The 60948-nt window shown below is 41.3% G+C and overlaps 1 protein-coding gene and 1 long non-coding RNA gene across 5 annotated transcripts; both read left to right on the top strand.

Moving 5' to 3' along the window:
* Positions 1-13292: 13292 nt before the first annotated feature.
* On the top strand, positions 13293-19984 carry LOC120854813. The gene is made up of 2 exons (XR_005719068.1): positions 13293-13748; positions 13889-19984. It is a non-coding gene; the product is annotated as an uncharacterized LOC120854813 (long non-coding RNA).
* Positions 19985-23205: 3221 nt separating this feature from the next.
* On the top strand, positions 23206-31439 carry NR4A2 (nuclear receptor subfamily 4 group A member 2). Of its 4 annotated transcripts, none has more exons than XR_005719067.1 (8): positions 23206-23440; positions 25136-25259; positions 25743-26608; positions 27388-27517; positions 27932-28095; positions 28986-29188; positions 29704-29761; positions 29888-29922. XR_005719067.1 is itself a non-coding variant. In XM_040229111.1 (8 exons), exons 3-8 carry the CDS (start codon positions 25934-25936, stop codon positions 30142-30144), a joined length of 1608 nt encoding a protein of 535 aa, XP_040085045.1. In that variant the 5' UTR covers positions 23213-23440; positions 25136-25259; positions 25921-25933; the 3' UTR covers positions 30145-31439. The 4 variants fall into 4 exon arrangements, 3 of the variants coding, with proteins under 3 accessions (XP_040085045.1, XP_040085043.1, XP_040085044.1); XM_040229111.1 differs by having other exon boundaries at positions 23213-23440; positions 25921-26608; positions 29583-29761; positions 29888-31439; XM_040229109.1 differs by having other exon boundaries at positions 23213-23440; positions 29583-29761; positions 29888-31439.
* The last annotated feature ends 29509 nt before the right edge of the window (positions 31440-60948 follow it).

The following is a 60948-nucleotide window of genomic DNA, read 5'->3' as shown; positions in this document are numbered from 1 at the left end:
ACACTTCAGGAAATCCGGTGAAAGAAATCTTTTTAAAGACACACACACAAGGATGGGGGGGAAGGGATAGTTAGGGAGTTTGGGATTGGCATGTACACTCTGCTATATTTAAAATGGATAACCAACAAGGACCTACTGTATAGCACAGGGAACTCTGCTCAATGTTATGTGGCAACCTGGATGGGAGGGGGTGTAGGGTGAGAATGGATAAATATATGTGTAGGGCTGAGTCCCTTCTCCTGAAACTATTACAACATTGTCAATTGGCTATATACCCCAATACAAAATAAAAAGCTTTAAAAAAAAAAAAAACAAGGAGAAAGAGAGGAGATGACAGCAACATACTTTTAAAAACTGGAAAATAGGTGAATGAAATCTGACAGACTTAGCAGATCTCAAAGAGAGGAAACTAAATTAGTTAGGGAGAAAGCTGAGAAACACCCCCATTAACACAACAGAATCTTCCAAGAAATGACAGCCCTAGGGAATTCTGAAACTGAAAATGAAGGAGGGACAGTGTCCTGGAGGATTGGGTGAAAGCTGACCAGGAAGCAATTCTCTCTGTGAATTCCTTTTCAAACTGATGCCAAAGGAAGATTGGCTCTCCCCACTTTGGAATAAGTCCCTCGCGTTATTTTGGACATAGGGGCCAGGCACATTTGAAGACCTAATATTCTACTGAAAACATCCCTTCAAGCCCCTTTTCCACTCAGCTCCCAGGACACTGGCAGCCAAATCTTGACCCTCCACAAAGCAGAAAGGTGGACTTCTTCCTAATAACTGGCCATTCCACCTGGAAAGACCTAAAACTATAGCTAACCAGGATATCCAACAAATAGTCTTTCTAGATCACCTTGAAGTAAAGCTCATGATCAGTGAGTTCCGTATGGGTGTATGCATTCAGAGCTCCCAATCGGCTTTTAGTCTTTCATTCTACCTAGAAGCAGAAAATCAAGGATTATAAGACATCCGAGAAAATCTCTAATGCAGAGGGGATAGGAGACTTGGGGAAGGAAGGAACAGGAGCTGTAACTTAACGGGTACAGAGTTTTAGTTTAGGAAGATGAGAAAGTTCTGGAGGTGAATGGTAGTGACGGTCTCACAACAGTGTGAACTTAATGCCACTGCACCGTACACCTAATATTGGTTAAAATGGTAAATCTATGTTATATATATTTTGCAACCATAAAAATAAGTTAAAAATTAAGTTTATGAGACTGTCAATTGGAAAATACAGGTGCGGAATTTTCTTTAAAAATATAACAGAAACAAAATTAAATAAAAACAAGTAGAAAAGTGATAAGAAATTAAAGTACTAGACCAGAAGATCTAACGTATAATATATAATGAAGATATTTCCAGAAATGGAGAAAAAAAAAAAAAAACATACAAGAGGAAATCATTAGTGAAAGAATCCAAGAAAATTCCCCATAACTGTAAGATATTAATTTCCAAATTGAAAGGCCTATTCAGTGTTCAATATGATGGATGAAAACAGAATCACATCAAAGCATTAACACTGGAAAATTTTGAATAATGAAGACAAAGGAAAGATCCCCAAAGTTTCCAGAGAGGAAAATATCAGGTCAAGAATCACAATAGTGTTGCATTTCTTAACAGTAAGATTGGGACTGGAGCAACGACTTTAAATTTCTGAAAAAAAGTATTTCCCACCTAAAACTGTATTATCAGCCAAACTGTTAATTAGGTTATAAGAAAGAATAAAGAGATTGTCAGAAATGTAGGATCTTTAAAAATTTACCTCCTATACACTCTTGCTCTGAGTCTACTGGAAAATATACTCTGAGAGAAAGAAAATGTATGTTGGCAGGGAGGAGAATTTGGGGGAGAACACTAAGAGAAAGAGGAGTACATGGGCAGAGAGAACAGAGAATCCAACACAGAAAAAGGGGCAGAGAAGCCCTAAATATGAGTACAGAATTACAGGGTAACTATGGCTCACTATACGCACAAGTCAAACTCCATACCAGATCTCCTTAGACAGTTTTTGGCTGAGGACAGTGCAAGGCTCTTTATTCCATATGCTTCCTTCCCTCCACACAGAACAGCTGTGCACAGATAAAAGTGGTAGAATTACTCTAAATGCTGATGGTGCATGAGGCAATAAAAGAATATGTCCCTGACTTAAATGGTTACACTGACTGCTGTCAGCCATATTAGCAAGAGTCTTATGATCTCTGCAGACTACAATTTAGAAGAAAATACGTATTTGCCTAAATACATTAAATTCTCTCGTGTGGACATTCTCCTGCATAGGAGTCTGTACGTGTGTGTGCTAGGTGAGTAAGTCTCTGAAGGGAGATATAAGAAGCTGATGACATATTGGTTTCTGGGGAAAGGAAGTGTGGGGTTGGGCAAAGGGGGCATGAGGAAAACTTACTTTTCAAGATTTACCCTTTTGTTCCTTTTGAATTTTTATCACAATTCAAAAAAATGAATAAATTACATTCTTTAAAAATTTATAGTTTTAAGCAAGAAATTCAATGTCTAGGAGTTTATACTAAAGAAATCTCTATCCTTAAAGCAAATGATGTAGGTGCAGGGATTTCTTTGTGTTAGCAAAACTCTAGAAACAGCTTACATATTCATTTACTAGGTACGGATAAAAATAAATTATGTATATTCCTGCAAGGGAATAGTATGCAACCAGAAAAAATTAAAGCCCTTTATGTACTGATACAATACTATCTCCCAAATAAGCTGTTAAGGGAAAACAGATAACAAACATACTTAAACAAATGTGCGAACTCACATTTGGTTGTATACATGTAGACTATCTCTGGGAGAAAACACAAACATTTTAAAACATTGGTTTAGCCTGAACTTCATGGCAGGGGAACAGGGATATGACGGAAATTATTCTCTGGATGTAATTTTACCTTTTGAATTTTGAGCCATTTGAATATGTTACCTTTGAAAACCAAATGGAATTAGTTTTGAAAATGTGGGGCATTTTTAAGTAGCCTAGATTCTTTTCATCTCGATTCTTTCTTTTTTCCCTATTGCAAAGCCAGTATGAGATCTTTCATCTAATAATAACACTCTGGTTGTAGTTCTGCAATGTTTAAGAAATGAAATCTGTTACTCCTGCTGGGATCAGAAGAGTTGTCAGCATACGTGGGCAGCAGTGGGTGAAGAAGAGCTTTTGGATTTAAGGCATATAAACTAAATACCAATGTTGAATGTATTATAACAACATTGTTAATACAGGAGAAATTTTATACCAATGTCACTTATGAAGACATCAGTGATATACTTCTCTAAGATACAGATAGACCATTCAAGATAGACCAAAGGGACTTTGCTGGTGGTCCAGTGGTTAGGAATCCACCTTCCAAAGCAGGGACACAGGTTTGATCCCTGGTCAGGGAACTAAGATCTCACATGCTGTGGGGCAACTACCCAGCCTGAGCTGTCTAGCGCCTATGCAAAGTTAGAGTATTGCAACAAAGACCCAGCATAGTAAAAAAAAAAAAAAAAAGACCAAAGATAGGAAAAGAGAGGGATAATGGGAGCTCCAGACTGGATTTCAAAGCTATATCTGGGTCGCTTTTCAATAGTATGACTTATTGGGATAAGGAGCATATTTTCTATTTCCTCCTTCCTCTTCCATGTTTTTATAAACCATCACACATATTAGAAATGTGGGTATGAATTTAACTTCATAGAAGACTTTTGAAAATGCTATAAATAACTAACTTCCAGGAAATTAAGTGAGCTTTGTATATAATAAAGCCCCAGATATAATGTGATAAAGACAAGATGCAGTGGTAAAGATCCTTGAGCCTCCAAATTGGTCTATTTGTATTCAAAATCTGTGTTCAAAGACCCCACCATGGTCTCTAGCACGGCCCACGTTACCATCCACAGATTCATCTAGGACCAAAAATATTTGATGAGATTATGGAATTATCTAAAAAAGCCTTTGACTATATGAACATTTACTTTCCCAAACAAAACTGACAGATTCTCCAAGACATCACATCAAGCTTCTGCTGTGTTGCCATCTGTCTCAACACTGAAAACTTGAGTAATCTTTAAGTGGGTAAATCTTTAAATGAAATCGTCTTAGCATGACAAATGACTCCAGTGGCATCTCTTAATGAACAAATGGCTACCAGCTTGAAAAACCTACGTCTCTGAAAGAAAAGTGCAACTTTCAATAGAAATCCCAAGGACAGTAAACAAGCAGAAAGAAGGTTTTTACTGGAGGTACTGGCCAAGCACTGGGGAAGGTCAAGGGCCAACACTCTTTAGAAAGACAAGCATGGCAGTCCCATGGCAGTCGTGTGGAGCAGAACCTGACTAGGGCAAGGAAGCACTAGTGGTATGAAACAATATAGGCAGCTGTTGTCAGAATTCAAGTAAAAAATGATAAAAAGTGAAGGAAGAGGGAGGAGATAGTCAGATTTTGAGGGGAAGGAAATAGGGGTGAGGGGATACAGTGTTTAGAGTTAGAATGGACAAGAAGCTCTGACAGCTTTGGCGAAGAAAGTTTCTGCCCCCCTCTCCTGCACAGTACCTGTGCATCTACAGCTCTTTCAGGGCCTTGTTCTCTTTTGCCTTCAGAGGCCACCATTCACTCTCCTGCTACTTGCCAGACGTTGGGATCACAATCCTGGCCTCAGGGAAGTGCGATGTGCAGAAGGTTATAATTTGCGGTGCTCTTCTTTGCTTTGATTGTCTCATACTCCCCGCTACCCCCACCACCACTCAAGTCTGTGCAGATGTTAATACTGACTGAAGGTGAGAAACAAACGGAAGAAATTATAACATAAAGGATAGATTATAAACTGTTCATGAAATAAAACTTTCCAAAAGTTTAAAGGAAAAGAGCAATAAATTACCACTTACAAAGAGATCCCTTTAAGAGCACACCCTGATTCCTAGTCTTGCTTCCTAGCTTCAAGTCCCACAGTAACTGACTCTCCTCTTAGAAAATCTGGTGCTGGTGCTTAGTTGTGTCCGACTCTTTGTGACCCTTTGGACTATAGCCCACCAGGCTCCTCTGTCCAGGGGATTCACCAAGCAAGAATACTGGAGTGGGTTGCCATCTTCCTGACTCAGGGATCAAACCCACGCCCCCTGTGTCTCCTGCATTACAGGCAGATTCTTTAACCCACTGAACCGTCAGGGAGTGCCTGTCTTCAGGTCTCTATACTATACATCTTTACCATGGTTTGCCCTACTCATGGTAGTTTAATTTCATGAAAGATCCAGCCCTCTTTCCACAGGATATTATTATATTTGTATATTTGCAGCAACATTTTTCCCAAGCCTGAGTTAAGCATTATGAGATAACACTATAGAGGGTCTCTAAAAGCACAGCCCCTTGTAGAGTTTGCATTTCAACTTGTGCCCACTGGTAGCAGTGAAGATTTGCCTCCTTATTCTTCTTGGTCATCCACTGAATTCTACACAAGCATATCTCCCAAAGGCACATAATAATTATCAAAGACAGTTCATGTTAAGGAAGAGAAAAATTTCCCTAAATATAACATAACCTGCACCGAGTCTACCTTAAATGGAGATAACTGGCTACATTTTTATTCAGTTATGTCGATTCTCACTTTATTCATCCTCCTGCTTCTAACCATGCCCAGATTCCTATAGGTCTGTAAGAAACAGGATGCATCACAGTAACCTTTTCAAGTGACAGCACCTCCCTTCCTACACAAAAATGTTGAAATCATGGAATTATTAAAGAATATAGATATAAATGTCATGTGTTTGTGTGTGTGCATGTGTGTGTGTGTGCAAAGTGAGTGGAGGGTCTTTTTCCAGGTATAATTAACTTGGCTCTTTTAAGTATCTGATTTCATTTGCTATTTGAACTAATGTTTTGGTTCTTGGCTATACTAAAATATTCTGTAATCACAAATATTGCATAGTTCTAGGGAGCAATTTTATACCCTGGGGTATAAAATACTGATAGGTATAAAATACTTAAAAGGAAAAGAACATCTTAAATTTAAAAAGAGAAGCAACTTAGCCAAAGTTTAAAAAGTGAGAATTCTTAAACTTTGTAATATATGGTTACAATTTGCTCAGGAATAAAGAATGCTATCATGTGATGGGTTCCAATAAAATCAGTCTCTTAGAATTTATTTCTTTGCTATTCTTGTTACTGTGGTAAATGTTTTCATTCACAAGGATAAGGTGGACTCTAGGATCTCAGCTGTAAAAATGTATGACTATTTCTGCTTCCACATGCATTTATTTAATGTAGTCTATGATTTCCACTATTTACAAATAACTGTAGATAGCCCAATGGCCAGGTCCTAAAAATTTCAAGATAAATTAGAGAGAACTTTTGCCCTTATAGAGGTCAGTTTAAGAGGGGAGATAGAGAAATAAACAAAAAATTGAATATGGGTCACAACAGAGTATGACAAGTAACTGATCAATTTTAGAGTGTGTAGGTGGGAGGTGTAGGGAGCATGGCAGTGTTGGTGTCAGGCAAAATTTCACAGAAGCTAAAGCCTCTGAACTGAGTACTGAAGGGTAGACTGTATGGGAAGTTCATTCCAGCCTGAGGAAAGAGCTTGTGCAAAGGTACTAATACTGAAGCAACACAGGCAACTTGGGGAACCAGTCTTAACTGACTAGGACAGGGAGCTGAGGCTGGGTGCATCAACAAGTAAAAAGGTGGGAGATACACAGGGACCAGAAAGGTTGCCGTGTTTCCTGTCTCCAGCTTTTACCACTATACTCTCTGTTGTGATGGTAGAAGGGTTTAATGTCTCTGTGACAAGAAGAGTCTCATCCTCCCTGGAGTTAGTCGCTGTCATGTACGACTCTTTGCGACCCCATGGACTGTAGCCTGCCAGACTCCCCTGTCCATGGAATTTTCCAGGGAAGAATCCTGGAGTGGGTAGCCATTCCCTTCTCCAGGGGATCTTCCTCACCCAGGGATTGACCCAGGTCTCCTGCACTGCAGGCAGACTCTTTACCTTCTGCCCCCAGGGAAAGACGTCTAACCCAAAACGGGCATTCCTATTTGGTTTTGACACGCCGCTCCCTCTGTGACAATATGAAATGCTCCCTGCCCCCAGCCCAGTAACAGCAACATAATAAATATATCCTATGTGTATTTATCAGATTTAGTCATCCAGTAAGTTCTGTACGTGCACTTCTGCCCCAGCACTAAGGCCTTGAGCAGGTAGGTATTAGAGACAAGTTTATCTCTTTCCAATTCAAATTGCAGAAAATTCAGTCCCAGTTGACTGTAGCTAAAAGAGAACTGATTTACTCACATGAGAATCAGATAGGTCTCGTGAGCTTCAGGAACAGTTTGATCCAGGCTCAAATGTCTTGAACTCCCAATTCCCCTCCATCTCTTGGATCCATTTTCTCTGTGTCAGCTGCATTTGCTAGCAGTTTTGTGGCATTGTGGCATTGCTGCATTTGTGGTAGTTTTCATCTTTTCATGCTGAAGTGCTAAGAACAAAAAAAAACGAAGAGATCATTCCTGGTGGCTCCCACACATATCCTGACTGTCCTTGTGGCTACTTGGCGTGCTGATTGACCAACATAAGGAAGAACTAAGGTAAGCGTTGGTACAGATGAATGAGGTCCAGGTGGTATTTGTGTGATGATTCATCTTCCACGACACATCTGGATACTAGAACCATGACCTCAAGGGACTCGTTTGCCATCTACCCTGGATTCCGTACTTCGACAACTCCTCCAGTATCAGCTCCCAGCTCCTTGTATCTTCCTCAGGAAACATCCATCATGCTGTTTCTCTCTCCCCTTCTAAGTGCCTGTGGGTATCCTCTTCCTACTTTCAAGGAAACACTATGTGCCTCTGAAGCTCCTTCAGGATATTTAGTCCTGTCCGGAAACCCTTTTCCCTGAGAATTTAGGATTCTATAAAACAAAGCCAGAAGCATGCCTAGATTACTTTTGTTTTGCCTTTCTTTTTTCCATGTCTTGGGACAGTGAACGTTTAGCAAGAGACCTGCTTACAGACGTGGGAAGGGAGGAGAGAAGCAATAGCAGAAAATACGAGGCAAAAAAGTGTAAACATAACTTAGATTTAAAAATATTATTCAAGGACTCACTCACATGGTATTTCCAATTGGTAGTACAGAAAGTTCTGAGGTTTTTTCTTTCCTTCTCTCCCCCTCCTTTCTCTCTGAGAAAACAGACAGACCACTGGCAAATAAGCTGGTAAATGAGTAGCCTTTATATAGAATGTGTGATGTAATTGCCCTGACAGGTATCACATGCTACTTTTCTTTTTAGGATGGAATTTGTATATCAGTCTCAGCTAAGTATAGCTCCGATCTGACTTACATAAGTTTATACTATTTTGTGTTTATAGTTTTGAATATTGTGACCAAGGAAAATTGTTTTTAAATGTGTGGGGTTTCTGCTTTTTTGAGGACTGAATCCTTCATTAGCACTTTTAAATAGCACATTTAAAATAAAGAATTTCCAGCAAAAGAAAATCAAGGAGTAACAGACTTTTTCATGTATATCATTGATGCCTTTCAACAGGATGTACAGAGTCAGACTCCAAACAGAAACTGCTCTAAGAAGTCAACACAGGGAGAATTTAACTCAAGGAATTTGTAAAAATAGGTGATAAAAGGGAGAAGAGAGCCCCCAAAGAAGGCAGTGCCTCTAGGATAAAACAACTATCCTAAAAAATAGGATAAAACAACTATAATTCTTAAGTGGGAGGAATAAAGGGAAAAGGCGATGTTACTGGAGCCCAGGGTCAAGGGTCACAAGGTATTCGGGCTTCCCTGGTGGCCGAGAGAGTAAAGAATCTGCCTGCAATGCAGGAGACAAGTTCAATACCTGGGTGAAGAAGATTCCCCTGGAGAAGGGAATGGCTACCCATTCCAGTAATCTTGCCTGGAGAATTTCATGGACAGAGGAGCCTGGTGAGCTACAGTCCATTGGGTCACAGATTCAGACAGGACTAAGCGACTAACACTTTCACTTTTCAGAGCAGGGGGCAGATGAGGAATATTATGCTTGCCCCATCCTCCAGTTCTCTCCTTTCCTGCTTCCCACTGGTCACACCCAGCTGGCAGTAGTTCCTCAGGGAAGGCAAGACCATGCTGCTCACTGCTTGCAGGATCAGCTCCTCTGTGATTACAAACCAGAGACGGGGAGAGAAGAGCCAGAAATGAATCAGAGAGCACACAGGCCTGGGACCCTGAAGCCTCCACTAAGAAGTTTTAGAAATTCACTGTTACCAAATCCAGGTTTGATGTTATAATTTATGCAGGAAAAACAAAGTTGTCTATAATGGGTCCCATCAAGGAGTTACCAAAGGCTCTACAACTTGGGGATAAATCATTGAAATAAGGAGAAAAAAAAAGAACCGGTTCTATATGTATGTTCATAGTTTGAACCGATGTTGGAAGCCGTTAATTTTGCTGAATTTAGTCAACCTTCTTTTAAGAACACCACCTACCTTTATTTCTTGGCTTTTTAAATGCAGAAAGCTCCTAGCTCTATAACCTTGCTTACCGCTTTCTTTTCATTTGGAATACTGAGAATCCAGTAGCTTTTTATTGTTAGGCTTCTGTTTATCCATTTAAAGGTTACTGCATTTGCTTATACTAGGACTTCAATGATAAGTGTCCAAAATGAATTTTCTATCCCAAACTATTTTCCATCTCTACTGCACTACTGCACAGGAAACAGCAAATGTTTGTGCTCATTTCTTTGAAGCCTCAACCTGGCTGGCATACCTCTCTAAACATAGATCAGGATTAACTGAGTAATAAGGCAAGACTGCACAATAGTTTCTCTAATAAATTCTTCAATACTGTTACCTTAGAGAAGTCTTTTCAAACGATTTAACTTCAGGTACACAGAAACTTTGGAAATATTGAGAAATGTCCACATGCTAAAACATTCAGTTAAAAAAAAATGTAACAAGCTTTATGGTGTCAAAGAGATCCAAACAAAAGATTTCCAAATTTTTCAGTCTCCTACTTTTACAAATTTAAGCATGATGGTTCTGGTTGTTTTTTTTTTTTTTGCTTTTACTTTGAGAAAACTGATTGTTTCACTTCTACTGGTCCTAGAACTAAGGTTTTTTTCACCTCTCTAAAATTGGGCATGTTTCTGTTTTCGTCTGAATACTCTAATTCTCAGTCTGTTAAACTTTTTTTAAAATTAAAGTTTATTTATTTTTAATTGGAGGATAACTGCTTTACAATATTGTGTTGGTTTCTGCCATATATCAACATGAACCAGCCATACATATAGGCATGACGCCTCCCTCTTGAAGCTCCCTCCCACCTCCCACCCCCCACCCCATCCCACCCCTTAAGGTTGTCACAGAGCACCAGGTTTGAGCTCCCTGCATCATACTGCAAATTTCCACTGACTAATTTTACAGGAGGTAATGTAAGATCATGGCATCTGGTCCCATCACTTCATGGGAAATAGATGGGGAAACAGTGGAAATAGTGTCAGACTTTATTTTGGGGGGCTCCAAAATCACTGCAGATGGTGACTGCAGCCATGAAATTAAGACACTTACTCCTTGGAAGGAAAGTTATGACCAACCTAGATAGCATATTCAAAAGCAGAGACATTACTTTGCCTTCAAAGGTCCATCTAGTCAAGGCTATGGTTTTTCCTGTGGTCATGTACGGATGTGAGAGTTGGACTGTGAAGAAGGCTGAGCACCGAAGAATTGTTGCTTTTGAACTGTGGTGTTGTCTAGAGTCCCATGGACTGCAAGGAGATCCAACCAGTCCATCCTGAAGGAGATCAGTCCTGGGTGTTCATTGGAAGGACTGATGCTGAAGCTGAAACTCCAATACTTTGGCCACCTCATGCGAGTTGACTCACTGGAAAATACCCTGATGCTGGGAGGGATTGGGGGCAGGAGGAGAAGGGGCCAACAGAGGATGAGAAGGCTGGATGGCATCACTGACTCGATGGACATGAGTTTGGGTAAACTCTAGGAGTTGGTAATGGACAGGGAGGCCTGCCGTGCTGTGATTCATGGGGTCACAAAGAGTCAGACACGACTGAGCGACTGAACTGAACTGAACTGAATGTAGGATGTATGTTTCAATGCTACTTTCTTAATTTGTCCCATCCCCCCACCCCCCCAAATCTATTCTCTTACTCTAAAAGTTTAAGTTCCATTCCACGGCTGCATGAAAAAAGGATAAGAAATAAGCAAAAGAGTTTAAAACTACGTGAGAAATTGGAAGTTTCAGAAAAGTAGCAGTGAAAGAAAAATACCTCTTTATAAGCTCCAGAAGAAAGAACTTTAAGATGAAATCAAATCAGAGATACAGAACATTTTATGGAAACAGGAGACAGATGTGCTTTTGGAACCGGGAAAATACTGGTTAACTTTTAGTTGCGATCACACTTTGGTGGTGTCTATGTGAAGCAAATGCTTTGGCTCTAAACTTGTTTCTTCTGCTTTTATGTTTTCTGCCTTCCCCAACCTGGAGACACGAGAATGAGGTAAATTTTGACTCTCTGGTGGTCAACGAGCTAACTTTTGCTTGTCTCATAAATACTGCTGATGGATAAACAATTTAATGTCTTTCAATTGAAAACTTCCTCCTAAAGACCATACAAGCCAGGTTTGGGGGCAAAATTGGAGAAAGTGGTCCTTGAATATTTTGATACTCATAATTTATTCACTCGTGGTGAATATGACATTGGAAAGGGCCTAAGACATCATCAGACCATAACTGTGTTTGCTGTCATTTGAACAAAGCAAATAGTGACAACTATTTTTTCCTCTTAATATAGTTTTAATGGTAGAGATGAATTCATTCTTTTTCTTTAGTAGTCCTAATATATTTTCTTTCTGAAAAATGTACAACATAATAAACTACAGGAAGATTGAATAATTCTATATTTGGTTACCTTTTTTCCATAAGATACATTAGTAACTTTACACCTGAACCCAGTTATAGCCTTTAGAATCCTACAACGCTAGTGTTGAAAGGGGCTTAGAAACCACTTGTCTTTCATTTTGGAGATGAGGAATCTGAAGCAGAGACAGACTAATTTCTGCAAGAAGGCATAGAGAGAAACAATGAAAATATAATTAAAACCTGAAAACCGGCTCAGGCAATTCTTCACTATATTATTTTGTCCTGATTGTGAGCCAAGAACCACTTTCTCAGCCCCTTTAATTCACTCTATCCATGCCTGGTCACTTCAAAACTTTGCTGGCTTCTGCAAATTACGTATCAGCATCCCAGAAAGTGTGGAGTTCATACACCTGAGATCTTTTGCTCAAGAAAAGAACTACTATTCTTATTTAATAGACTAAATGGTGGTTCCTGGAACAGACTGCCTCCAGTTGTATATGCGCACCATAATAGAAAGCAGGAGTGTCGGGATGTGGGACAGAATGGCCTAAATATGGTAGCTAGAACAGAAAGTCCCGAGGGCCAAAAAAAAAAAAAAAATTACTTATAGAGAAAGCCCCCTTTAAACGGCAGCACTGATGAAAGCTAGGACGTTGAAAGATTATAGACTTTGGAAAATTCAAATGTTCAGTGTTCAAGGCCTATGGTATGTTCAAGGCCAAAAAGAGTAAGAAGGCTCTAGGACTAAATGCATGAGTCATGGAATTCACGCCCACGCTGATTCTACTGCACACTTTATACAACTCCCCAGATGAAAACAGTAACACAGGCCTGGCCCCATAAAAACCTATATAAGTAATCCCGGTGGAGTTTAGGAAAAAAAGCATACTGTCTAGATAGGATGTAGGCAGGACTCAATGAGATGCAAACATAGGCATATACTTTAAAATACGCTAGATGAGGACGTTTAACGGGGAAGTTTTTGTTTTGAATAAAGAATTTATTGCCATAAACACAACGGACGTGAACTAGAAAGGGGTGTGAGAAAGCGGAGCAAGCATCAAGTTGTGTAAATCAACGTGGGAGTAACTCAGCGACCTGTTAACTCGTTGCCAAGTTCCCGGCGCCAGCCCTTTCCCGGGTGTAGAAGGAGGCCTCCTCTTGCCCGGGAGGAGAGGCATGGGTCTCGACCCCGGGGTCTTCCCGCCGGCTCTGCTAGGTCCTTCCCACACGCGCGCGCCGCTCCGGGCTGGGCAGGCCGGGGCGGGGACAAGAGAGTACGGAGGGAAGGGCCGAGGGCGGTCAGAGAGGGCGGAGGGAAGCCGAGGAGGAGGGCGGCGGGCGGTTTTATTGTTTCCTTTCGCCCTCCTCCTCCCGCGCCTCGCCCCGGCGTCACTGGAAAGCAGCCCGGGCCGCCCGGCGGCGGGTTATTTATAGCGCGGGCTGCGCGCGCGTCACGGAGCCCGGCCCGACTGACGGGGCCGCTGACGCGCTTGGCCGCGGGGCCGAGTCCGCGGGGCTGCGCGCCGGGCGCCGGCGACAATGGGGTTCTGTGTGTGCAGCTGCCGTCGCCGCTGGGGGCCGGGGGAGGGGGGCGGGCAGCCGCTCCCCGACCCCCCTTCCTCTCGCCCGCGACCCCCCGAAAGGTAACCGGCCTCTTCTGCGCCTGGCCGGGCCCCGCCAGCTGCTTCTCTCTTTTCTTTTTTAAAAATTTAATCAGTAAGTTTCCCTCGCCCCAACCGCTTCCATGCCCCCCGCTTTCCCTTCTGGCCCCGCAACATGACGAGACAGGGGGCTTTAGCCGGCCGGGGGCGACCGCTTTGTGCGTCCCGGGGAGCGGGACCCGCCCAAGGCGCGCCCAGCGGGGGACGCGGTGACCGAGGGGCCGGGAGCGCCGGGCAGGTAACGTATCCTGGACCAGGAGCGGGGGCTTTGTTTGGGTCGGCGGGGGGGAGCTGGGGTGGGTGTGGACGCCGGGCAGCCCTTCTGGGACCCTTGTCTCCCCTCACTCCCCGTTCTCCGCCCCGCTGGCCGGCGCGCAGGAAGCCAACCTGGGTGTGTGGCGCGAGAAGCGAAAGAGAAACTTCTGCGTGACTAGCTGAGGCTCCTCCGAGAGGCCAGGACGCTAGAGGCCCCCACCCCCCCTCCCGCCGCCGCCCCTCTCCCTCCCGCTCCCCCTCCTCGCCGGGGACTGTGGAGCCCTCCCCTCGCCCGTCCCCGCCCCCGCCCCGCGGAAGGAGGGGCTGGCGAGGATTTTAGGGACTTCCTGGGACACGGAGACCGGCTCTGAACCATCCCCTTTCAGCCGTCGGGAGCTGGGCAAGCTAGCTCTGGAGCCTCTCGCACGTGGCAGGCAGGCAGAGAACTTGCTGTGCCTTCTAGGAAATTGCAATCGATTTGTAATGCAGTTTCGCTAATTGGGAGTTCAAAATTAAACTTTAATAAAGCATTTGTGTCGTCTCGTCTAATTGTGAAAGCTTCCATCCGTCCTGGTAGATAGGCTCTGAGCCTCAAGTTAATGGCGCTAAGCTAAATTTCCCCCCAAGTACAATTCCGTCAGCCGGCGTCGGCGCAGCTGGATTTCCGTTAGGTACAGATGTTGCTAATGGCAGCTTAAGCACGGATGGGCAGATAGCATACGGAATGCAACATGTTGCCATATGGTTCCGTTAGCCTTTCACCTCCAGGGATATCAATCACATATATTCTGGGAGGAACTTAATGACTCTCTGAACGGCAAAATGAATTACCTGGTACAATTTATATCCCTTGACCTGATACGTTATAACAACAGGAAGATAGCATCCCACAGTTTCTGTGGTATGAATTGAACTTCAGAGCTACATTTCAAATTTTATAACATCTATTTGTAGTGTGAGGGGCTCCGTGAAACCATTCTGGCTGAAAAATCCCTTTCTGTATTGTCCCCCGCGCGGGGGGCGCGGGGGGCGCCGCGGCCCGCTTATAGTTTATAAAAGTTTAGCGAAACTGTTGTCTTGGTAATTGCCAATCTGCTGACCAAATACTAATTGAAGAGAGTATGGAGAAATAAGAAATACCATTTCCAGAGCTAGTTACTTAAGAGCAATCATCAGGAACACCATACTTTCAGAACTCCCCAAATTAAAGTTCTCCCAAGAAAAGTCTTATTTTGTGAATCGTTCCACTATAACTCCTAAATCCATTTATTAACTCTTTGAAATTCTGTTTTTTAAATACTTCATTCTTAGGAAAGTAACTTACAAAAATGTACTCAAAAATATGAAATACAGGGACCTCCTTAGCAAAGTAGCTTCTGTTCCCTCCCCGGCAATCCACACCCTCAACTATGCCGGTACCTGAACTTGAATTCTGTCTGTGGTGGTACTGGTGGTGTTTTTTTTTTTTTTTTTCTTCCGAACATGTCAGTGACAGCATACTGAAGTCACTGTTAGATCCTAGTAGAATGGTTCTGTAATATTTCCCAGGTCGTTAAAAAAATATCCTGGTGATTAATAAAATGTTTGGCTCTAATTTCAGATTATAAACATGGTTGTCTTTTCCTGTATCCCTCCTTTTTCCTTCACTAATACAGAGAGGCAACATTGCAAGACAAGAAACTTAAGGGTAAACAAAGTAAAATGCTGCTACAACACTTAAAAAAACTTTTTCCTATTAAGGGATATATGAAAGCTGTGGGCGTACTATCTTTTAAAAGATTTTGCTTCCAACAATACATAAACCACATTAATTCATGTGAACTGATAAACTAGGGTAATACACAAAATAGGCATAGTCTGAGAACATTTTCGGTCACACAAGTTTCATAATTCATTTTTAAATTGCAAGATAACGTCTCCTTTTTTTCTTTTTGTAATAGGTGATGATTTGCTTGAGTTTGGGCAATGATTTTGATAATTATGAAATAATATAAGATCTTTTGTGTGTATGTAAATAGAAAATTTTATACAGAACAAAATAAGATATATCTGAGTTATGACAACCCTTACTGGAGACTGTTTTTGGGTAATCTTTTAATGGCTGAGATTGTATTTCTCTGTAGCATCAGCATTCAATGAGTTTTAACCTTGATCCGTAGTGAGGCTGTTAATCATGACTACATCTCCATGACTTCTGAATAGGTTGTGAGTGTGTCCTTTAATCAGTCACACAGAACTCGCCTTATAAAGCTGTTATTGTCATGAGCAGATACTGCAGGCTTTTGTCAAGCTCAGTGATTATTAACGTTTTCGTTCTTCAAAAGCCAGGCTGAAAGTCCTGCTGTGCTTTATTTCACAATTCAAGTCCATTAGTACATAAAATCCTAAGCAGCAATATTTGCCTTTTCTCAAGTTAAAATATTACATACATTGTTCGTAATTTCAGGCCCATTTGTGGACAAAACCTATGTGTGTATTTGGTATACATATATAGTAACAAAAACAAGATACCATCTTGCATCATGACTTATTTGAAGTGAAGATTTGATGGATGTCCATTGTTACTCTGGATGAGGTGGCTGGCTGCCAAGGAGATCCCTCTAGCTTGAAAGTACTGGCATTGTTATTGTCTTATCAGGGAATCACTTTCTAATTTTTAAGCTCCTAACTTCACCTCCCTCTTTCAATATGGCCCTTCCATACTGCTAATCTGAGAATTTGTTTGAATGTGAAAACTTTTGAAAATGTGTTTGTATTGGCCAAGATTTTCATCAGTATTTCTGGTTGCCTGCTGGTTTATCTTGAACTGGCAAGTATATTTTAATTGAAAGTGAAGAAATACTATCAGGACAAGGTATATTCCCCATGCTCTGAGTAATTTTAATTGTGATGTAATCCTCGGTGCTTTCTTATCTTTTTTACTTATGAATGTATTTTAAATTATTTAAGATAGGACAGATTTATGCCTTTCTTAAGGTAATATGGAACAAGTTATGGATAGGCATTAGGCCTCTATTAGAACACGTCATTTGAGTGAGTGGGGGTGGGGAGGAGAGCCCTCAGGAAAGAGTATACAGGCCCACTGCACTGGCCCTGTTTGCTTTTCAAATTTAAAACCCATATTGCTGTGTTAGAAACTTGTTTCTCTTTTACAACCTTTCATTTAAATTAAAAAAAAAAAAACTGTCAATCTGTAAATATTTAACCAGCCAAGCAGGAAACAGTCTTTTATTCTCAACTATATGCAGCTTTGTTTTTATCTGGGTTAGTGTGAGGGCCATGTAAATACATCAAAATTTGATTTGGTTTTCCTTACTTTGAAGATTGACAGAGGCTTCTTTAGTTAATCTTGTTCTATTTCATGTTCTGTATTCAGATATTGAAATACAGTATTTTTATACATTTATAAGATTGTGTTTGCATTTATTTATGTTTCTTTTTTTAAAGCATGTAGCCTTGAATGTTTGTTCTTTTTTTTTTTCTTCACATCATTACTCTGGTACTGCTTGATGTAACTTGATTAGCTCCCTCCCCAGTCATGATTGGTAATTAAAATAGGCATTAAAATTAGTCACTTAGCAATTTTGCTGTTCAATTGGCAATTAAATTACTTAATTGCAATTAAAGTCCTAATTTTAATTGGCAAAATGATAGATGTAGATTTAAGATAATATGTATAAATACTTTAATAAGTGTCTATATAAGGATTACTTAATTACTCAACTTCAAGTTTATGCTGTTAACTTTAGAACTTTTAAGTGAGCAATGAAATTTATATTACATCTATTCAAAGAATATGGTAATTAGATTTATTACTTATCACTATAAGGGTCCTTGCTATAAGTTACTTTTGTAATGTTAAAATGGTAGGCTTGTTAATTGCAGAATTATGTTGAAGAAGAGAGCATATATGTCTTTGTCATAATATATCAATAACATGTCTTCAGTTGTTATTAAATTGAAAAGTTCCTATAAGCCAGGAACTGGCTGAGGAAAAAAAGGTGGTTAGTCTGAGGGAAAAAAGGTGGTTATTTTATCATTAAAGGTAAAATTAAAAACTAGCTAGCTGTTATATACAATGAAGACTCTTGCAAAGTGTATGTGTTTTATCTACTAAAAGAAAATCCTACATAGTACTATGATAGTTACTGATGTTATTAGCTACTGTTACAATTTCAAATGCCCTTGATGTTTTCTTAGCATATAGCACCTTATTCTCAGAACCTTTAAAGCATTTTTCAGGACTTTGTACTTTTTAATAACTCCCATGTTTAGTGAAATTAGCAATAAAATCTAAAACCAAAGTAACCCTTCCTTACTTAATCAAAAAGAAGTCTTACATAAGAAAATATTGGAGATTGCTAGGTGTGGGAGGAGGGGAGAATGGAGAATTATTGTTAAATGGTTACAGAGTTAGAGTTTTATAAGATTAAGAGTTATGGGGGTGAGTAGTGGTGATGGGTGCACAACAGGATGACTGTATTTAACACGACTAAACTGTACATTTAAAATTGTAAGATGGTAATTTTTATTTGTGTTTTACCACAGTAACAAAAAAAAGTATTAAGTGGTTAATTTAAAAGTATTTAGGAGATAGTTACTGAGAGTCAAGAATTAGAGAAAAGATGAAGGATTTTTATTATGCAAAATACTTTTTGAGTGGCATGAGGTTTTACCATATGTTCAGTTTTATAATTTTAATTTACAAGTAGATGCTTCTAGAAAAAATGAGAGCTGTTTTCTTCTGCACATCTTTACACATTTCTAGAACTGAGTTCTGTATCAAAGTAAGAATCAATTTTTTAAATCTTTGGATTAAGTGATTTGGGGTGAAAAATGGGCTGGGTAAAACTGAGTAAAAGCCACAACTACCCAAAATGTAAATTACCAGCTAAGCATCATACTTATTCTCTAGGCATCTCATAAAAAAGGAAAAAATAATTGGTTGATTAATATCTTTTTAATGCTAGTGAAATGGCAAAGTAAATAACCAGAAACCTCCCATATTAAAAAATGATTTTGTATTTTCAGAAACAGATTTTTTTCAAAGTGAAAATTTCTATCACTAATATAAAACTGAATGACAACAAATGACATGAAATTTGTCCAAATATAACCTAAAATAATTTCATTTTTATGCTTAACATAGATTCCATTAACTAATGTTACGAAATTTCTTCAAGTTACCTTGATTCTTATAGCGTAACAGTTGTGTCTGTTTACTATATTTTAACCGTGAGACCTAAGGGCTACTCTGAGTACATTTGGGGAGAATAGTGAAATAAATCCCTGAAGATCCCTTTCCCACGAATTATAATAGAAAATCCTTATGGAATTAAGGATTCCATAGAATTAAGAATTAAATCCATGTTTGCTTTCTAAATCATACCAAAAATCTCAGTTTTATTAAGTATAATCTGCTTAGCCTTGCATAAAATAAAATGCTTAGATTTAGATTTGAGTATATATTATTTACATTGTTTTTTATGAAAATGTTTTATATATATATATACACCAATATGTTCTGCTTCATACTGGCTAATATCATAAAAGATAATATTATTTTTCTATGTGCTTTTTCTGAGGTCATCTAATACTGTATATTGACAGAAATAATAATATTGTAATTTTAGTTGGTTTCAAAAAAAGGAGCTCTTCCAGGTAGGATCAGTTTTTATTCCCATTTATTTTAAATTGTTAAAAATACTGACCTTCATTTGGGGTAACTTTATGTATTTATACATGGCAATAATTTAAAGTTATATCAGATTCTGGGCCCTGAAAGAAACATTATTGTCATTTTAATTGAGTAGTTTATATTCAAGAATCTATTTACGTTCAAGAATTTGTAGGATTGCAGTCATATAAATGCAGAATTTCAGTTTCTTTTAGCCTAGAGCATCATTTGAACATTTTCTAAAAGGTTGTTCAATTCTACATTTTGATTCCATTATATGTGTAATTAAACCTCTATGCACAAAAGCATTCTCTTATGTACTAGCAAATACACCCACAGGAATCCTCTTCTAAACTATAATTTATTTAAACATGTAATCATAGGATTTTAAAACATGCTTTCATTTTTCCAAACTATATGCCAATTTGAACTGCTTGGTGATAAAATTAAAGATTTTATTAACATTTTGATTTTTTTTCCTCTGTGACCTGACAGTGAGTTAAATACGGGTGGGCGGAAATAAAGAAAATCTATTGTGAACCTAATTCCAGTGTTAAACTGTTTCCCTTTTTGAGAAAGATAGAAGAGAATCAAAGATTTGTAGTTATTTATGAATTCCAGCAGAATGCGAATGTCTGGGCCTGCTGCAGGATCTCCTGGAGCTTTACTAAGTAGTAAATAGCTAGGGGTGTGTGTGTGTGTGTTCGCGCGCGCGCTTGTGCGTGTATTTGTATGACGGTGTGTGCTTGTGTGTGTGTTTGTGTGATGGTGTGTGTGTGCTTGTGCATGTATTTGTGTGATGGATCATCCTGAATGTTGTGGAGTCAGGCCCCCTACTGACAGCATCAGTCAATTACAGACATTGGCCTTTCTACTGAGACCTGTTCCTTTCATGAGAATCTGTTGGGGACACAAGAGTCTGGTGTTTTGAGCGTGGTGGTTCTCTTTTACACTTTCTAATGTCTACCGGATCCTTTCCACCTGGAGCACATCTGAGCCCTACCAAAAACGTCAACCCAAAAAACAGCTTACCCACCCAGTAAGTGGTTTAAGAGAGTCTGTCGGTCTTGATTCTGATGCGTCTTAATAAGACACACTTCCTAGCAGCTATTGTAGAATAGGGATTTGAGAAGGAAAGAACTCATATGGATTGTAGAAAAGAAGGCCCCAAAGCCACTTCTTTCCCCTCGCGTGTTGATGTTATATTCGATTGATTCCCAGTTACTAATAATTGTTAACAATAAGCTGCTGTGAAAACTGCGTTTCGATCTTGGGTGCATAAAAGACTAGAGCGAAGGCTCTGTTACCAAGAAGCCAGACTCGACAGGTTGCTGTGACAGAATAATGCTTCATATTACAGTGTTTGTCTTCTTGGAGTTCACTTTAAGAACTCCAGCACACCTTTTCCATTCACTGGGAGAGAATTTTCAAACTGTCCGCAGACTCACCCCGGGCTAAAGCCAATTGTTTTTAAAAATGGTTTAAGGGAGGAGGAGCGTGTGGAGGGAATGCACCTCCTTAAGATCTGCATATTTGTGTTTGGAGAGTGGTGGTTACAACCTTAAAGTTCTCCTGGCCCCTGCTTTCCTAGAAATATATTAAAAAATAATAACTGCCACCCCCAGCATGGCTGCACTTGAGTTTCCGACTGCCTGAAAATAGCTGCTGGGAGCCTGGCCCGCCGCTGGGATCAAGGAAAGCACCCTCAGGCCGCGCCCTGCTCCCTTGCGGAAGGGGAAGGGAACCCGGGAGGGCGCCACAGAGCTAGCGCTGCTGCTATTTTGGGCCCAGCTGGGCGGGTGCGTCAATGCCTGCGCCCCTGCGTCACCGCCACCCCCACCCCTTTCCTTCTCCCCTGCTCTCCAAACTCTCACTTTTTCCCTTTCGTTCGCGTGGAATCGCTTCTGCCCACAGGGCGCTGACGCTACCCAGCTCATGCTAATAAGCTATTCTTCCCCCTCCTCCCCTCATCCCCCTACTTGCACACCCTCACCCGCCACCACAACACGCCCCCTCCAACAGACACACACACACACACACACACACACACATTCGCACACACTTCCTGGTTTTATTTTTTCTCTTGCCCGCTAGGGCACCGCCGAGCCGCTACGGCGGCAGCAGCGGCAGTCGCAACATCTGGGGGAACTTAAGGTGGTCACATAGGTTTCCCCGAGGCTGCAGCGCGGAAGAGCCTGTGGCTTCTCGGGGCACTTGATGGCAATGCCTCTCCGGCCGCTGAGGAGCAGGAGGCGGCGGGAGCGGGCAAAGGCGGGGGCTGGGGTTGCAGATTAAGACTGAGCGGCTCCGGGACTTGGAGAGCTCCCAAGCACTTTCGGCCCGCCTGTACTGGGAACATCAGGATGAGGGGTGCAAAGGGGTCCCGCAGCCACACCAAGAGGGAGGGGCGGCTGCAAATCTTCGCGGGCGGAGGAAGGGGACGTCTCCGAACCCTCCCTCCCCGGGTGATTCCCCGCGCTCCACTGGAGAAGTCCCAAAGCCCGGCCAGCTCGGGTCCAGGAACCAGGAAGCGGGCTGACTCCCGGGAGAAGCTTGTTTCTTTGCTGGAGAGCGCCTTGTGCCCTCAGTCCTGGAGGGTGGATTGCCTTGCGAATGGGAGTCGGCCGAAGCTAGAGCGACCACGGGGGTGCGGCGAGCTCCGGCCGCCTGCCGGGCCCTCTCCTGGGAGAGCTGAACCCACACACAGTGCGCTTCGGAGAGATCCAGCCAGCTTCGTCCTCTGTGTCCCCGGGTTTAGTCTTGCCCCCTTGGCTCTCAGATTGTGGCTTCCAGAGCCCTGGTGCTTCAGAGGAGGGTCGATTTATTTGCCTAAAACTCGTGAAAAGGCACGAGTTGATGGGCACCCAGGAGTGTCGAAGTATGAGAGTTGGTAAAAGGTGAGACTAAAGCACCTTTCTGCAGAACACACCTGTTGCCCGTTGCTCGGCTGCATTGTCTGCGAAAGGAAAGAGGGCGACGCTTCACTCTGACTTTTGGGGTCCCTGAAAGGCTGGGTCACGGCTACCCCTTCCTTTTCCCTCCCCTCCCCACGCACCACGTCCTCCGTCGCACGTGAGCCCTGCCAGGAAAGAAGGGAACACAGAAAATAGGCCCTCCTTACTCTTCCACTTTGCAGAGTGTGTGTGTTGGGGCGCGGGGGTGGGATACGCCAGAGGAGAAGGCCAGGGACAGGAAAAGAGAGAAAAGGGGGACGCACTGGACTAGGGAAATCCCACGCCAATTGTAGGAGCCCTCTGAGCGTTTCGTGTCATGGGACATCTGCACTCACTTCCGCTAACGGGGGTGGCAGTCGTGGGTGGATGAGGTTAGGGCGCTGCCAGGCACGCCCCATCTCGTGCGATTCCAGGTGCTGGTACCTGGCCCACGCTTGGGTTCCCTTCCGCCGGGCTTTTGTTGCACCTTCCCCCACGTGTGAGCTGCCGGGCGGCAGCGATGGCGCGGGGGGGGTGATGGGGGGAAGGTGAGGTGAGATGTCGAGGCGCTGCGGGTTGCGCGGACCTGAGTGGAGAGGTCACACCTCTTTCGGAAAAAGAAAAAAACCTAGCTGGCTACCAAGGTGAACCCTGAACAGTTCCCACCTTAAAATCGGCCCTGCTCGTGACGTCAGGTCGGAAATATACCAAAGCGAGCGCTGGCCAAGAGTCTGGGGAGAGCGGCCGCGCGGCGATTGGGCGGCGGGCCGCTGACGCGCGCTGACGCGCGGAGACTTTAGGTGAATGTTGGCAGCGGCAGCGCGAGCCACATAAACAAAGGCACATTGGCGGCCAGGGCCAGTCCGCCCCGTGGCTCGCGCTAAGCTCCGCGGTCCCGCTCGCCTGCCCAGCCGGCCGCCTTCCCCTGCTCCCTCCCCGCTCTCGGTGCCGCGATTCCCTTCGCCCCTCTCGCCCACCCCTCCCCGACCCTGCCACCCAGACTCCCGGAGGGAACTACACTTCGGCCGAGTTGAATGAATGAAGAGAGACGCAGAGAACTCCTAAGTGAGTAGGTGCGGCTGGCACAGCTCTCCTTCTATTATCCTTCTTTCTTCTTTTGCACGTCTCTTCTTTCCGTTTGTCTGGTGCAGGTTCTCTGGAAGTGGGCGCCGGAGGCGTGGAGCGCGACTAGGGCCGGAGGATGGGGAGTAGGTGTGCGCAGCTCCAGAGGGCATTTGTCGGAACTCCTGCTTTGCCACCCCGCAGAGGCTTCCTGGCTCCTCATTGGTGGACGTGAAGGGAGCTTGCACAGTTTGGGGAGCTGCGGACTTGCCCGCGGAAATGTGCGCAAAGTTTGCTCTTGGTGCGGAATTGATTTAGGTCTTTGGATACGTAGACTCCCAAGTCCTGTGTATAAGAGGGGCCTGGATGCGGCCCAGAAGGTGACAGGGAGACAGAGTTTTTCAGTTTATGTGTTGCTTGGGAACTGTGTCACCGCGGCTGGACAAGCGTGCCCGTGTTTCCTGGGTATTGTTGAGTGAGGAGAGGTGGTTGGTAGAGTGACCTGTTATTAAGTTGCTTGAAAATTTCTGGTTTCCACGTGTGCCGCGCTTGTTTGTGAGTTTGACAGAGAGAGAGAGACAGAATATTTAGACTAGTTATGAAGCTGCGGAGTTACCAGAGGGTTAAAATCCAGCACAGGCATATCTGTCAAGGGCTGGGGGTGGGGGGTGGTCAAGAGTCCCTTTCTTTCTACTTTTTCTGGCTACCCTCCCTCCTCCATGAAGCAAGACTATGACGGGGGTGGGGGGTGGGGGAGGAAAAGAGACTTGGATGTTTGGCTTTCTGTTTCATTAGTAATAAAATTGTCTATGCTCTAGAATGCCTTCCAAGTGGGAACATCTGAAAATTACTAGGACAGAAGAATGCCTTGTTCCAGCAAGTAGGCAGATTGTGCAAGGCTGGATAGGGAAGGTGCTCAGCTTGCTATGCTGAGAGGTGCTTCTACCACTGGGGCCAATATTGGATAAGCAGTATTTCCCTCTCTCTGCAACTCAGCTAAGATGCTCTTGACAAAATATGGTCCCCTCTTTCCGCCCCTTGGCCATTAAAGATGAAAGACATTTCCTGGAAAAGTGAATGCCAATTCACCTGTATCCCCAAACCCAGTGCTCAGTCAGAAGCTCTTAGGAAATCCAGACGCTTCCATTCAGATTGCCTTCAGGGCTCCCCAGGCCTTACTAACATTTTGTACCTTCCTAAGGGTGGAGGGAGAGATTGTTTTTACATTTTATATTCTTGACTTCTACTTTCCTTACCCTCTACTAGATGAAAAGCCAATTTCACCACAGGGGGGAAAAATCAGGAGAAGGTTCCAATGCTGTGTTTTATTAAATCCTAGTTTCTTCTTATTTAGTTCTGAATTAAACTAAAATGGAAATGACACTCCCTCCCACCGCCCCACACATACCCCGCAAAGGGGCTAATTTATTTCATCATAAGTATTAACTAAGTACATGGAATAACTTTCCTCCTTTAGAATCCTCTCTCTGCCAAGATTAACACAGTCCATGGGTGAACTTTTCTGTTTCCAGCCATCTCTTTTACACATTCATTTTAACTGCTAAGTTTGATAAAGGCTACAGAGTAATTTCTAATTAAACAATCAAGAAGGGCACAGACGGGCCTGCCTAGTGATACAGATGTCCAGCCAAATCAGTCCAGAAATTCACCCTAAGGCTTCCTGTGTTTTCATTTCAGGGAGGAGATCGGACAGGCTGGGCTCTCCACTGCTCTTCTAAAAATCTTGGAAACTTTGTCCTTCATTGAATTACGACACTGTCCACCTTTAATTTTCTCCAAAACGCCTGTAACTCGGCTGAAGGTTAGTGCCACTTCATTTTTTCCCCCTCCCTTGAGTTCCTTAAACGTCAAGAAACAGGGCAATGCGAGCGATCTTTCCCCGCAAACCCTGCAACTTAAGTTTTTCCCCAACCCATCGCCTTCGGGAACAAGTTTCTCATTGTGCAATTCAACTTCATTTCTGGATTGAGCTTGCTGAACTCGAGCTTCAGAGGAAAGGCTCCTGGGAACGGGAATGCTCCTGAAAGGGGTGAAGGGGGAGGCGTTGGAAATATCCGGGAATGGAGACCCTAATAACTTTCCAGTTCAGGGACTTTATTGGGTCAGCCTTTCCTTGCCCCGCACTGTTCCGATCCGCAGTAATCGCGCTCTCCGCCGTTCCTCTCGCGCCCCTTCTTGTTCTCTGACCGCTGTGGGCTGCCGGTGTAGCTCCAGGTGTACCCGAGCCCGGGAGAAAGTGTTCACTTGACCAGGCTGAGTGTATATTACCCTGTTTCATTTCCAGCCATGCCTTGTGTTCAGGCGCAGTATGGGTCCTCGCCTCAAGGAGCCAGCCCCGCTTCTCAGAGCTACAGTTACCACTCTTCGGGAGAATACAGCTCCGATTTCTTAACTCCAGAGTTTGTCAAGTTTAGCATGGACCTCACCAACACTGAAATCACTGCCACCACTTCTCTCCCCAGCTTCAGTACCTTTATGGACAACTACAGCACAGGCTACGACGTCAAGCCACCTTGCTTGTACCAAATGCCCCTGTCCGGACAGCAGTCCTCCATTAAGGTAGAAGACATTCAGATGCACAACTACCAGCAACACAGCCACCTGCCCCCCCAGTCCGAGGAGATGATGCCGCACCCCGGGTCCGTTTACTACAAGCCCTCCTCGCCCCCGACGCCCACCACCCCGGGCTTCCAGGTGCAGCACAGCCCCATGTGGGACGACCCAGGCTCCCTCCACAACTTCCACCAGAACTACGTGGCCACCACCCACATGATTGAACAGAGGAAAACGCCGGTCTCCCGCCTCTCCCTCTTCTCCTTTAAGCAGTCACCCCCCGGCACCCCCGTGTCTAGCTGCCAGATGCGCTTCGATGGGCCCCTGCACGTCCCCATGAACCCGGAGCCAGCGGGCAGCCACCACGTGGTGGACGGGCAGACCTTCGCCGTACCCAACCCCATCCGAAAGCCCGCATCCATGGGCTTCCCCGGCCTGCAGATCGGCCACGCGTCGCAGCTGCTCGATACGCAGGTGCCCTCCCCGCCGTCGCGGGGCTCCCCCTCCAACGAAGGGCTGTGCGCTGTGTGCGGCGACAACGCGGCCTGCCAGCACTACGGCGTGCGCACCTGTGAGGGCTGCAAAGGGTTCTTTAAGGTGAGCCAGGTCGGGGACGGAGGAGGCAGGTAGGGTCCCCCTACTGCCCAGAGCCTCAGAGTGCTTGCTGCACTGGGCGCAGGCTGCGGACCCTCACTGGTCCCCGGCGACTCCCTGGGTCCTTGGAAGCTGCCTTGCCTCCGCCCCTGGGCTGTGGCGGGGGTTTCTGGGTGCCTGAGAAGGGCAAGTAGGAAGGCGGGGAGACCCGGGGTGGCATCTCCTCGCGAGGCCGACCCTGGCCGCCCCCCGTCTGAAGTTGCTGGAGCTGAGCTGGAAGAGGGTCATTTGCATGTGCTAGGAGCTGTCTTCTTGGTTCAGATTGAAATTGGTTAGGACAGAGAACCGTGTCTGAGCTAACCAAGTGGAACAGAATTCCCTGTGGTCAAATTAAGTGATCTCTTTATTTCGCCATCCTGATTGAATAATCTTATCATTTTAAATAGAGAAGGTCTCTAAGGAATGTAAATAATATGAATGCCCACGAATTTGTATTTACTGAGCGTCTCCTTCTCCTTCTCTTGGCATATAAAACACAGCAAGGAGCGGAAGGTTAGCTCAAATGTTAACGCTATCAATTTTCTTCTGTTAAATGCCCTGGGGGAGGGGAAAGAAAAGAGAGAGAAAGGAAAAAGGGAAACATAAGGAGTTGTGTATGTGTTTGTTTATGATGAGGGAGTGTGGACCCTGTCCTCTCAGAAATTGTCCCTGGATTCCCTGAATTGTTGGATTTTCAAGAGAAAAAAAAATTTTTTCCCGGCCTATATTATCTCCTTTTGCAGCGCACGGTGCAAAAAAACGCGAAATACGTGTGTTTAGCAAATAAAAACTGCCCAGTGGACAAGCGGCGCAGGAATCGCTGTCAGTACTGCCGGTTTCAGAAGTGCCTGGCTGTTGGGATGGTCAAAGAAGGTAGGTTGGGACAAACAGCCCACTCCCCAGTATTCGCCTTTGGGAAACTGCTGCCCCTATCCTAACCCTGCTTTCTACTTCCCAGAGCCGGGCGAGGGGAAGTGGAGGGTCTCTCCGGCTTTCTCCCACCCGCCTCTGGCCTCTATGACCAGGCAGCTGCATGCCAGCCTATTCTGCCCAAGAGAAAGCCGCCGGGACCTCCTCGCCTTTAACTATACGACCCATTTGGAAGAAGACATAAAACAACCCCACATTTTTTATGCTTCTCGTCAGTAAAGTCTTTACAAGCAGTGGGCCCCTGCGCTGCCCGATGCAGGGGTGCCCCCGGTGGCTGTGGCCTTCCCTGGGGAGGGGTCCAGGCGGCAGCTGGGTCCCGCTTGGGGGAGTCGCGCTCACCCGACTGTTCCTTTGCAGTGGTTCGCACCGACAGTTTAAAAGGCCGGAGAGGTCGTTTACCTTCCAAACCGAAGAGCCCCCAGGAGCCCTCTCCCCCTTCGCCCCCGGTGAGTCTGATCAGTGCCCTCGTCAGGGCCCATGTCGACTCCAACCCGGCTATGACCAGCCTGGACTATTCCAGGGTAAGAAGCTGGAGGGGGTTTCATTTGGACAAACCGACAGATGGGCAGGACCCCTTCCCCACACCTGTCAGTAACCCCTCAGGCCCAAGGGACAGAGGAGGCATGCAAGGTTCTGGCTTCACTGCTCTGGGCAGGGCCACAGAAGAAGGATGGTGTTGCTGGGGGTGTGGACATAAGACAGGGCAAGGGAAGGAAAAGAAGATGGGCCACAGTGGTCAGATCTCTTTAAGGCTCCTCCCCAGTACCTGGGTGCACACACATACTCAACACACCAATGCCTCTGATGCCCAAACCAGAGGTGATGCAAAAGCCCCCATTTGGGTTCTACCCCAGTCCTCCAAGGAGAAGCTTGAACCCCCACCTTCTCTGGTGCTGTCAGGGAGAGGGACACCTGCTTGGGGTTGGGGAAGGGGAAGCAAGGGGGTGTCAGGAATGGCAGTGGGTGGGGGAATCAAGTGGTCAGATTCCTCTTTTACCCCAGCTATGAGGTATGTGTGGACTTTAATTGGAGGAAGTATGCCGGGCAACCTAGACTGCATTGCAATTTTATGAAGATTTGCAAAGGGTGACTCTGCTCAAGACCCACTCCGGGACTGGCATGAATACTAACGTGTCAATTGTTTTGTGGAGATAAGAGTGAACATTTCCCAGGGCTGGTTGGCACTGTATTTAGTCTGTATGAAAATGGTAATTTACATATTTAAAGCAGCGACCTCATAGCACCATCCCTAATTGAATTAATTGCCCCGGAACATCTAATTTCCTTACTGGTCAGAGAGAGGTTTAATTGTTATAAAAACCTGGCTCCCCTACTAGAAATGAGGTTAGCAATTTCACGGGTTATATATTTTAGAGAACCTCATTAAGTGCTTTTTAAAATGAAATTCCAGTTCCAGGCGAACCCTGACTATCAGATGAGTGGAGATGACACCCAGCATATCCAGCAATTCTATGATCTCCTGACTGGCTCCATGGAGATCATCAGGGGCTGGGCAGAGAAGATCCCGGGCTTCGCTGACCTGCCCAAAGCCGACCAAGACCTGCTTTTCGAATCGGCTTTCTTAGAACTATTTGTGCTGCGATTAGCCTACAGGTAATGGAAGGCTGGGAATGAAGGAAGAGAGGAATCAAGGAAAAGAAAGAGGAAAAGGGGGAAAGGGGTGGAGGGAGAAAGAGAGAAGAACAGATGTGAAATAAAAGAGAAGATAGGAAGGAAAGGGGAATAGATAAAAGGAAGAGAAGGGAAGCAGTGAGCATAGAAGCCTTGTATCAATAGAATGGAGGTGGGATAGGGGGCGTTCTTGATTGTTATGAAATTAAACCCTTTCAAGGTCCACTGGTCTACGTTTTATTAACTCTTGGGTAATTAGGTGCCTCTTAAATCCCTCATTTATTGCTCTTCAAGTAATTAGTTGTTTAGCCTTTTTTTTTTCTCTCTCTCTCTCTCCCTCTTTTTCTCCCCTCTCTCTCTTTGGTATTAATTGCAGGTCCAACCCAGTGGAGGGTAAACTCATCTTTTGCAATGGGGTGGTCTTGCACAGGTTGCAATGTGTTCGTGGCTTTGGGGAATGGATTGATTCCATTGTTGAATTCTCCTCCAACTTGCAGAATATGAACATCGACATTTCTGCCTTCTCCTGCATTGCTGCCCTGGCTATGGTCACAGGTCAGTACCACAGGCACAGGGCATTTCTCCTCCTGAACTTTCCTTTCCCGCCGATCCTCCCTGGTCCTGTCAGCTAGCTAACTGCTTAGTGCATTCCTGTTTTGTTTCTGATTGTGTTTTCTGCAGAGAGACACGGTCTCAAGGAACCCAAGAGAGTGGAGGAGCTACAAAACAAGATTGTAAATTGTCTCAAAGACCATGTGACTTTCAATAATGGGGGCTTGAACCGCCCCAACTATTTGTCCAAACTGTTGGGGAAGCTCCCAGAACTCCGTACACTTTGCACACAGGGGCTACAGCGCATTTTCTACCTGAAACTGGAAGATTTGGTACCACCACCAGCAATAATTGACAAACTTTTCCTGGACACTTTACCTTTCTAAGACCTCCTTCCATGCACTTCAGAGAAACTGGAAAGAAACCTAAAACTGTCCAGAGGGAGCAAGTGACAAGGGCAGAGAGATCCCCCTGAGCTGTCTCAGCTCTAGTCAGCCCCTCCCCTTCCATACACCCTGACCCTTGATTCCTAAAGAAAAAAACAGAAACAAAAAAACAAAAACTGTTGCTATTTCCTAACCTGCAGGCAGAACCTGAAAGGGCATTTTGGCTCCCGGGCATCTTGGATTTAGAACACGGACTACACACAGTACTGTGGTATAAACTTTTTATTATTAGTTTAAAAATCATTTTATTGTTCAGAAGGAAGATTGCTAATGTGTGACGGAAAACATTTGGCCACATTTGGTTGTTGCAGTTAAAATAAATGTAATACACATACACACACACACACACACATTGTAAGAGGACCCACAAGTATTGCCCTTTAAAAGATTTCAAAGTTTTCTGCTGTAAAGAAAGCTGTAATATATAGTAAAACTAAATGTTACGTGGGTGGCATGAGTTGAAGAAGGCAAAGGCTTGTAAATTTATCCAATGCAGTTTGGCTTTTTAAATTATTTTGTGCCTATTTATGAATAAATATTACAAATTCTAAAAGATAAGTGTGTTTGCAAAAAAAAAAAAAAAGAACTACACAAAAAAGGGACAAGCATGTTGATTCTAGGTTGAAAATGTTATAGGCACTTGCTACTTCAGTAATGTCTATATTATATAAATAGTATTTCAGACACTATGTAGTCTGTTAGATTTTATAAAGATTGGTAGTTACCTGAGCTTAAACATTTTCTCAATTGTAAAATAGGTGGGCACAAGTATTACACATCAGAAAATCCTGACAAAAGGGACACATAGTGTTTGTAACACCGTCCAACATTCCTTGTTTGTAAGTGTTGTATGTACCGTTGATGTTGATAAAAGAAAGTTTATATCTGGATTATTTTGTTGTCTAAAGCTAAACAAAACTTGCATGCAGCAGCTTTGACCGTTTCCAGAGTGCTTATAATATACATAACTCCCTGGAAATTACTGAGCACTTTGAATTTTTTTTTAACGTCTAAGATTGTCAGTTAATATATTATTTTATGTTTGAGTAAGAATTTTAATATTGCCATATTCTGTAGTATTTTTCTTTGTATATTTCCAGTATGGCACATGATATGAATCACTGCCTTTTTTTCTATGGTGTATGACAGTTAGAGATGCTGATTTTTTTTCCTGATAAATTCTTTCTTTGAGAAAGACAATTTTAATGTTTACAACAATAAACTATGTAAATGAACAGAATTTTGTCTTCTTTCTGGGTTAGGTAAAAATAATTACTAAACAGCAATATACAATAGACAGAGTTGGAGATTGATTTGGGATAGGTCATTTATTCAACATTTGAGTTTCAAACTGACAGCCTAGACCTATTCTGGCAAAAGGAACTGGAAAATTGAACTAATTATCCAGAGAATTCAAAACAACATTTTTCCTTAACCAGAACTTTCCAGTGTGGCAGCATGCATTTATCAGAATCAGGTGAGAATATCTCAACTCTTCTATTAACTTTACTCTGAAAGCAAACTCTTCTATTAACTTTGCTCTGAAAAGTGCAGCTTTCATAGGAGAAGTTCAAAAGACCCAATAGCATTTGAACTTTTCCAGTTTTGAAGTCCTGTTGGGTTTTTTTTGTCTTGCATAATGTTTAGAAAGTATCTTTTTAAGACTCAGTCTACACGGATTTGAAGTGTATTGTATATAATCTCTGGTTTTTTCCAATTCCTTGTAAAGGGTCTTGGAGGAAGAGGAAAGCATTTTGGTCCCTTTGGGTCAGTGGTCTTTGGCATAGAACAGAACTCAGTAAAGACATTTCTTACAACTTTTTTCCTACTTCAGTGAATAATGATGAGGTTCAATTTGCTGTCTTAGAATAATATAGCTGTCTTAAAAGTTTCTCGGATAAAGAATAAAATATTTATTTGTCAGAGCCTGGTTCTTTTTAGGTACAAACAAACTATGCCACAGTATCTAGGCTTCCATTTAGCACTAACTTTTGGCAAAAAAAGTAGTAAGATCACTTTTGGTCTCAGCTTCCTCTCAGTAACCTGGAGGTCCAGCTAGTCGTAAATTCTGGAAAGTGTAGGATGGGGATGATTTTCTTCCTTGATCCTAGTGAGTTACAGATGGCCTCTTGGTCACTGAAATTGACAAAAAAGAGTTATTATTTTTAAAATGCAGAGTTAGTAAATTGCCAGGAGAGTTCTCAGGTTTTATTTTTAGTTTACCTTTGCTTACTTTTTTTTTTTTTAAAGACATGTTTTGCTGGTCGAGTAATAGAGAGAAGGCAGGTCTCCGTGGTAATTTGAGGTTATTTTCACGTGATGCGCTTCTCTACAGGTAACTCTGAGAGGCAAAAGTTGGTGGCCACATAAAGAGATAAATAAGCGAAATGTTTGACGCCCTTGCTTTCTTGAAAAGATGAGGCTTGCCATTTCCTTTTATTTTTCACAACTTCTGCCCACTAATAAGCAGAGAGAAAGAGAAAGCTCTTTAGAAATGCTAGGAGTCTACAGAGCCGTCAGCAGTCTTCTCCCAGGTGTCTGCAGCCCGGAGACAATTACATCCCGACTCGGAATCCTCCAGAGTTGAACCCAGAAGCGAACTCTGTTGCAGGTTCTCCCTTAAGGCAGCGGCTGCGCATCACCCAAGGCCAATGGGGTATCAGGTAGTGCGCCTCCCGAGAATTTGGGGTGAAAGGAGGGAGGGGTGACTCTCTCCCGTGTCCGCTTGCAGACTGAACCGGCTCCGCGTATATGTAGTCGTAATTCCTAAACTGAAAAGTGGCTAGTGCTTTTTCTGCTTCACAGTTACCGAGTCCGTTTCCAACTCCCCGCTGCGCACCGGGGTGTGCGGGGGAGCCTCGGAGGTATCTCTCCCGCTGCTTCCGGGATCCGTGAGGTTGAGGACTTGCTTGTCTTGGTCTTTCTAGGAGTAAAGGCCAGGAAAATCAACAGATACGCTGTTTTGCCAGAGACAGACGTTGTGTGGAACTTCTCTAGAAAGAGATGAAAACTTTACATTGGGGGCTTCGTATTGCCCTCCCCTTCCCAAGTCCCCTTAAGAATTTCAGTTGTTGTGTGTCGTTTCAGCAGTGAAAGACTTATCATTGTTAGAAGACATGACCAGACACTTCTCAGCTCTGAAAGAAGGTCTGATTGTTTAGTCTTCACAGTTTCTAGACCCACGGTGAGGGGTTGCTTAGAATGCCCTGCATTTATGGAGAGTTGCCCTTAATACCAAACACGCATGAGCAGTGCTACAGCCAGTTACTTGGTGGGCTCCGCTTCTTTTCCGTCCAGGCGACTGCCGAAGTCTCTCGATCCGACCTGGCGCTTTCGGAAAGGGATCCAGAGAGGGAAAGAGTGTTTGAATTTCTGGTCCTGATTCTAGCAAGAGAGATAGCCTGGTCCCGGAGGCTGATAGCACCCTGCAGTGACAGCGGCGCCCAACGACCTTATCCTGTGTATTTCTTTTTGCTGCTCCACTCCATCCCTCGAGAGTCGATGTGCCCCCTCCACTAAAAAAAACTTGTCATAAGTCTTATTGGACACTGATTCTCAGAGTGCAAGGAGCTGGACAAGGAGAAGCAGATATTCCTGCCAACTTAAGAATGTCGCTTGAAGGTTCAATTTCACTTTGCTATGAGACTCTCTTGGCTTTATTTGCGCTTCAACGCTAATAGTCAATTATCTAATTGTATTTTAAACCTAGGCATCGGCAATGAACACTTTCAAGATACAAAGTCTGTGAAGGAAGAGTTTCATTTCATTGTAATATTTTGGTCAAAGTTTTAAGAGTATATATCCATCGCCCCGGGCCCTATCCCGGATAGCGATACCACGACTTTTCCAAGCTTCTCCAGAGTTGCGCATCTGTGCGCCACCGTCTCCCGGCTTAACTCCGTATTTGCGTGGGTTTCCTTTTTTATCCGCGGCGCCGCGGCGCGCGGAGAGTGAGGGCTGGGGTCTCCCCGGGCCGGCGTTGCTTCTCGATGTGAGAGAGGTGCTTGTTTCTGTCTCCACGCCGTGTTGCCCGCCGTCACCTCAAAAATGGAGACAGGTTCTGTTAAGGTTGGGGTGGGGGGGAGAGAAGGTATCTAGTCCTGCGGATCTAAAAACTTTTTTTCCCCCCAGTATTATTTTGTCGGCTGAACAAGAGGTCTGAGAGTAAGTATCTCAAACATTCTCCTCCGAAAGGGGTTTTAAGGCTTCCTCCAGCCACACCTGTGCCCGCTATTCATTCGGGAATAGAACTATCACTGAGTGGGCGCGCCTGGAAATTTCTCAGCTGTCTAAGTCTCCTGTGCACATCGCGAGTGGGACTTGACTCGGTTTTAGAGTCCCACGGGGGAGGGATGGAGTTTGGGGTCCCAGCCAACGCCCAGTCAACCGACCCATCCCCCCACCCCGAAATGAGTCTCAGCCACGACTAAAAGGAGCGCATCCGGTTGCAACAGTCTTCGAGGAAACGTTCTGCCTAGCTCTGTGCATCTGGCAGAACTCAACCAGGGGACAGCGTTTTGCGAAACTGCGTTTTTTTGGGTTCAGTCAGTTCAGTCGGTACTGGCTGACTTTACTAGTGAAGCGAGATAAGAATTTCAAACAGGGCCGTCATTTTCTGGTAATTCGTTTTTTAATAATAAAACAGACACATGCAAACCCTATTTTCATTTTTACTTTTGAATTTTACCAGAAATCCCAAATTGGATATTACGCATAACCATCTAGGATGGTGAGGCTGTCATTTAAACCCATTTTCACTCGGTCTTTCCGTTTCCTGAGCACGGCTGGAGACGACAGCTGGGGCTCGCAGGATCTTTGCTCCGACTTTAATTTGGCGCTTCTTTAGGGAAATTCCCGCTTCCGTCCGAGGGCGCTTCGCGGAGCATGACAGCGGGACCCCACCCCACGCCACGGGCGTAAGGAAGTGGCTGCACCCCTATCTCCTAGCCGCGACGTGCGCTCCCTGCCTAACAGACAGAGGCGGGAGAACTCCGAAGAACGAGATTCCAGCCGATTACTCCCCACCCCACGCCTTCTCACTAGGCCCCCCTCCCCCAGCGTGGTCTGATTTTGAGGTCCCAGGATTACTGGAGAGATGCGTGTCTGTTTGTGGTTCGGGGATGCGAACGTGGGTAGGCACGCGCTCCAGCTCTGCCCGCTGCATTTTGGAGACAGGATTTGACTCCGCCGGTTGCACCAGGAGACTTTGTCCTGGGAGCCCTGGACCAATTAGAACAAACTCGCCCGGGTTAACTCTGTTTCCTCCGTTTCCTGGCCTGCCCTCCCAGCTGCTCCCACCTTCTCTCCCAGCTGTTCGTGTCCCCCCAGGGCCGGAGACCGCAACAGGTTCCAGTCGCCACGTGGCCAGGTCCCGTGCGATCGGGGGAGAGCACGTGCGGCCGAGCGTGCCCCCCGGCTTTCGTTGCACCCACAGATCAGTGGTCAGCCTTGGGTCTCCCCTAGTTGTGAGCGGGGCTGGAGCGTTCATTCACCCTCACACTGGGGAAAACCTTTTCACCTAGTTGTGGAGCGCACAAATAGGCGTGGCAGAGGAGCCGGGACGCGAGTCAGGCGCACCCGCGCTGCGAGCCACAGGACCCGGGAACGTCCCCCTCCCCCGCCCCGCACCCGCCGCACTTGTGTGCCCCGCACGTGTGCTCTCAATTCCGAAGCTGGGAAGAGTGATTGTGCGCATCCTGCTCTGTTTACAGGTCTCCTGGCACCACAGGTTATGAGCCTTGGGCCCTCACGCTGGGGGATGCGAGTCGTCAGGTGGCCAGAGGATTGCGGCGCCTGAAGGGGCCTCAGGGTAGCCGGTCCGCCAGTCTGCCTGCGGCGGGAGCCCTTCTTCCTCCCCTGAAGACTGCGACTGCGGGGTGCTGGCTGCCGTCTGCTCGGTTTAGCCGAGGTCTGTCGTGCTCAGCTGGACCTGACATAGAGCCGAGCAGGGACCCAGATACTTGGAGAGATTGGCCTCCACGCTTTCCGCCGCGTTTCTTCTTCCCCCGGTTGATCTCTCTTACTCCTATTTCTATCTAGACTTGTTTTTAGAGCAACTTGAATTTCCAGGGTACGTTCCACCTGTCCTAACAAACAATGTCAGAGTTTCTGATAGATTCCACAGGGCGGTAGAGGGTGGTCGAGGGGCAGCTGCGCGTGTGGGAACTCCATCGGACGCTAGAAGGGCTTCTATAGGGACTACTCCTGCTAAGAGAAGGTCGTGTTAAAGAGCTCAGATTTTCAGACCTTTGAAAAGGGTAAGAGGTAGATGTAGAGAGGACTTTGGTAAGCTACAAGTAGGTCAGTGTTTTTCAAACTGAGGGTCCTGACCCATTAGTGGTTTGTAAAATCAATATAATGGGTTGCGATCAGAATTTTCTTTCAAAGAAATATAATAACAGACAGGCAACCACGAGTGCTTTGCACAGAATAGCCGAAGGGTAAAATGTCTAAGCACTGTTGGCTGAAACTTTGGATAGGCCACAAGTATAGACTGTATTTATGAATGTGGGTCTCAGGCAAAAAGTCTGAGAGCCACTGCTGAGGGACCCGTCTATGCCGGAAGTGAAGGAGGGGTGTTGCCTTTACTGAGAGATGCTGATAAGGAAATTTCAGCACTGTGGTTTTGTGGTTAGTCTTCACTTTTCTGTATATTTTATTTTTTGTTCCACATCTCCTCCCCAACTGCACCAAGATCCCACATTTCTTTATCCTCTGGCTTGGTTAAGTGCTTGGAGCCCCGTTGGGGCCTTGTAAGGACCAGAAGACAGGCCCACAAAGCCACTCCTTTTCCTTTCCCTCTGTCATTTAGCACCTGGGAAGAGAGTGAACAGTGAAGTCTCCTGGGGGAAGCCAGAGAGAGGGTAGGGGAGTGACCCTCCCATTGTCCGTTCACCATGTGCCTGGTCTTTTCACTTATTGCCCAACACTAGGAAAGAAGCAAAGCTTTTGAGGAAAATAGGTAGAGACAGGGATGGGTAAAGACAGTGAAAATACTGAGAAAGATCAGATAAGTGGGGACTGAGGGGATGGAAAAAGAAGGGAAGTCTTAGGATTTATTTAATCAGAGAACTAGAACTGAAGGCCAGTAGAGATGGGAAGGAGAGGACTAGAATGCCCTAGAAAGGCAGGATGCCAGGGAGCCAACAATAATGTGGATGGGCTTGGAGGAAAAAGAAGTGATCAATAAGAGCAAACAGAAAGGGCACATAAAGGAGGCTGGGGGTGGGGTGAGGTGGCAGGTCTAAGATGAAAGTTGGATGTTGAAGCCATAATAAAAGGAACATGTAAGGGGAGTGTGGCTAGGTGTGGGAAACCTTGGGTTAATGGGGACCACACAGCAGTTTCAAGTTATGTCAGAAAGAAATTTAAAAAGGGGAAAAAAACCACAACATTGGCACAGAAAAGTACTTCCCCTGTTATTTCATTCTAAGGAGCTTCGAAGGCAGGCTTGTTTCCAAAGGGGTGCTGTCATCTCCAGGCTGACGGGATATGGATTCCTTTGAAGATTCAGGCCAACGTGAAAGGCAGAACCAAATGGCAGATGAGGCTGAACCAAATGGCAGATGAGTAACTTCCACGGTTACTGAGATTCCTCAATCACAGTGCATAACTGCTTGTCTTGCTGCAAGGCTAGGTCTCAGCTCACGTAATCCTCTCAACTCCATCCTGTGAGGTTCAAATTGTTGCTTCCATTTTACAAATAAGATAAGGCTCAAAGATATTGTTAAGTATCTTGGCTTCTAAGTACTTGGAATAGCTGGAATTTGAACTCAGAACCAAGACTGTAGTCCCAACTGCCTTGCTCTTGTGCTACCTGGGGAGAAGGATTGTACCATTTCCCTCAGCAACTTTTAACAAAACTATGAATTTCTGCTGAGAGTTGAAGATATTGTATTTAGACTTCTACAGGGGAGAACTGACTAAATCATAGTGGGGTAGTGATAATAGTGCATTGCTCTTCTTTCTTATTTATGAGAATAATCTCTTTGGATTATTCTGACTAGGTTTTGATTGCTTTCATAGTTAATGTGTGAAGGAGTTTTGAGCTGTTTGCTTTGCTGCCCATGAAAAGAATAGGAATGATTGCTGTATTTGTTTATGTCACTGAGAAAGTCATATTAAAGGTAGTAAAGAGGAAAAATGTTTTTGCTCCTCAAGTTGTTTGAATTTCCTTTTATTAGTCATTTGATTTTTAGCCAGCTTCTACATTTCCTCTCAGAAAAACCGAATTGCACATCAGTAAGCTCACTGCAGCCACAGCCCGGAGCAGACCACTCTGTAAAAACGGGCTATGCACGAGCCATTCACTCTTTCTCCTGCTTCTCCTGTATTGTGGTCTGCAGTGTTGAACTGTTATGAACATTTTCTTAAAAGCTTCTCTCACAGTCCACCAAATGGCAAGGATAGATTTTGCTTCGAGTGTCCAGTGTAGCATGATATTTCTCCAAAATACTATCTGTATCCAACTTGGCATGGTCAAAGGGCTGCCAAAACAGTCTTATTCTATTACACAATTTATTAGAATATAGCACTTGACAAACAAAATATGGTGGATTTAGATCAGCTCTTTGCTTATACAATAGATTTTGTTTGTCTTTGACATTTAATTTAAATTTTGCTTATCTGAGGGCTGGGAATAGGATAAGTATGTTCTGCATGTGTTCTGCTTCTTGTTTTATAAAACTTGCCTGTCTGAAGCTATCCGGAAATAATTCACAATCAATGACTTAGGACAAGGAAGCCTTGTGACATGTTCTGAAAGTGGCTTTCTGAAATGAAGTTGTGAAAAGTTGAATTATGGAGACCCTAACAGAGGGTTTTATATTTGAGGAATGAAGATAGCTACATTTGCTTTCCTGGTCTTTTGCTGAATTATCCACCCTGTACAATGAATTGATAGAGCTCAAAACAAGCTTCCAGAAGTCCATAATGAATCTATCTGATGCCATGGATCTATGTTCTGTGTAACTGTCCCACTCTCGGTAGCGCTGGGCAGAATGTGCCTGGGCCACATGTGTGGAAACATCAAAAACGTTTGACAGATCAGTGACTTATTTTTAATATATCGGAGAAAAATAAAGTCTGTTGCTGTAAAATCTGCACTTGCAGATGTGTTAGCCCTAAATAACCTTTAAAATTGGTCGTGGCGTGGTGGGAGATCTTGGTATTCATGAGTGTTTTGACATGTTTGACATTTTATGTATGGTGTATTGCTCTGTCTTTCTTGCATTTTTTTCCCCAATAATGCATGTTTTCCTACTAAAATGCAGCTCTTGGTGTTTACATTTGGCATCTATAAGTTTCCTTATTGGATGGTTTGTTATTATTTATGCAAATAATGTTTTAATGAATTAGGTTAAAACTACTTTCTTTACTATGGCTATAAAAAGAGATCCATATAAAGAAAAGATAATTTGATTTTTAGTTTTTAAAGAAAAAATATATTTGATATATGTCAAACATACCAAATTTGCTACAGTCCTGGATTATAACATAAGGAAAAGCTATTCTATGGGATGATTATGCTTTCAGAAGCTGAGGAATTTGTATGCCAGAATCTGGTGTAATGAATAGAGGTTTTGAAGTCTGTCTGAGAAGCATTTAAAATTGTCCTCTATTTGTTTATTTTTGGAAGGAATGTAAAGGATTCTTAGTAGGAAATTACCAATTGAGCTGAGCAATTTAGGTAGCCTTTAGGTAAGTATACTTTAAAAAAATTTACATACTTAAATATAGAGAGAATCAAAGATTTGGACAACATTCTCTGAATAAGATATAGGTTTGATACTCATGGTCATCTTTCCTTTGTATCTTCTATGTTAGTTCTGCAGGTAGGGCTGAGTAAATGAGTTCAAAAGACTTAGCTAATCTTTGGTGAGGCATTTTTCAAATTTATGAATACCATGCTAAGAAAAGAATTGCATTTTTTTTTTGAGTGTTGGAAAAGGCAACAACTTTGAAAAGATTTTGTTACCATTTTCACCTTGTGTGATAAACATGGGTGCTACGCAAACTCTGCTCTAATTTCTGTTCAGACTTGTTGAAGAGGATGGCTGGATTTGGCTGAAAGTATTGTAATTTAGAACTAATAAATCTCTAATTACCTTTTCCCCCTCTAAAGCTGATGTTGCTAATAATGTGACTTCCCTTTGAATGTTATTCTCTTTAAGACTGTTACTGACTCTAAGGCTTTGACATTTTTTTGTCCCAGATATTTCTCCTGTTCTTAAGCTTCACCTGTTGTCATCTGCTAGGACCGCACTGTACCTCCAGGAGGACAAAGGGGCAAGTTCCTCTGTCCAGGATGTCATCGCTGCTTTTCCTTTGGAGTGGAAGTTTTATGTGCACTTTCCTATGTTCCCTCTCCCTGGGGACTAGCACATCACTGCCATGACACCCACAACAGTTATGGCCTGGGGTTTGACAAGAATACCATAAGTTTACTTTCGGTTAGCACAAGTATTTAATGTTGCATCTTGCAATTCAAGTAGTATCAAGAGACCAACTTGCACACTATCTGTTATCTATCGGGATCTTCCAGTTTCTCCTCAGGACTCTCAAAGCCTTAGGTCTTTCACATCCCTTTGAGGATTTTTCTGAGGAAAATTTCTCTCATAAAACACAAGACAACAGAAAACTTTAACATAAAGGTGAAGTGCTGTTCTTTTAAAAATAGTATTTTGACTTGTAGAGCAAAGTGGATGATAGAGACTAACACTAACAAGATGGTGAATCTCATTTCCAATGTTATGAGTTAGGAAAAAAGTGGAAGGCTCATCTTCAGTGTGCAGTGTTTTGTATGCTTAACATTGCTTCCATCAAAATATGTATTGTTGATTCATTCATTACATATCTTGTATGTACTTAACAAAAAAAGCAAGAAAAAGAAAATCAAGTGCTTGTGTTTCCTTGAGGTAATTTCCCTTAACATGTATTCAAAGTAAGCATTCCAATGTAGTATAATATAAAATAGTTATGGAATTTGATGACGATAGGAAACTTGGTGTGAGTGAGAAATGCACCACTCATTAGATTGCAAGTAGCAATGTATGATACAGAAAAGGCAAGGTACTTTAAACAGGAAGCTGTAAATAAGCATTTTTTCCCTTTCTGTAACTAGAATACAAATACTTGCATTATGTAGACATATTCATAAATTTTGATGATAACTTAGTGAAACAGGACCATAAATATGGAAACTAGGCATATTATTAAATGTATATGATTTAGCAATGAATGCTTATTATTTTTAAAAGTCTATGTTCCTATAGCTTTTACTTAGAGAAATCAATCTCCCACTGTTATGAACAACCTAATCATTTTTTTCCTCTAGCTAATAACGGTACCTTCCAAAATTGAAGACTGAACAGCAGTCATCAAACTTAACAACCCAATGATCAAATTACAAAACTGATGACTAAAAAGAGCATGATACCTGTGATACAATTTCACAAAATCTTTTTTGAAATATTATTCAGATTGACGTGAGCACTGTCACATGTGCTGAACGTTGATTGAAAGAACATAAATAAAATGAACTGTTGTCTGGCAGTAAGCTGACTTGTGTGGTATGATTCAGTGGAGGTGGTATTATAAGGTTTTTATTTAACCTTATTATTAATAATCCTTATAATGGGCAAAGATCACATTAATTACAGTCACAAATGTACTGAATGGAGAACTTGGTGAGGCCAGAGAAATACAGAGGCACAAGGAGAGGTCAGACATACACGGAGAAAATGAAACACTTCTCAGCTGAGAAAGATAAAAGCAAATATATCCACTACATGTCGCAACATAACGGGTTTGAAATACAGATTATGAGTGCAAGAGAAATATTTGTAAAACGCTAATGCTTGGAGTGAAGCCTAGATTAAAAATTTGGAAGAAATAGTCCACATAAAATTAGAGCAAAAAAAAAGAAAAATCATATATGCTTTTAAAGCTGCTTGTCCAGGGACTTCTCACCATCAGAACAAGAGAGGTGCTAATCTTTTCCTGAAGAAAGCTTTAAGGAGGCAAGGCCAAAATCCTGCATGTAGTCCTGAACCTCCCAGCACCAGAGGGATGTTGACAAATTGGACAGATTTCAAAGAACCACAACAAAAATGATTAAGGGCTGGAGCAATTGACTTTAGAGAAAAGATTAAAAGAACCAATTATGTGTTGCTTATCCAAACAAGACAAGCAGTAGACTGGGGAGGAGACACAAGAAAACCATGTATGATTATTTGAAGAGTATAAATATCAAGGTAGAAGATGAACTGTTTAGATTGGTCCAAGGTGGTGATAACTTTGAGATAAGAGGAAGAAAATAAGTAAAGAGGGATTTAGAAAAATAATTTGCATAGTTTTATTTGTAAAATAATGGGACCAATTTTGAGGAATTAGTAAACTGTGTTGCATTATTATTATTTTAATGCAAAAAGATCATTTATTCACTACTAGGAAAACTTTGAGAGGAGAAGAAAAAAACAATAGTTTACTTCAATTTAGAATGGGAAGAATTTTAAATGTAGTTTAAATGAAATATGACACATTTGAATAAAGGTCAGAGTGAATCTTAAATGAAGCTATCCTAAAAATAGAATCTTTCCTACTTTCAGAGGTCTTCTGAGCAGTAGCTGATTTACTCTTCTTATAATGTTCTAGACTAGGGTAATCTTACCTTGGTCAATGGAATAAGAGGATTTTAATAAAATATTCCTTTCATGGAATTGTTTCCCCTTATAATGGAAGCAATGTTGATGGAACACAGCGCACTAAACCCACAAATACATAAAAGAAGCAAGAAGTGCTCTCTTTTGTCTTTTATTAGTATTTTTTCTGGCATGTCCCTCTGAAATTTGGTGCAGCTTGGAAGGGAAGAGCATGAATGGAATGAAGTAGCCACTTTAAATTATAATAAGCAAGGAAGTGAGGGAGAGAATATTACAAAGCATCCTGCTCTAGAAGCCAAGAAAGGAAAATATTTCTTCCAGCATCAATAAGAAGTAGAAATAGATCTAAAAACGTTAATAGTTAAAAAAAAAGAAGAAGAAGAAGAAAGGTAACTCAAAACTCAAAAGGATCGCCTGCTTTCCCTGCCATAGGAAGGGAGTGATTTTTCTGTGCTGAAAGATGCAGTCTGTGAAGTAGAGAGAGATGCAGAAAGAGAATCTCATTAACATGAGCTCTCCACTCCCCATGCACTTTGAAACTGCCTGCTGTCAGGCTGCTGAGAAGCCAACATATGCAGGCTTCCAGGGTGTGCCTGCTGCAGAAGGCTGTGTGTAATTATTTCTGGATAGGATCCTATATATGATTCCATGATAATACTGACTTATAGTCTGTCTTTATTTGAACTGGTAGTTCCTCTATGCCTAAGCTTCTGACACTAAGGTATCATGTTGGGAGCACACAGGTATTTTCTCTTAAGCTGCATAGTAAATGTTGATGCCTGAAATCTGGTGCATTTAGTGTGCTGATTGGAGGGGAAAACAAAAAGCTAACATTTATTTTTACATTTTTGGAGATATTGTTTATATCCAGTACGTGAAAGTTTGTGTCAATTATAGTGGGTTGGTTTTATCTGGAGTACCTTTACATTTCTAAAGTGTATGTTTTATACCAAAACTTACCACATAATTTTAGCTTCAAGATAGCATATAAAATGTCTGTGTGGTACCTTCTTAGTCTGCCACAGAGGATCCCAACTATTTTTATTATTATTATTTGTTTTAAAATGTTTAAAAAAACACATTCCCCTTATAAAAGTCAATGAACTATATTTACTGGACAGTTTTATTAAGTGAAGAGGATGCTATAAGATTTCAGTATATTTTTAAATTCATTTTGTAAGTGGTCATAATTTCTGTTTTTATTGTAGCAAACTCCTCAGCCCAGAGACTTAAGTTAATCATTTTTGCCTTAAAAAGTGATAGAAAAGAGATTACACAGGTAGAGTATGCTGTAAGCAAACATTTATAATCACTAAACTGCTTTACTTTTGTTACTGTGCTAATGATTTAATGGAAAAAATGACCTTACTTTTGCACAAAAAATTAATTAAAGTAAATAAAGCTGCTATTATTGACTTTTCTTGTAAAACTAATGATAAACTTTTCTAACAAGGAACATTTCTGCTGTAACTGTGCATTTAAAAATACCACTGTGGATAAAGGAGGGGTTGATTTTTATTTTCAGTGTTGTGATAAGCTTATTTCAAATACTCCTAATTCTTCTGATCATTTATAGGAATGTTGAATTTTAGATTATTCTATTTAACCTAGGTTCGACAACTAATGTCAAAGTCTGTTTATTATTCTAATTTATTTAATAGCCAAGAATTTGTTCTAAGTGCTATTAATGTTTTTTTAATGAATTAATCATTTCTTTTTTCTTTTTAATCTTGTAATGGCTCCAAAGTAGAATCTCAGTCCTAACCCTTCCATTTGCATGCTAAAACTTTCATTTAGTTTACTTTTTACTTGATTTTGAGCTCAGGTTTTTGACCACAAAACTTCATTAATTTTTCTTTTTCTTCATGCATTTTTCTTTTTTTTTAAAGCGTTTTCTGGATGTGGACCATTTTTAAAGTCTTTATTGAATTTTTTACAATATTGATTCTGTTTTATGTTTTGTTTTTTTGGCCATGAGGCATGTGGGATCTTAGCTCCCCAACCAGGGATCGAACCCTCACCTCCTGCATTGGAAAGTGAAGTCCTAACCACTGGGTGACCAGAGAAATCTCTGCATTTTTTTTCTTCCTGTGCTGTTTGTGGTTCCTTTCTGTCTGTCGTTTAAAAGCAAAGGATAAGTCCAACCAGGCCAGAGGGGTCATGTTAAGGAAGCTGAGGGGCAATGACACTGTATAAATGAATTGTCTAGATCCTTGCAAATTCACTAGATCATTGCACAACATGTAAATTTTCTTTGGGTACAAGAACATTATTATTAACCATGACATGGCATGCAATATTTATAATGTCTATTTTGTGAGTTAGATTGATTTTTGAGATGGTTAACATTTATTGTCTTCTTAGGAAGATAAGCACTTGTCTTTTTACAGAATTATCAAATGAACTTAAAGTGGTCCCACAAGGTTATCTAAGGCCACCTTTCTCTGGGCCAGTCTTGTCCTGTTTCCCTTGCATGTCAAAGACAATATTCTAGTTTATATCTAAGTACACATAGGGATTTGTCATGGAATGGGGATTTGAAAAAGAATTTTATGAGCACTTTAATATTAGATGCTAACTACTTTGAATATGCCATTAAAAGCAATGAAAGATTTATCTTTTGATAAATTTCTGGGACCTAGTGAAAATCCTTAGGCACTCAAGTGTTTTACCCCATAGTGCATTAACACATTTATATTCCAGATAAACGTCTCAGAAATGACTGTTTTTAGGCCCACTTTAGGAAGGGCATATTTTGCATATAAAATATTATGATACAGTGACAGAATATTATAGCATTTAGTGAATGATTTTGTGAATACTCTCCCAAGTGTTTTTAGGATGCCAAGAGTATCTAAATTACATTATGTACATTTGGCTTACTTATACAAAATGTATTTATTTATAGAAAAAGTAGATTTTTGAGATGATTCTTTAACATATGTGAATAACTTCCAGTGATTTTTTTTTCCAAGGAATAAGATTTGAGTTGGTATGAACATGAGAGTTCCTGACAATGGTAAGTTTTGTTGCTTAACACTTTGTTTGTGGATTTATAAATAAGGACTTATGTTCTAAAGATGTGCACAGTGCAGAGGAAACGCTTGAGGCAGTAGACATATACTGTTACATATACAGATACCCAATTGCTTTGACACTAATTAGGGCATAAATAATGGCATACCTAACCAAAGGCAAGCAAAACATTTGTGTAGTCATTAAAGTAAAATTTACTTCTTCACAGGTTCAAAGTTCATGTTTAAAGCAGTCTAGGTCAGTTAGACAAAACATAAACTAGTAGACGTATGCACAGTGCCCAGCTGTTCGTTGTACTGAGTGCACTGAACTCCTTTTGAGAGTCTAGGATCTGGAGCCTTGTGGAACTAGGAAGTGTTGACATATTTAATAGGACAGTCCTTGTCTTAGAGCTTTTTATTTTCCGTCAGTGTATATAAGATTATCCATACCTATCTTGCTCCCCTTGTTCATTTCTATTTAGAGTTTTTAAGGGAAGAATGAACCCATATTATGCTGATATCAGGAGCCCTTCAAGAATTAGATTAGTTGCTTAAAGCTCTCTGTTTTAGAAAAATAAAGGGAAGAAGCACTCTCCCATGAAATGATAGCTTTAGGATCCTTTAGGAGCACCTTGGGGAATAGTTGTGAACTGCTGCTGCTGCTAAGTCGCTTCAGTCGTGTCTGACTCTGTGCGACCCCATAGACAGCAGCCCACCAGGCTCCCCCATCCCTGGGATTCTCCAGGCAAGAACACTGGAGTGGGTTGCCATTTCCTTCTCCAATGCATGAAAGTGAAAAGTGAAAGTGAAGTTGCTCAGTCGTGTCCAACTCTTAGCGACTCCATGGACTGCAGCCCACCAGGCTCCTCCATCCATGGGATTTTCCTGGCTAGAGTATTGGAGTGGGGTGCCATTGCCTTCTCCATAGTTGTGAACAGTTGGATATAAATGTGAGAGTTGACTAAATACAAGATGATTGTTATTCCATCACTCAATAATTTAATGCATTGTATCATGTACAAGATAGAGTGAGATTCCTGGCACTTCCTGTGAGTATTGAAATAAAAGTAGCAATTGTTGTAAGTAACCAAACACTTAAGTTGGCTGAGAGTTGCAGACTACTAGCTGTTTTAACTTTGAGCAAATTTACCTAGCCTATCTATGCCTCAGTTTCCTTTTCTGTAATTGTGACAAAAGGTAGTCTGGCATATGATGAATTCCCAGTAAGGTATGGTTACTTCTATTGCCACCATCTCATAGGTCCTGAGAATATAAGCAGTTTTAATTTCAATTTCATCTTCCACTCATTCTTTTTATAGTTGTACTTGGTAGTTTGTAATATTGTTCAATCTGAAGGGCCATTTTTGTGTTTCTTTAATTGACAAATCTTGACAGCAAATTCTTTACGTTGCTACTCTAGGAACACAGAGAATACAAAGAAGAAAATCCATATCACTTCTGTCAAGTCTCCTACAGTTTAATAAGAAGGACATGCAGGAAAACAGGGCTTCCCAAGTGGCTCAGCAGTAAAGAATCTGCCTGCCTATGTAGGAGATGTGGATTTGATCCCTGGGTTGGGAAGATCCTCTAGAGGAGGGCATGGCAACACACTTCAGTATTCTTGCCTGGAGAATCACATGGACAAAAGAGCCTGGTGAGCTACAGTCCATAGAGTGGCAAAGAGTGGCACAACTGAGCACAGCACACAGCACAAGAAAACAAACACTTTCAGCACAGTGTTAATGGCTCTGGCAATGGCACCCCACTCCAGTACTCTTGCCTGGCAAATCCCATGGACAGAGGAGCCTGGTGGGCTGCAGTCCATGGGGTCGCTAACAGTTGGACACAACTGAGCAACTTCCCTTTCACTTTTCACTTTCATGCATTGGAGAAGGAAATGGCAACCCACTCCAGTGTTCTTGCCTGGAGAATCCCAGGGACGGGGGATGGGCTGCCATCTATGGGGTCGCACAGAGTCGGACACGACTGAAGTGACTTAGCAGCAGCAGCAAGCCATGTGTTGGGATGGAGTACTCAAGTATTCCTGGGAGCATCTCTTGCAGACAAAGAGTTTACTTCTAAGGCAAAAGGAAATGTAAGATTAAAGACCTAGAAATACAAAAAGTCCTAGGGTTTTCTGGGAAATGCTGGCATATAAAATCTGTGTATATATTGGCAGACGCCATTAGATTTGATAATCAGAACCTGGGTTCTGCAAAGCCATACAAAGGAATTTATATTTTATACTTTGACTAATTGTCAATCCATGAAACTTCAACTGGGAAGTGAAATCATTGGATTAACTTTTCATAAAGATCACTCTGCCTAGACATGGATGGATTGAGGGTGAGAAGTTGCTTTAAGAAATAGAGAATGTTGCATATATCTACGGAGAAGGCAATGGCACCCCACTCCAGTACTCTTGCGTGGAAAATCCCATGGATGGAGGAGCCTGGTGGGCTGTAGTCCATGGGGTCGCTGAGTCGGACATGACTGAGCGACTTCCCTTTCACTTTTCACTTTCATGCACTGGAGAAGGAAATGGCAACCCTCTCTGGTGTTCTTGCCTGGAGAGTCCCAGGGACGGGGGAGCCTGGTGGGCTGCCGTCTATGGGGTCACACAGAGTCGGACACGACTGAAGTGACTTAGCCGCAGCATATATCTAGAGAAAAGATGGGTCTCTGAATTAAGGCAATACAGCAAAGGAGACTGGCATGCAGTTTGTCTTGGTCTCTGAGGTGCAGGGGTGATTCAGGCTCCCCTCCTCCATTCTAGAATTCTTTCAGTGGTATCTTGTTCTTGAACAAATGTTAGCCATTCTTGTGAGGGGGGAGCAAATTCAGGAAGAATCTGTGTCCCCATCTTGGTGGTGTCACTCTCCTTACTCTTTTGAAAGTGGTTACTCATGGGGAGATGAATAGTATTGAAAGAGGATGGAAAATTTTTTTCCATTTTATTATACATATTTCTGCACTGGTAATTTCACTGCACCCCCCCCCCCATCCCCAACACACACCCAGGTGCCATGTACTCATTGGTGAGTTTTATAAATTTTAAAAATTGACAAAATTTTCTCACTATCAAATAAAATTAACCAAAAGGCACCTCCTCCTCATTGTTTTCTTATGGGTTTGAAATGTCTTCTGTCACTGAAATGTATACCTTGAAAGTTGTGACTCTCTTAACTTGAAAATAATTTTATAATCATCTAGCAAGCTGTATTTTATTTCTGATTGTTTTATACATTATCAAAGACATATTTGTCACTTACTACTTAATAACATTTTTTGCTTTTCTTAAAGAATGTATAGAGTACCAAAAAATTCATCTATCAAGATTATCGCAACAGCCTTTGGCTGTGAGAATATCAAGAAATGACTGATAATTAGTTTTCATTAGAGAGAAGAGAGAAGCAAAGAAGAATAAATCTGCTACCATATATGTGAGTCAATCTAGGATTGAGAGCTCTATTTTTTCTTCCATGTGAATGACTTTATGTTTTTAAATTATAATTCTACTATAGAAAGATAAATAGCACATGAATACTTCAGATTTGTAACATCCTTGAAAACTTTATTAAGGATAAAATTTGTTCATTTAAAGAGGAGCAGTATTTAAATTAAAAATATATACTGCTACAAAGAGTATAAATTTGTTTTAATGGGTTATGAAAAAAATAGTTGTTCTTCGTGACTTACATGTATCAAGAAGACAAGAGTTTTAATGGATCTTGGTGTTCTTTGTTGTTGTCTTAAACATTATATTAGTTTCAGGTGTACAGCATAATTATTTGATGTGTGAATATTTTGCAAAATAAATATATACCCATATTCTTTCTTCTCATTGCAAATTACTTGTGAATAACACTAGGTTCTTTGAAAATATACTATGTTTCCTGGTTCCCTTCAGAAAAGACCTATTCGGGATTCTCTGTATCACCTCTCAGCTTCAGACTCTAAGTTCAGAGTCAGGTTTGCCTTATATCTTGTTGCTGACAAATCTTATGCAAAGAGTAACCCCAGCATCACAAGTGATGATGTGTTCTGTTTTTAAAGGCAGTTTCTGGGTGTCTAGGTCACATTTCAAAGCATCAGATTGCATGGTTCACTCCAAAGCTACGAATTCTTCTATGGACAGATGTTTTTTTTAAATTTTTGCTGTGATTATTTCTTTGAAGTTCCTACAAAGGTAAGCAAAAAAATCAGGGTTGTGGACTGTTTGGGGAGAAGAGTCATTGTTATTCCAACAATATTTTATTTATAAGTCAAGAAATGTCTCTTTAATACCATTCTTCTTTTTCGAGTTGTTGTTTAGTTGCTAAGTTGTGTCCAACTCTTTTTGCAACCCTGTGGACTGTAGCCCGGCAGGCTCCTCCCCATAGGATTTCTTAGACAAGAATATTAGAGTTGGTTGTCATTTCCATCTCCAGAGGATCTTCCCCATCCACGGATTGAACCCATGTCTCCTGCTTGGCAGGCGGATTCTTTACCAATGAGCCACCAGCAAAGCCTCCTTTTCAAGTAGAGTGATGTAAATGCTCAATCTTTTTGAAAAAGAAAAAGAAAAATACACACGCTGTAAGACAAAAATTGTACATTTAAGTTATGAGCTTTTATGCTAAGGGAAAGGTGTACAAATGTTGATGCATATGAAAATACAATTCATTAAAATGAGCATTTGTTTTTACAAAGAATTAATACAATAGATTTGGCAAAAATAAGGATTTCATCATAATTTCATGTAAATCATAATTTCATGCAGAAATGTAAAGCACCCATGTATTGCTAGAAGGATGCAACTATGTCTATGAAAAACATACTTTCATGTTTTATTTACATTTTGGGTATATTTTACTGAAAACTTAGGGGTAAAAATCAAACGTATTGCCTATTGTTAAAAAATCATGCTTGTAGCCTCCCAAATATCTATTTCAAGGTTATAAATATTTACTAAAAAAAACTCAATATGTAATCAAAATAAATTATAATTCAAGGACAAGATACTATCATGTTTAGAACTTAACAATCAAAAATCAGACAAAAGAACCATCACTGCAGATGCCCTTGAAGAGTGAATTGTATGCTTTTTTTTATACTGATTCCAACCAAGCAAATAATTTTTACCTAAAATAATTTTTTTTTTTCCAATTGTAGATTAACTAGGCATGGCAACCCACTCCAGTATTCTTGCCTGGTGAATTCCATGGATAGAGGAGGCTGGTGGGCTACAGTTCATGGGATCACAAAGAGTTGGACACAGGTGAGCGACTTTCACTTTGGGGCTTCCCAGGTGGTGCTAAGTGGTAAAGAACCCACCTGCCAGAACTGGAGACTTAGGAGAAATGGGTTCCATTCCTGGGTCAGGAAGATCCCTGGAGGAGGGCATGGCAACTCACTCATTTTTTTGCCTGGAGAATCCTATGGACAGAGGAGCCTGGCGGGCTATAGTCCATAGGGTTGCAAAGAGTTGCAAAGAGTCAGACACAACTGAAGTGACTGAGCACACAGTCTTGAAGTTTTTGTTTTTAATCCTTGTGAAGATTTCCTGGTTAGCCAGTTTGTAAAATGCAGCTCACTTGGGACATTGTGAGGCAGAGAATGACAGGATATGGGTCTGGAGACAAAAGCAAGAGCTGGATCACCCAGGATCTTTAAGTGGCATTATCCTTATCCTGAGGGCAACGGGTCCCCAGCAATATAAATTACCAGTAGATATTATCAGTCTTATTGGAAGATGATGGCTTCTTTAAAGAAGACTTTTCTCTTGGGTCAAAAGTGCCTAAAGATAAGGTATTCATTAATTAATTAAGCAAATACTTATTAGATTTCTATTAGTACCAGATAACATGAGGGATGTAAAAATGAAAAACACAGATGCTTAGTCTAATGGAGCAGTAACAAAAAGCAACAAATATGCTATATAGTAAGCAGTGCTGGAATAGATGTATGCACGTTGTATCACAGGAATGCAAGGACACATGTTTATTTCACGTCGTTAGGAAATGAAAACAATCTATGAATATATATAGTTTTTCTTTACACATAAAGCTTATAGAAATTATTTAAAAATACTTGTAGTGTTTGTGTGTGTGTATGAAATCCTCAAAGGTGTGTAAGCCTTTTCTTACTTACAAAAATATCATACAAGTGAACTTGATATGAGCTTGACACATTCATTGTTCTGAGTTGGCCTAAAACATTTTAGGCCTCGACATAATTTGATGTATAGCATGACTATATTACAAATCCCTCCACAGAAGAAATTGCTGAGACAAATATAGATTTATCTGCTCTGTTACTCAAGACTCTTAGTGTTAATTCATTAAAAAATGTATTGAGTACCTAGTATGTATCAGGCAATATGCTAGGGCTGGGGATCAAAATGGAAAAGAAAGACATAGTCTTGGCTCCTCCAGAAAATACAATCTAGTGGGAAATATAGATAACTAGACAGTCAACCTCACATTGTTGTGTTTTTCTAGTTGGCGAACATTTTCTTCTTCACTGGTAGTTGTCACTTCTCCGTATTGAGTTGTTTCAAAATCTGATTAGAGGTGATACTAATTAGTAGTTGTGAATGAGTAATACCGTCTTTTCTCATTCAGGAGCAACCTGCTTCGTTTCTTATTCCTAAAACAATAACATCGTAAATATGGAATTGGTTTACATATATAATATCTTATTTATTCAGTAGGCTTGTTTAAACCCTTTGGGAACAAGCCAGTTACAAATGAATGAATAAATATTTACAAATATTTACAACTGTCATTGATGAATGTTTTCGATGTATCCTTTACATTCAGTAACTCATTTAATCATCAGAACAACCCTGTGAAGAGGATCTTATATTCCTCATTTTATTGAAAAGGGATCAGAAGCACTGAGAGGTTAAGTAACTTGCCCAAACTCATGCTGCTGCTGCTGCTGCTGCTAAGTCACTTCAGTTGTGTCCTCTCTGTGCGATCCCATAGATGGCAGCCCACCAGGCTCCCACATCCCTGGGATTCTCCAAGCAAGAACACTGGAGTGGGTTGCCATTTCCTCCTCCAACGCATGAAATTGAAAAGTGAAAGTGAAGTCGCTCAGTCCTGTCCGACTCTTACCTACGCCATGGACTGCAGCCCACCAGCCTCCTCTGTCCATGGGATTTTCCAGGCAAGAGTGCTGGAGTGGGGTGCTGTTGCCTTCTCCGGCCCAAACTCATACAGCCAACAAATTGGAACCAAAATTTAAGCCCTGGTATCCAGGCCCAAGAGCCTTTGCTCTGAATCAATACACTATACTGACTCCAGCATGAATTAATGTATAAACATTCCATTGTATATAAGGGGAAAGTTTAAATATCAAGAGTTCTAAACGATAAAGATTTGATTGTCATTGATCATGATATAATCTGATTGTCACAAAAAGATTAGTGGATCTTTAAAATTATTTCATTTGACTGTAAGTATAAATTAGGAAAAAAGGTAAAGTCAGTGATAATGACATATTGTAAGAGTTTAATAAATATTTGTTGAGTGACAATTATGAGACATGTATCAGATTTACCTGGTAAGGTCTAAGTCAGTGAAAACTTAGTGCAGTTCAATAATACTATGATTTCCCAACTTTAACACTTATGTTTAGAGTCAAAAGTAGGCAAAACTGATATAGGAGCTACACTTCTTTGTAACTTCACAAGCTTTCTTCTCTTCCAGGAATTATAAACATATTTCAGGACTATTCTGGTACTATGCTAAAAGGATTTTCTTTCTAAACTGGACATCAGGTGTTTGGAAATCAGCCTAAAACCAACAAAAAACCCCATGCTTCTATGCTTTAAAAAAAGTAAAATTTCTTACTTTGAGTTTATTTCTAGATTCATATGCAGTTATAAAAATTAACAGTAAGATATCTCATGTATCCTTTACTCAGTTTGCCCCTTTGATAACATCTTTCATAACCATGGTGTAATATCACACCTAGGAAATGGACATGAATATATAATCCACTGACCTTATTCAGATTTCACCGGTTTTAAATAAACCCCTTTGTGTATGTGTGTGTGTATATATTTTATTCTATGCTGTGTTACCACATGTACAGATTTGTAGAACCACAGTCAAGATAGAGAACAGTTGCTTCAACACAAGAATCTGTTGTGCTATCTTTTAATAGAACCTTCCCTCTCCCCAACCTGTGTTCCTAACTCTTGGCAACCACTAATTTGTTCTTCATTTCTATGTTATCTTTTCAAAAATGTTATAAAATGGAATCCTGTATTATATAACCCTTTGAGGTTAGCTTTTTTCACTTAGTAAACTTCCGAGACACTAACTTTAAAAATTCAGAAAAATGACTGTGTAATAATGATATGAAGAAATGGATATTTTTGAATAAGAATTTCTACGTGTTGCCTGTTTCTCCGACCACACCCCCTCTGCTGAATTACCTCCTTCCTCAACTATCTACATCGATTCACATCATGTCAGCAATCTTTTAACTTCAGTAGAATGATTTTACCTGAGAAGGTGGAAATCACGCAAAGGGAATTGAGCCTGATCTATCGTCTACCAAATGTGTAGTTTCTGACAGTGAGCTCAAATGAAGGAGTTACATTTAAAAACCACATTTTCACCTTGGAAATCTGATGATTAGACTTATAAAGATCCCATAAAAATGAACGTTTGTAACCATTTTGGCCTGTAGAATTGAGAAGGCTGAGGGTAAACGCTTATTAAATAGCAGAGGATCAGAAACTGGAAAGTAACCAGTGCAGGTGGAAAAACTAATAAAATGCTGATGTCTTCACACAAAATAAAAATAGGCCTTATTATTATTGTTTTACAAATGAGTAAAAGAGAGTTCAGAAACTTAAGTGATTTGCTTAAAATCACACAGTCGGAGGCAGGTTTAGAATCCAAGTCTATTTTCAAAGAAATCTCTTCCTTAAAAAAAGAAACCAAACCAGGGCTATAAGCAGAGACAATGAAGTATAAGCGTCAGGGGAAGGGAGAGTTTTGTGTGGTAATGTAGTCTGAGTGGACTGTATGTTGGCTGGAGTGCAGTGACCATTCTAGCCAGTCTGTAGGATTTGAGAATACAGATTTGTATTTTGGGCTTCCCTGGTGGCTCAGCTGGTACAGAATCCACCTGAAATGCAGGAGTCCTGGGTTCAATCCCTGGCTTAGGAAGATCCCCTGGAGAAGAGAATGGCTCCCCACTCCAGTGTTCTGGCCAGGAGAATTCTTTGGGCTCGCAAAAAGTTGGACATGACTGAGTGACTTTCACTTTCGTATTTCAGAGACCGCAAGATGAATGTATTTACGTAGGGAACTGATTCTCAAGGTGGGATCTCCAGACCAGCTTCATTAGCCTCACTTAAGAACTTGTTAAAATATGCCTTTTCTGGCTCTGGACCTACTGACTTAGAACCTTTGGGGATGGAATCCAGAAATCTGTTTTACAAACTCTATGCATACTTCAGATGGGCAGTATGGTCTGAGAACCATTAGTAAAAAAGCTTTCTTATGGAGAGCTTATATTGAGTAGTATATGAAAGTAAAGATTTGAAAACTTTCAGTGGCCCCAAATGGTGATCCTATGATTGAGGGAATTTCTTAGGAACTATCCTTATTCCTCTGTTCCTTGATTCTGATCCACTTACAGTGATCTCCACTGACTTAAACTCTAAATTTTAGTATATTTGACCTTGATTCTTGCCCCTTCAAATCTACTATTTACTGAATTTGAGTATATTGTATTTTACTCTGACTTACCTCTGGTAGAGGTAGCTCATACAGGTCCTGGGAGGTTTGGGAAAATAAGAGAAACTTATGTGGTATGAATTTTGGTGAAATGAAAGATTTTCCAAACTGGCAAGTTAAAACTATTGTTTTTACTATTGACTATCCATAAAAGACTTTCAACAAAGGGGTGACATGATAGAATTATATTTTTGGAAAATTAGTTTGGAAGCAATTTGTAGAGTATATGGGGTAGAAGTTATTTATGGAGCTCATGTCATAAACTAGGCATGAAATAGCCAGAGCTGTTTGGCTATTTGGAAGGGAATGATGTTGGAAGAGAATGATAGAGAAGGGAATAGAATATGAGAAATGTTTAGAGAGAAAATCCAATGTAACTTGGGAACTAATTGGTGATGAATAACAGGGAGGAAATAGCAACCAACAAATTAAGAGACTTGATAAATGGGAAAATGATGCTGTTGACAGAAATCTGACACAATTTCAATTCAAGTATCTTGTTTTGGAGAGTTAAGCTTCTAATTTGAATGTATTCAGTGTGAGATAATGGTGAAATACTAAAGTGTTACTGCTCATTAGATAAATGAATAGATGTTTTTCTCAAGGATCAAACGAGAGAGTTGGATTGTGTTAGGGAAAATTGTGAGTTTCTGCCTTAAATTTTATTTATCCCAGCATGATTAAATATATCTGTGTGATTTTGAAGGCAAGTTATTCCAGACAGCTCATCCACAACTGCAGTAAATGAACAAGACAAAGCTAACTCTGAAAAAAGCATTGCTCTGTGCAGTAGTCTCCTGCGACAGGGATTGTAATGCTCCTGGTCATGATAGGGCTTTGATGGTACAAGGGAGTGGATGTTGATATTGGAAAGGATGGTGGTGGTATAGTAAATGAAGAATGGATCCATCTGGTATATTTTCTTTATTTCAATAGTTTGCTGCTCAATCGATCTTACTGACCTTGGATGCCTAGAATAACGCACAGTAGAAACAGATGTGGAAATCAGTGGCATATGATTGTGGTCTTGTAGAACAATCTGTTAGAGATCCCTTGCTTATTTAGAAGTTGATGATAGCTGAAAGATACCAGCTACTCTGAGATGAGGAAAGGTTCCCAGGTTCCATTTTCTTACCTTGCCAAATCATGATAGAATTTAGAGTTTGGAAAATAACATTATGGACATTATTTAATTACATGGAAACTATATGAAAGGGAACATATTTTTTTCTTCTGCAGATATTCTATATGCTACTACACTCTTTACCTGACAAGTCATATTTTCTTTTTTAATTCCTTGCAGTTTATAATAAGCTTGAGTATAATATATGAAATAGAGCCTGGGGACCCCAAAACACTGAAGACAAGGTTCATCAAGCATTTATAAGAAAAGGCTGATACAGCTCTTAAGGCCAAATCTGTTAATCCCCTGTTACTATAGATGTCTGAGGAGCATATTAATATGCCTATTGGCAGTGTAAGTCTATTTCATTTTTGGGTCAAACAGCCAAAAGACTATTTCTTTTCTTTTCTTCTTCTGATTGCTCTACCTGGGCTGTAACTAGCTGAACATTTACAACTCTGAATGATATAATGCAATTAAGACTCTCTATAACACTCTAATTTGCATATCTCATTATATAGAGTGACACCATTAGAAGACATGTGTTGAAGCTTTCAAAATGATTATGATATGTGAATGCATTATGGGATGAATATGTTTTGCTGAACCAAGATTGTACAGCATTCACAGGCATACTTAAGCTAGCAAGTGCTTCTTGAGGAAGTGATTTCTCTGAGCAAATGTCAAACACATTCTTTATTTTGCTTGTCTTCCTTATGAACACAAGCACAAAAGGCCAAAATAAGAAATAAATACTGTAAAACAGAAGTTTTGGAAGACAGGAATTATTCAAACACAATTAGCTAGGCTTCTTATACTGTTTGTCCCTTGAGGTCTGCCCTTCCACTTGGCTTTGGCCCATTGGAGGCACCAGCGGTAGGGAGAGATAGAAGTATTAGTTTTCCTGGGCTTCTTCCATGGTGGACCAAGATTTAGCGGTGACTGCGTTTGGAGGAAGATTTCCGTGAAATGAATGAAGCTTAAGCTTCAGAACCACTCACAAATTCAGGCTCTTTCCAAGGCCTAGGGAGTGGCTTCAACAATATTTGCGTGGTTGTACGTTTTTGTTAAAAGGAAAAAAATGTTCTGACATTAAAAAGGATATTTGAAAAGAAATTTTAGAATATTTCCATAATACATCATACATTTTCAAAATCCAAGCAATTAATAGATTCCTGATTAGGAGATAAATGAAGGATACTTTCTTTTATCATCTCCAAATATATTATTTAAAAAACTGAGAGATAAGCAATGAAATATGAAACAAAAATGATAAATTGAATGATTAAATTAGCAGAAGCTATTTTGATAATGAGAAATAAAATTTATTTTTAGATTTTACTAAAAGCTATAATTCATTAAGAGGAAGAGATAAATTATGAATGGAAAGAATGAAACTGCTCTTGAATTGTTTGATAATCTAACAAAGAGAAATGAATCATACAGACATATTGGAGAAAGATATAAAGTTGCTGATGCTTTGACATGAAGACATCAACAAAGATAATAGAAAACTCACAATAAGATCCTATAATGAGGACAGTTAGGACAAACTAGTTAATGACTATTGTCAACTCAAATAGTATTTAATATTAGTTGCTACACAAGAAAACTTGAAATCTTATAGCTTAGATATGTCAGACACTTAATAGATGGTTTCTAAAATTTGAATACAAAACAAAAAATTTACATGACAGTGATAATAGGAACTGTGAAGCTACATATTGTAATAGCTGATTCTAAATTCACAATGATGAAAAATTTCAATCCATAATGTTAGAGAAAATACTGACTTATTTTCTCCTTATAAAAACTGATCTTAAAATTATATGAAGAAGCAATCAGAATGTGCAACAAAAGAAGTCAAATAACAGATGTATCAGAACTGTTTCTGGTAGTTAATAAAATAATTATTTTCTAGATTTTGCTATGTTTATGATATTTATTTGATTTTTAAAATTTGAGCTTTTTTAAAATTTTAAAATATTTACATTCATTCCTAATCTTATACTTGTAATTTTACTTAAGTTTTTCCTAAAGGGAGTACTTTAAATTATGTAAACTGGAGCCCTGTAAAACCTGAAGCATGGCCCCTCTCTACACCACAGCTCTAACTGAGATCTGATAATAGCTCTCTCACCTTGACCCTTTGGGCCTAACGGTAATAAGTGTTAGACACTCAGTCCTATTGACTCTTTGTGACCCCATGGATTGTAGTCTGCCAGGCTCCTCTGGTCCATGGGATTCTCTAGGCAAGAATACTGGAGTGTGTTGCCATGCTCTTCTCCAGAGGATCTTCCCAGGGATCGAACCCTGGTCTCCTGCCTTGCATGCAATTTCTTTACTGTCTGAGCCACCAGGAAAGTCCAAGGGTAGGAACGATAGTAACCCCTTCTTGATTTTATGATTCCCTGAGGAATTCATCACCTTTTTTGGTTTCTCAGCCTTGGCACATTGACATTTTGGCTGGATAATTCTTTGTCACGGGGACTGTCCTATGTGGTATAAAATGCTTACATCACTCTTTGCCTTTACACATTAAATTCCTGTAGCACTTCTCATGTTCTGAAAAGCAAAAGTGTCTCCAGACATGACCAAATATCTCCTGAGGGGAAAAAAAATTATCATCCTCAGTTGAGGACCCCTGTCTTAAAAGCTTATCAGTGGTCCCTTTATTAAAATCCCTTTGAATACCCCTTTTGGTTTCCATATTTTTTCCTGAAACAATTATCAAAATGATAGGAACATATTTACAATTTTGAGAGGTTAAAAATATGTACTGTACCATTTCTTCCATTAAAAAACTATGCACTACATTTCTGTAAATATAATGCATAGATTTTTAAAACATATAATGCATAGTTTTTAAATGAAAGAAATGATATAGTACACATTTTTAACTTCTCAAAATTTTAAATCTGTTCCTATCATTTTGATAATTGTTTTAGAAAAAAGTGGCAAGCTGAAAGGGATAATGAAAGGGATTTTAATAAAGGGGCTTCCCAGGTGGCACAGTGGGAAGGAATCAGCCCGCCAGTGCAAGAGATACAGGAGAGGCAGGAGACAAGGGTTTGATCCCTGGGTCAGGAGGATCCTCTAGAGTAAGAAATGGCTACCCACTCCAGTATACTTGCCTGGAAAATTCCATGGACAAAGGAGCCTGGTGGGCTGCAATCCACGGGGTCAGAAAGAGTCGGACACAATTGAATGACTGAGTACATGTGAAGTAATAGTCTGAAGCAAATTATTTCTAAATGCTAAGTCTTTTTTAAAAAGAAAAATATGCAAACATATATAACAAATATAAAAATGAGAAAAGGAAAATACATTCTAGAGAGAAAAAAAGCATAATGTCATTAGCTAAATGCAGTGAAGAAAAAACAAAACTCTGAAAATAGTTGAAACTGCTCAGAAGATTTAAGCAAAAAACAAACAAACAAAAAACCAAACCAACAAACAGGGAGTATCATAGAAGAAACAAAAGAGAGGTAGGTTTAGATGGCACTTTCGGTGATGGCAAAGTGAAGGGTGTTAGCAAATCCTCTTTTTCCAAAACCAGCTGAATTCTTTTTGCTATTGAATTGAAGGAGTTCCTTATATAAAGTTGACCTTTGAACAATGTGGATGCTGGGGACTCCAACCCTCTGCACAGTAAAAAATCAGAGCATAACCTATTGATGGCCCTCCTTATCTTCATTTCCCCGTCAATGCAATCAACAAACCGTGGATTGTGTAGTACTGTAGTATTTACTATTGAAAAAAAATCCATGTATAATTGGACCATCACAATTTAAACCTGTGTTGTTCAAGAGTCACTGTAATTCAGAAATTATGATCAGATATGTGATTTGCAATTTTTTTTTTCCCATTCTGTAGGTTGCCTTTTCACTCTTGACAGTTTGCTACACAGAAGTTTTTTTGGATTGATGTAGTTCTACTTGTTGTATGTGTTTGTTTATTTGCTTTTACTATCTGTGCTTTTGATGTTGTATGCATGAAATCATCACTAAGACCGATGCCATTAAGCTTTCCCTATGTTTTCTTCTAGGAGTTTTACAGTTTCAGGTCTTACTTTTAAGTCTTCCATCTATCTTGAGTTGATTTTTGTGTATGGTGTAGGATAAAGGCCCAGTTTCATTCTTTTGCATTTGGTGTCCAGTTTTCCCAGCACCACTTAAAGAGACTATCCATTTCCT

This window comes from Oryx dammah, unplaced genomic scaffold (assembly GCF_014754425.2).
Source record: "Oryx dammah isolate SB20612 unplaced genomic scaffold, SCBI_Odam_1.1 HiC_scaffold_27, whole genome shotgun sequence".
NCBI lineage: Eukaryota > Metazoa > Chordata > Mammalia > Artiodactyla > Bovidae > Oryx > Oryx dammah.
The sequence above is the reverse complement of the archived record's forward strand: the minus strand, read 5'-3'. Positions and strand labels throughout refer to the sequence as shown.

What these genes read in the sequence shown, in the direction of transcription:
- NR4A2 (XM_040229109.1), top strand. Translation starts at nt 25,745, where the DNA reads ATGCCTTGTGTTCAGGCGCAGTATGGGTCCTCGCCTCAAGGAGCCAGC. An exon ending in GTGCTGCGATTAGCCTACAG is followed by an intron (nt 29,189 to 29,582) that starts GTAATGGAAGGC and finishes TATTAATTGCAG; the next exon opens with GTCCAACCCAGTGGAGGGTA. An exon ending in TGCCCTGGCTATGGTCACAG is followed by an intron (nt 29,762 to 29,887) that starts GTCAGTACCACA and finishes TGTTTTCTGCAG; the next exon opens with AGAGACACGGTCTCAAGGAA.